The following is a 72,089-nucleotide window of genomic DNA, read 5'->3' as shown; positions in this document are numbered from 1 at the left end:
ATCTGATGGTTCACAGTATCGAAGGCAGCCGATAGGTCTAGAAGGATGAGAGCAGAGGAGAGAGAGTTAGCTTTAGCAGTGCGGAGCGCCTCCGTGATACAGAGAAGAGCAGTCTCAGTTGAATGACTAGTCTTGAAACCTGACTGATTTGGATCAAGAAGGTCATTCTGAGAGAGATAGCGGGAGAGCTGGCCAAGGACGGCACGTTCAAGAGTTTTGGAGAGAAAAGAAAGAAGGGATACTGGTCTGTAGTTGTTGACATCGGAGGGATCGAGTGTAGGTTTTTTCAGAAGGGTGCAACTCTCGCTCTCTTGAAGACGGGAGGGACGTAGCCAGCGGTCAGGGATGAGTTGATAAGGTGAGGTAAGGGAGAAGGTCACCGGAGATGGTCTGGAGAAGAGAGGGGATAGGGTCAGCGGGCAGGTTGTTGGGCGGCCGGCCGTCACAAGACGTGAGATGTCATCTGGAGAGAGGGAGAAAGAGGTCAGAGCACAGGGTAGGGCAGTGTGAGCAGAACCAGCGGTGTCGTTTGACTTAGCAAACGAGGATCGGATGTCGTCGACCTTCTTTTCAAAATGGTTGTGAAGTCATCTGCAGAGAGGGAGGAGGGGGGGAGGAGGATTCAAGAGGGAGGAGAAGGTGGCTAAGAGCTTCCTAGGGTTAGAGGCAGATGCTTGGAATTTAGAGTGGTAGAAAGTGGCTTTAGCAGCAGAGACAGAGGAGGAAAATGTAGAGAGGAGGGAGTGAAAGGATGCCAGGTCTGCAGGGAGGCGAGTTTTCCTCCATTTCCGCTCGGCTGCCCGGAGCCCTGTTCTGTGAGCTCGCAATGAGTCGTCCCGTCGAGCCACGGAGAGCGGGAGGGGAGGACCGAGCCGGCCTGGAGGATAGGGGACATAGAGAGTCAAAGGATGCAGAAAGGGAGGAGAGGAGGGTTGAGGAGGCAGAATCAGGAGATAGGTTGGAGAAGGTTTGAGCAGAGGGAAGAGATGATAGGATGGAAGAGGAGAGAGTGAGAGGATGGCAGAGGAAGAGATGAAGGTAGCGGGGGAGAGAGCGAAGGTTGGGACGGCGCGATACCATCCGAGTAGGGGCAGTGTGGGAAGTGTTGGATGAGAGCGAGAGGAAAAAGGATACAAGGTAGTGGTCGGAGACTTGGAGGGGAGTTGCAATGAGGTTAGTGGAGGAACAGCATCTAGTAAAGATGAGGTCGAGCGTATTGCCTGCCTTGTGAGTAGGGGGGGAAGGTGAGAGGGTGAGGTCAAAAGAGGAGAGGAGAACTTGTTCTCAACTGGCCTACCTAGTTAAATAAAGGTGGCATTAATTGAATAGTAGAATACACAAGGTTAAAGTTCAACATTTGGTTGCGCATCAGCAATTTCTCTTGTTATGTCAGTCACTCAATTAGCCATGTTAGCTAACAATTTTTAGATTGGTAAATTACTCTAGCCAGCTATCATGGCCTAATACTGACCGGTTACACAATGCACGGGAACGTGCCCAGGGGCCTTGGCCTCCAGGGGACCACCACTGATTTGTTAGTCACTCTCACTTTGATATCATTAACATGGCATAAGTCAAGGAAAAATGTGTATTGCAGGAAATTCACTTTAAAATGTACATTTTCTCTCCACTGTCAAGAGGGTCACTAAAATGTTTTGCCCGCTTAGGGCCCCCAAAAGGCTAGACACGGCCCTGGGTGGTGGTTAGGTGGGGAGGATGGAGAGAAACTCATCAGTAGCCCTCCTCTCTCCCAGGCAAATCAAAGACCATTTTTTCTTGATCAATACCGTCCCTTAACTTCCCTTTATTGCTCTACCTAGGGAAACGGGGGCTGGGGCTAGAGGAGGGGGAAGCAATGTACACTTCATAAATCATGCAGGAAAAAATGTCAGGGGGGTAATTGTGGTTTTCTAACACCCTTTAAAGAGAGGCAGATTTTATAAGTGGGTTAACATCGCCAGTCGACCCTAATTTCTTCTCATTACACACACAGAGGTATCATCAGCCTGAAATGTTGCATGGCTACCCTAGGAACCCTGGCCTAATTTCCCACAAACACACACTTACAGAACTGGCCCAAACTCATACACACAGCACATCACCAGGTCCAAACTCATACACACAGCGCAACACCAGGTCCAAACTCATACACACAGCGCAACACCAAAAGCACATACTGTTTAAATTTTTTTTTAAACTTTAGATTCTGAAACACGTATAACTGTTAAATGTACATGCATAAACACATATTAGTAGAGAGTTTCAGACTCAATTTAGTTCAGACTCAATTTAAAAAACAAATATTCTTCAATCATTGGCTCATTTGCTGTAATGAACTGTGCATGAAGTGGCTTGTTAATATGTGCAGTCTCATCACACACAACTAACCTCTAATGATCTCCACAGCTCCAGTTTTCTCCTCAGTACATCCAAACCCCAGTGTTTTCCCAAATAGATGGCACAGATAATTGGAACCATTTAGCGCCAGAAAGTCATTTTCTTTGCAGTTTTTCCCTAATTTTCTTCATTCTCCCTTCCCATATCTCCCCCACCCTCCCCCCTCTCAATTTTTTTGCTATTTTTACTCATGACCTACCAGTAATATTGTGTAAAGCCTGTGTGTCTACGTACGCTGATGACTCAACATTATACACGTCAGCTAGCATAGCAAATGAAATCACTGCAACAGCTAACAAAGATCTGCAGTCAGTTCTAGAATGTGTGGCAACTAATTAGCTAGTCCTGTTATATAACAACAACTAAAAGCATTGTATTTGGGACAAATTATTCTCTAAACCCCAAACCTCATCTAAATCTTGTAATGAATAATATGGCAATTTAGCAAGTTGAGGAGACTAAACTACATGGTGTAACCCTAGATTGCAAACTGACAGAGTCAAAACATATTGATTCAACGGTAGCGAAGATGGAAAGAGGTCTGTCTGTGATGAAGAGCTGCTCTTATTTCTTGGCATCACAATCAACAAAACAGGTCCTACAGGCCTTAGTTTTATCACACCTGGACTACTGCCCAGTTATAGAAGAACACAAGCAAATTCCAGTTGGCTCAAAGCAGAGTAGCACGACTGGCGTTAAATGTACATAGACAGCCAATATCAATACGGTGTTTGTCAATCTCCACTGACTCCAAGTTGAGGAGAGATTGACTGCATCAGTACTTGTCTTTGTGAGAGGTATTGACGTGTTGAAAGCACCAAACTGTCTGTTCAAGCAGCTAACACAAAGCTCAAACACCTATACATACCCCACAAGACATGCCACCAGGGGTCTCTTCACAGTCCCCAAGTCCAGAACAGACACTGGGAAATGTGCAGTACTACATAGAGCCATGACTAAGATATGAAAACAGATAAAACAATACCTCATGGCACAACACGGAGTGTGAAGAGATACACAAACACTCTAACCTGTTTTGGAGACTGGTTTTTGTTCGGAATTTCAGATGACTGACATGCCCAAAGTAGTCTGCCTGTTACTCTGGCCCAGAAGCTAGGATATGCATATACTTGGTAGCATTGGATAGGAAACCGTCTGAAGTTTCTGTTAAAATAATGTCTGTGAGTATAACAGAACTGATATGGCAGGCAAAAACCAGAGGAAGATCCATCCAGAATTTTTTTTTTTTTGAGGTCAAAGGCCATTTCAGTGCTTGCCTATGGGAAATACAAATAGAAAGGACCCAGAATGCAGTTCTTATGGCTCCAACTAAACAGACTTTTTTTTTTTTTTTTAAATATAAAGAAGTACTTTATCGAACAAAAAGGCCATTCATTGTGTAGCTGGGGTCCCTGGGATTGCAAACAGAGGAAGATCTTCAAAGGTAAGTGATTTATTTAATCGCCCTTTGTGATTTTGTGACGCCTGTGCTGGTTGAAAAAGCATTTTGGTGTGGGGCGCTATCCTCAGATAATTGCATGGTAGGCTTTCACCATAAAGCCTTTTTGAAATCTGACAACGTGGTTGAATTAACAAGAAGTGAAGCTTTTTTGTATTTTTGTATTTTGAATTTCGCACTCTGCAATTTCACCAGATGTTGTCGTAGGTGTCCCGCTAGGGGTTCACGCGCCAAAAGAGTAACATGAACACGTTGTAATGCTGTTGTGGTATTGTGGATTTTATATTGTACATTGAAATGTGTATTTATTTTTATTTAACCCTTATTTTACCAGGTAAGTTGACGATGAACCCACTCTCATTTACAACAACGACCTGGGGAATAGTTACAGGGGAGAGGAGGGGGGGGGATGAATAACAGTGTAATAATGTAGTAATATAAACCTGCTTAGACCCCAGGAAGAGTAGCTGCTGCCTTGGCAACAGCTAATGGGGATCCTAATAAATACTAAATATGAAGTACAAAAATTCATGAATTGTGTATTTATGTGGAAGACCGTGATATTCCATGAAAACAAGGTTTTAAAAACTCTTTTTAATTGGCATTCTCATTCTCTGCCTCTCCCTCTTGCTCTCTCCCTCTTTCCTCTCATGCATTTCAATTTGCCTATAAGAATTTCCCAGCGTTTCCCTCTCGTAAGGTGTTTTGTCACCTCTCTGTCTTTTCTCTCTGGATAAATTGATTGACTTTCTCTGGGATGATTAATCCCACAGTGGTGGAGGAGAGATTATACAAAGAGCCTGACAGATTCCCCCTGTAATGGATTCACAGTGAGACCCCTCCATTTACACAGCTAATGAGACGTGGTTATAGAGCAGAGGCGAGTGGGAAAGTACTACTATACTGTATGTGGGGGGGGGGGGGTACTCACGTCCGTCAGGATCAGAGAGGGTAGCTGCTAAATATCTGTTTAATGATAATGGGAGCGACAGAGAGATGATTAGAGTAAGCGAGGCAAGGCAATATAGCTCTACATGGGATTTACCTGATCTTAAGAGGGCCCTCGGGGAGCTTTGGTGGAGATGGCTGATTAAGGGTATTCTCTCTTGCCATAACATCCAACCATGTATAGTATCCCAGTGTGCACCTCACCTCGTCTCACACCCATGAGTCATTGCTCGTGCCATGCGGCCATGACAACCCCTCCCAAAATCCTTGGATCTCACATTGAACTAAGACCCCTTTAGGCTGTTGACAGTATTTCAGCTGGTGATGATGCCTGTCCATTTAGCATGTCTCCCTTTGCATTTCCAATTGACTTTGTCAGGAGGAATATCAGCAAAAATGTTGGTTGTGGGCTCAATACTAGGAGGGATAGATGGAGAGAGACAGCTGAAGAGATGTTTACTGGGTCTGAGACGTGGCATCAGCTGCAGACAGGTCAGTGTCCCACATACATTACAGTACTCTGGCTGTTTTTGGCAGGTCTGGAGGAACGGGGTTGGAGGAGGCCGGAGGAGAGGACTGCAGGGGAGCTTCTCTCTCGCTGCAGATGTAGACCAAGCCGAGGGCGTGGAAAGGGGGACTGGGGACTGTGGATGGTGTGGTCCAGTGGAGTGTACTCCCTGCACACTGCTCTGTCCATCTGTGTCACACCCCACAGCGTACAACCTCTATCATCTTCTGTCAGAAGTCAGCAGGACAGAACGGCTGCCCAGGAGTCCCCGCCCAGTCACAGGAGGAGGGGGAGGGGTGGGGGAGGAGAGGAGAGGCGAGAGAGAAAGGTGGAAGAGAGTGGGGGAGGGATTGGGGAGGAGAAGGGAGAACAGAGAGGAGCGAGGAGAAGGGAAGCGAGGAAGGAGGGGAGGAGAGGGGAGGAGGATGGGGGAGAAGAGAAGGGGGGAGAATAGAGGAGGATGGCGGGGGAGAGAGGGACGGAGAACGTAGTCCAGTCCTGTGTAAAAACACATGTAGGACTCACAGGGGGATCAGAGGCCCCAATCACAGCTGGCAGTCAGACATATGTGTTGGGGGGAATGGGAGCCCAGGCTTGCTGCAGCGGGTTACCCCAGGTCACTGCACAAGTGATAGCCCCTTTTCATCAAAGAGTGAACAGTTTAAAGACCAAGAGAGTAGCACAGATTATAGAGTGTATACACCATCCCTTCATAATGGTCCCTTGTCCGTGGCATCAAACTAGCTAGCTCACAGGAACTCAAATGTACGTGTGCAAGTGTGAGCCTTTCCTGTGTTTGTGTGTGTTTGTGTGTGTGTGCTAAATGTGTTTGTGTGCGCGTGTGTGAGAGACAGTCAGTGAGAGAAAGAGAGTGGTAATGAGAATATGCATGTTTTCTAGCATAGCGGACTCAGTAGAATAGTGACAAACTGATAGTGACAAGTCACGAGAGGGCCGGGAAGAAATAGAGGGGGGCCTGAGGTGTCATCTCTCATCCCTCAGCGCTGGGCCTCACTAGCACAAAACAGAGAACAGCAGAGACCAGAGAGAACAAGCCTTCTGGTGCCAGTAAGGGCATACAGTTTTTCTGTCCCTGGCCCACCCTCCTTTACAATAGGCCGAGGCTGCGGATCCGTAGGTAACCGCCCAGTTCCGCCCCTGTCCCGCCCCAGTCTCGCCTGGTCCCACCTCCTTGATCCCGCTGGAAAGATCTGTGTCTTGTTCCACACATGTTTCTTTGCCGCTACCTAACGTACACATTTTTATGGCCACCCTCCCTTCACATTTCTCCCTGTCAATCGTGAATTATGTCCCTGCAGCATCTGCATGCCAACCAAGGGGGCGTTCGACTAAGGGAGCCATACAAGCTAGAACCGCCACTGACTGTGAGCAGATGGTGTTAAGAAACTGTAGCATAACTGTGTTTTGTTTCAATCAAATACATATTTTGCTTAGTGGCGTGCGCTGTTGAATTGTGGCCACGTGAGAGAAACATTTGAGCATTTGCACAAGCGTCCTAAAATCTATTAAGAAATTAGCTGGTGTTTTTTTCTCACGGTAATGTTATAATATAATATGTGACCCGATTCAGGGGAGTCGCAAGTCACGACTTCACCGGGGAGCAATTAGAACTATTTATTTATTTTTTAAAATCAAAATGCGTAAGTTAAACTACGTGGTTCTGCACAATACAGCGCTCATTTTGGCAGCTATTTTCAATATAGTTTTAGTCACATTTTGGTCATTTCTTCCTGGTTAGTTTTAGTTATTATCAGTCGACAAAAACTCTGGACCGTTTTAGTTTAGTTTTAGTCACAGTCATTTTAGTCCCATTTTATTGAGTGCATTTGTTTTCTACTGTTCCCCACAAACTGCTGATTTTCAGTACTTTTACTAACCTAATATCGCTGCAGTCAATGCCTTTAGTTAGTAAATGGTATTCGTGCTGGTGGTGATAACAATAGTGGACCTGGATTTGGGGTGAGAAGGTTCAGGTTTTTTAATGATCGTGGTTTGTCAAGCTCACAGCTGCAGTATATTTTGGGAATAACACCATTGCTGTGCTTCTGCATGACGGTTCAAGGTTAAGTTGTGTGTCTCAGACATCAACGGTGAAAGCTGAGGTGGAGTTGAAGAAGCTAATTATGGACCATCACTTTGGGGGATGTTTGCCTCTGGAGGAAGTGCAAACCTGGCAGGGGAGTTGTGTTTCTGCTGACTCTTACAACTGCAGCCTGTCAGTGGATATTACGCTACGTGTGTTTTTGTGAGAGTGTGAATGTTTATGCAATAACACGTGTGTGTGTGTGTGTGTGTGTGTGTGTGTGTGTGTGCACAGGTAGTGTACATTTAGCTAATAGCACTACCCTATATTTCTTTGCAGTGTGAAGTGTCTCTAGGTACAGAGGCGAGAGAGAAAGAGAGAGAGTTTTCCCCTCAGTGCAGGAACCATTAGTCAGAATGCAGGTGATTTATTGGTTGTCTCCTTGCAGAATTTAAATTAACTGCTGTACAGGGGAGGCAGGGGAGGGAGGGACACAGGGGGGAGACAGGGTGAGGGAGGTACGGGGAGGGAGCGACACAATGCTTTTCAGTTGCTCCCATTTGTGCTCTATCGCTCACTCAATTTGACTCCCTCTCTTTTAGTCTCTCTCTCTCTCTCTCCCTCTCCCTTCCCACTCTCTTCCCTCTCTCTTCCACATCTCTCTCTCATGGGAGAAATTAGGATCGCTTTCTGGCTTCAGGTGTGCCAGTCAGTTGTTCATCTCTCATGAGTCTTTCAGATGACTAAGCAGGGTAAATGTACAGTAAGATGGGACTGATTCTCTTTTAGAGACAAAAAGAAGCCAACAACAAACAGAAAATCAGACAGTACAAAAAGAAGCCAAGTTTGCAGTAAAAGGCCTTTAGACGAAGCCACCATTACATTGCAGATTAGTGATCTATCACAGCACACCTCCCCTTTTAAGTTCAAAGTTGTTTAAGTTTGCTAAAGATTAAAGGAATGCGATAGCGGTTCAGGACAGACAATAACAAGGGTTAAGTAGTTAAAGGTTGTCTGAGAATCAGCACTTAAAGTTTACTCAGTATCCCAGTTAAAGGTTTTCTGAGTATCAGAGCCGTACACTTGCCACTACTACTGTATGATCAAGCATAAACATCAACATATTACATAGTCCTATAAGTATAAATAATAAACGTGCCTCTGCTTGCTGTACCAGTGTTATAGGACATAGTGACTGTAATAGTAATCAGAGCACCTCTCATTATATCAAGCTGTGTCCTTTCCCTCCTCTCAGATCCATATTAATGATGTTCTGTAGCATACACTCCTCCCTGGCAGCTAGATGATGTATAATTGAGAGAGGAGACGTCCGTGCCTGGAGTGGAACTCAGATCGCTGGTGATGAGTGTGACTCACAGCCATGCACTCCAAGTTCATCAGAATTCTTTCCACATTGCTCATGATTAATCCAGACCACTTCATTACCATAAATACTTAAGGGTACAAAGCTTGCGGGTTCTCCCTCCCCGGCTGGGTAGTCTTTGGTGATTGGCTGGGCAAGAGTCCCAAGGTGCAACACTGTGGTGACATGGTGGGTCTGCCTCACAGCCTAACGAGGAACTGTTCTTCAAAAACACTATAAGGACATGAATAAACTATGTATTCATCAAAGGAGGAGGGGGGGGGGGGGGTTTATAGGCAATCCAAGACCTATGTGATAGTGAGTGGGTATAATTCTTTGAGTGTGCTAGTTTATGTGTTGTTATTGTGTCTGTGTGTTACTGTAGTGTGTGCCTTTGTCATGCTTATTGGTGTGTGTGTGTGTTTTGCACTGATATTAGTTGAGAGGTTTCTAGCTGGGGTACTGCTTTTTCAGCATTTACAATTATCTCAAAGTCTTCCCCCTACGCCCCCCCCTCAGCTCCTCAGGCCAAACTGTATGTAGTGATCACGCATCTATTTCCCCTGTGAGACTCCTCGTCCTTTTGTGTACTTATGAGCTTACTGCCGAACAGTAATAAGGAGCCACGCCATTATGTAATACTTCAATGACATCAATATTTACATTGCCACGAAGTATTTCATGCTGTTTAATATTTCGGGCTAATTTTAGATTCATGCTGTTAAGGTACTTAAGGACCGTGGAGGGCACTTGAGTGCTCAGCTCGGATTGTCGGAGATTTGGAGTCGAGAAGTTAACAGAGCTTGGATTTGCCTCAGTGAAATGCACAGCAATACGCCTGTAAGCCTAATAAGTCATTCTCAACATTCAAGTAAAGAAATCTACAGGTCTAAAATCTATGGTAAGAAATCTATGGTTTGCTGGACTTTAACTATTTTAGTTGAGACAGCCCTGACAAAATGAACCTACTTCTAAAATACAGTGGTAACCCCCAGGCCATGAGCTAAAACATAAGCTTACTATATATTCATGTCTTTATGGTGTTTTCTCAATTCAATTCATATTCACAAGGGAACACCAAGCTATAGTACATGTTAAAAAGGTGATATATGACAAAGGTTCAGTGAGCTGAAAGGATGGAGGTAGCCTTTTCCACTCCTCTTCTACCATCCATCCTTCCTGTCTCTAGAGAAACACCCCACTTCACACCAGACTCCATTCCCATGGGACCTACAATTCCTCCATGGTTCTTCCAAAACACTCTAGCGAGGCTGTGAGCGAGGCCAGGTCACAGTGCACCCTAGCTGCGCTCCTGCTGAGGCTTTGACAGGCCCCTGTCTCCAACGCCTGGATGATGGGAACCACTCTGGGATTTCTCCCTTGGGTCACATAAAAGAGAGGAAAACAGACAACTCAAAAGTCTCCCATTTATTTATATATTCTGTCAGTACAAATAGGTTGTTGAGAGCACTCAAAAACTCAACAAAAGCTCAACGAAACTCAACGAAAATACTTTTTTTAACCAAAAACTTTGAAAGACATTTCAATCATTGGATACTAAACAACACAGACACAAAAGCCCCATTTATATCTGGTTCTAACATGTATCCTTCGTCCGACGCTTGTCCACATTCTGATTGTGCCCACATTTTCAGAAAGGTGTAAACGAATAAAAGATGCGCTGTGATCGGATCTTCCTGGCCACACCCAGAGGTAGTCAGGCACACAATGTATCTGGATATCTTACAAGTGTAGACAGATCTGGACAGTGAAACTGTTAAAATCGTCACTATCCCGTCCTCTAAAATGATTGACAGGTGGCACTACTGACTTAGTCCTCATACCAAATGAGGTCCAAAGGTGGTTCATTCAATTCTTCAAATTGTTCATTACTTTTTCAATCAATTTGTTTTTAATACATCTAAATCACTGCTTAGTGTTTCTGTATCATAATAAACATGAGCTGGCGCACACCCAGAAAATAATATTTTGTTTGGAGGTGCTGACTAACGGCGAAAAAACTATAAACTATGAAAATAAAGAGTCGCACACTCTATATATAAACAATTTACCCAATAAATTACTGGGAGATTAAATATGGAGTGTGCAACTCTCTTTATTTTTTATAGTTTATAGTGTTTCTGTATCAACAAAAAAATTGAAGTCCTTTGGGGTCATTTGACCCGAGCCAAAAATCGAATTAAATCAAATTTATTTATAAACTTCTTACATCAGCTGATGTCACAAAGTGCTGTACAGAAACCCAGCCTAAAACCCCAAACAGCAAGCAATGCAGGTGTAGAAGCACGGTGGCTAGGAAAATCTCCCTAGAAAGGCCAGAACATAGGAAGAAACCTAGAGAGGAACCAGGCCAAGAGGGGTGGCCAGTCCTCTTCTGGCTTTGCCGGGTGGAGATTATAACAGAACATGGCCAAGATGTTCAAAAGTTCATAGATGACCAGCAGGGTCAAATAATAATAATCACAGTAGTTGTCGAGGGTGCAACAGGTCAGCACCTCAGGAGTAAATGTCAGTTGGCTTTTCATAGCCAATCATTCAGAGTATTTCTACAGCTCCTGCTGTCTCTAGAGAGTTGAAAACAGCAGGTCTGGGACAGGTAGCACGTCCGGTGAACAGGTCAGGGTTCCATAGTCGCAGGCAGAACAGTTAGAGCAGCAGCACAGACAGGTGGACTGGGGACAGCAAGGAGTCATCAAGCCAGGTAGTCCTGAGGCATGGTCCTAGGGCTCAGGTCCTTGAGAGAGAGAAAGAAAGAAAGAAAGAGAAAGAGAGAGAGAGAGAAGAAGAAAGAAAGAAAATCAGAGCGAGCATACTTTCATTCACACAGGACACAGGATAAGACGGGAGAAATACTCCAGATATAACAGACTGACCCTAGCCCCCCGACACATAAACTACTGCAGTATAAACACTGGAGGCTGAGACAGGAGAAATACTCCAGATATAACAGACTGAACCTAGCCCCCCGACACAAACTACTGCAGTATAAACACTGGAGGCTGAGACAGGAGAAATACTCCAGATATAACAGACTGACCCTAGCCTCCCCGACACATAAACTACTGCAGTATAAACACTGGAGGCTGAGACAGGAGAAATACTCCAGATATAACAGACTGACCCTAGCCTCCCCGACACATAAACTACTGCAGTATAAACACTGGAGGCTGAGACAGGAGAAATACTCCAGATATAACAGACGGACCCTAGCCCCCCCGACACATAAACTACTGCAGTATAAACACTGGAGGCTGAGACAGGAGAAATACTCCAGATATAACAGACTGACCCTAGCCCCCCCGACACATAAACTACTGCAGTATAAACACTGGAGGCTGAGACAGGAGAAATACTCCAGATATAACAGACTGACCCTAGCCCCCACGACACATAAACTACTGCAGTATAAACACTGGAGGCTGAGACAGGAGAAATACTCCAGATATAACAGACTGACCCTAGCCCCCCGACACATAAACTACTGCAGTATAAACACTGGAGGCTGAGACAGGAGAAATACTCGGAGGAAGAGGTTCGAAGCTTGAGGTGGTGAATGTCTGCCAGACATGCAGAGATGCGGGCCACCTGGTCATCAGAAGGGGGAAAGGAGAAGATTAATGTGATACTCCAGATATAACAGACTGACCCTAGCCCCCCAACACATAAACTACTGCAGTATAAACACTGGAGGCTGAGACAGGAGAAATACTCCAGATATAACAGACTGACCCTAGCCCCCCCGACACATAAACTACTGCAGTATAAACACTGGAGGCTGAGACAGGAGAAATACTCCAGATATAACAGACTGACCCTAGCCCCCCGACACATAAACTACCTCAGTATAAACACTGGAGGCTGAGACAGGAGAAATACTCCAGATATAACAGACTGACCCTAGTCCCCCCGACACATAAACTACTGCAGTATAAACACTGGAGGCTGAGACAGGAGAAATACTCCAGATATAACAGACGGACCCTAGCCCCCCCGACACATAAACTACTGCAGTATAAACACTGGAGGATGAGACAGGAGAAATACTCCAGATATAACAGACTGACCCTAGTCCCCCCGACACATAAACTACTGCAGTATAAACACTGGAGGCTGAGACAGGAGAAATACTCCAGATATAACAGACTGACCCTAGCCCCCTGACACATAAACTACTGCAGTATAAACACTGGAGGCTGAGACAGGAGAAATACTCCAGATATAACAGACTGACCCTAGCCCCCCCGACACATAAACTACTGCAGTATAAACACTGGAGGCTGAGACAGGACAAATACCCCAGATATAACAGACTGACCCTAGCCCCCCCGACACATAAACTACTGCAGTATAAACACTGGAGGCTGAGACAGGAGAAATACTCCAGATATAACAGACGGACCCTAGCCCCCGACACATAAACTACTGCAGTATAAACACTGGAGGCTGAGACAGGAGAAATACTCCAGATATAACAGACTGACCCTAGCCCCCCGACACATAAACTACTGCAGTATAAACACTGGAGGCTGAGACAGGAGAAATACTCCAGATATAACAGACTGACCCTAGCCCCCCGACACATAAACTACTGCAGTATAAACACTGGAGGCTGAGACAGGAGAAATACTCCAGATATAACAGACTGACCCTAGCCTCCCGACACATAAACTACTGCAGTATAAACACTGGAGGCTGAGACAGGAGAAATACTCCAGATATAACAGACTGACCCTAGCCCCCCGACACATAAACTACTGCAGTATAAACACTGGAGGCTGAGACAGGAGAAATACTCCAGATATAACAGACGGACCCTAGCCCCCCCGACACATAAACTACTGCAGTATAAACACTGGAGGATGAGACAGGAGAAATACTCCAGATATAACAGACTGACCCTAGTCCCCCCGACACATAAACTACTGCAGTATAAACACTGGAGGCTGAGACAGGAGAAATACTCCAGATATAACAGACTGACCCTAGCCCCCCCGACACATAAACTACTGTAGTATAAACACTGGAGGCTGAGACAGGAGAAATACTCCAGATATAACAGACTGACCCTAGCCCCCGACACATAAACTACTGCAGTATAAACACTGGAGGCTGAGACAGGAGAAATACTCCAGATATAACAGACTGACCCTAGCCCCCCGACACATAAACTACTGCAGTATAAACACTGGAGGCTGAGACAGGAGAAATACTCCAGATATAACAGACTGACCCTAGCCCCCCGACACATAAACTACTGCAGTATAAACACTGGAGGCTGAGACAGGAGAAATACTCCAGATATAACAGACTGACCCTAGCCCCCCGACACATAAACTACTGCAGTATAAACACTGGAGGCTGAGACAGGAGAAATACTCCAGATATAACAGACTGACCTTAGCCCCCCGACACATAAACTACCTCAGTATAAACACTGGAGGCTGAGACAGGAGAAATACTCCAGATATAACAGACTGACCCTAGCCCCCCCGACACATAAACTACTGCAGTATAAACACTGGAGGCTGAGACAGGAGAAATACTCCAGATATAACAGACTGACCCTAGCCCCCCCGACACATAAACTACTGCAGTATAAACACTGGAGGCTGAGACAGGAGAAGTACTCCAGATATAACAGACTGACCCTAGCCCCCCCGACACATAAACTACTGCAGCATAAACACTGGAGGATGAATAACACCTACAGCTGTCTATAGTAATGTAAAACTGTAGATAGGACCTTTATTTTCTCAGGAGACAGAAGTTATCCAGACCATCAAAGGGTGGAGGAGGACCTGCATCAGTGATTTTGACTCCCCATGTACTCACCTAAGATTGTCCTTTTCTATACCACGTTTTGTCTATGTACAAAACCAAAGTTATCTTATTTTCGGGAATTTCAAAATATGTAATGGTATATGAATATTGGTGTGTATTGTCCGAAAAGTAGTTAATTTACAGCAAATGAATAAATACATTTATTTGACTCCAGGTTTCTCTGGAGATATAATATTAAGTTATACATATCCTCACAGGGTGGAGGGGAACTGTTGAAGGGATTTTGACCAGATAGACAGATCACATGCAGAAATGAGGCACCTTATATACTCGCCCATGGTTATAACTGGTTATAACAAGGCATGACCATGTACAAAATATAAATGACCTCACGTATATGCTTAGTTGCAGTCAAAACGGCTCATAAAAGTCTGTCAGTGGTATAATTAATTGGTATAACTGTAATACAGAAACCATCTACCCTCTAAATGTACATATAGTGCTGTATTGGTGTATATTCCGCGAAAAATCGATTGATGCACCGGTGCTTGTATCTAAGTAGTATAATAAAAAAAATCCCCATCAAAATCACTTCTAAACCTTCTAAACCTTGTATCTGAAAATGAATTTTTTTAAATATTTTTTGTAATTTATGAATGTGTTATTCAATGTGCTTCTCTGGGCTGTAGTAGTAAAGACCAAATTCCAAATGTAATAATATATATATACAGTGCATTCGTAAAGTATTCAGACCCCTTCCCTTTTTCCACATTTTGTTACGTTACAGCCTTATTTTAAAATGTACCTCATAATGACAAAGCGAAACAGGTTTTTAGACATTTAAAAAAATATTATTAGTATTAAACCTAAAAAACAAACTTATTTACATAGGTATTCAGACCCTTTGCTAAGAGACTCGAAATTGAGCTCAGGTTCATCCTGTTTCCATCGATCATCCTTGAGATGTTTCTACAACTTGATGATAAATTGAACATGATTTGGAAAGGCACACACCTGTCTTTATAAGGTCCCACAGTTGACAGTGCATGTCAGAGCATAAACCAAGCCACGAGGTCGAAGGAATTGTCCATAGAGGTGCGAGGCAGGATTGTGTCAAGGCACAGATCTGGGGAAGAGTGTCAAAACGTTTCTGCTACATTGAAGGTCCCCAAAAACACAGTGCCCTCTGTCATTCTTAAATGGAAGAAGTTTGGAACAACCAAGCCTCTTCCTAGAGCTGGCTGCTCTGACAAATGGAGCAATCGGGGATAAGGGCCTTGGTCAGGGAGATGACCAAGAACCCAAATGGTCACTTTGACAGAGCTCCAAAGTTCCTCTGTGGAGATGGGAGAACCTTCCAGAAGGACAACCAATTCTGCAGCACTCCACCAATCTGGCCTTTATGTTAGAGTGACCAGACGGAAGTCACTCCTCAGCAAAACAGCCCGCTTGGAGTTTGCCAAAAGGCACCCAAAGGACTCTCAGACCATGAGAAACAAGATTATCTGGTCTGATGAAACCAAGATTGAACTCTTTGGCCTGAATGCCAAATGTCACGTCTGGAGGAAACGTTGCACTATCCCTACGGTGAAGCATGGTGGTGGCAGCATCATGTTGTGGGGAAGTTTTTCAGCGTATCAAGAGAAAGATGAACGGAGCAAAGTACAGAGAGATCCTTGATGAAAACCTGCTCCAGAGCGCTCAGGACCTCAGACTGGTGAGAAAGTGTTACAGGAATTAAATTGCTCTATGTTTTAATACCCAATTAAAATGAAACACTCTGTCAATTCATAAGGATTTGTAAGACCCTTATTCTATAATAATGGACAGAGCCCAGTCTTAAAGTCAATCAGCAGAGTTTATTCACGAGAGTACTGAACACGATACAGGTTACCACTGGTTATAAACTGAAAATGACATCATTAGTTCCAGTACCAACCCGTCTCTTCTCCCACCCTGGTACAAAGGCAGTATCTCAAGCCTTCCCACATCGTCTCCCTACCAATTTAATATAATTTATGAGCCAAGGTCTTCTTGTGTAGATAAGCATTCTAGCCAGTCTGAAGATATCGTTAATTCATTTCTACCAAGGAACAGACAGTCATTGTTCTAACTCTTGACCACATTTACACACATTATATTCAGCACTGGGATCAAGAAAGAAAACTCATACATATACAGCAACATAATAGTATTCTGATTAGTACATATACAGTAAGGTAATAGTATTCAGATTAGTACATATACAGTAACATAATAGTATTCTGATTAGTCTGTCCTGATTGAAATGTATACATAATTAGTCATCATTGATAAAAATTCCCTTAACAGAAAGTTTACCTTCCAACAGGACAAGGACACTAAGCACACAGCCAAGACAACACAAGAGTGGCTTCGGGACAAGTCTCAGAATGTCCTTGAGTGGCCCAGCCAAAGCCCAGACTTGAACCTGCTCAAACATCTCTGAAGAGACCTGAAAATAGCTGTGCAGTGACCTCATCCAACCTGACAGAGCTTGAGAGGATCTGCAGAAAAGAATGGGAGAAACTCCACAAATACAGGTATGCCAAGCTTGTAGCATCATACCCAAGAAGACTTGAGGCTGTAATCGCTGCCAAAGGTGCTTCAACAACGTACTGAGTAAAGGGTCCGAATACTTATGGAAATGTGATATTTCGGTAGTTTTTTTATACATTTGAAAACATTTCTAAAAACCTGTTTTTGCTTTATTGTCAAGACATTTCAGCTTTCCATTTTTTATTCATTTGAAAAAAAAAAATCTAAAAACATAATTCCACTTTGATATTATGTATGTAGGCCAATGACACAGAATCTCAAATTAATACATTTTAAATTCAGGCTGTAACACTACAAAATGTGGAAAAAGTCAAGGGGTGTGAATACTTTCTGAAGTCACTGTATGTGGAATGTACTTTGGAAGAAAAGGGTTAAGGTACAAATGTATACATTTCCGTTCTACATAATATGGAAATTCACTGTAATTTAGCAATTTCGCAGCCTGTTTTGGTCGCTTTTTTATTTTATTTCAGAAAACATGAATATTATTTTGAAACGATATCTTACAAATAATTTGCATACAGGGTGTCACCAGGAAATGTGTTCACAATGCAGTCACAGTGGGCGGATAACAGACACACTTTAATACCATGTGTAGAAACATTTCTGAAGATGTGGTCACAATAAGAATGGGGACAAGATCAAGACACATGATGCATGATAGTGCCAGGTATAAACAAGGCTAAACTGGGGATATTGTCTGCTCAAAGAGTGGAGTATTGATCAACACCTTGTGTGTATTCCCTTTCGCTCTCCCATGTTCAGAATGGTTTCCTTCACTGCAATTTGTTGTGGGAAAGGAAGTGTTGTATAATGTCACAGGCAGACAAATCAAGCCATCACCTTCACAAGATGCTTCACTGTACCAGGTCCACAATGCCTTCCATGGCTCTTATCAAATCTCGTGGTCAGCTGCCATTCTCCTCAAAGCCTAATTCCCATACTTTACCCCAACTCACAATCCAATTCCATTTTCCCTGCCACTCTCCCACATTTTCCATTTGCCGGACATTTGCCATTATGGCCACTAGACTTTGGAACCGTCTGCCACATGGGGCCAGGCTTGCAGATACTCAGTGCCTCTTTTCAAAATCCCTCCCGAAGGCACTTTTATAAAGATGCTTTGATAGAACCTTAATAACAACTCCACGTAATAAGGCATTTATAATGGATTAGTAAATCATTTATGAATCATTATTCCAGTCATCAGATGTTGAATGTAGGCCCTTATAAACCATTTATTTAGCTGTCTTTTGCAAGGCTTCATCTAAAGTGTGGGCTGTTTATACTTTATAAATACTTCATCTGTGTTTTGAGTGACCAGTGTTATTTCTCACAAAAAGATGGACATGCTTCCAGTGCCTCAGTCTTTTAAACCCCAGACTATTTTGGCACGTGGCTTTGTTTGGTGGCACCTTTACTTACTTCTTTAAACGTAGTAACTTTTTAAACGTCATGGGATAGTTCAGCGAAATAATCTATTCGGGTATGTGTTTCGTTACCTCGTAAGAAGTTCTCTAGACTGCTCTTAATCGCCCGTGGGCAGATTTTGCGCGTAACCCGAAGAATTTGTTGCGACGACGACATAATGCATAGGATAAGGAGTCGTTTAGGAGTTTGTGTTTTCATCATAGATGAACATACCAGGTTTGGGCGAAGGCAGTGCATTTACCTTCGACTGCTTCGAATGTGAAGTAAAATGAGCGGGAGGTCAGTGCCAAGAAACATTTTCAGAATTCATGCTTTTATTTTACTCAGCATAGTGTGTCTAAAGTTACACAGCACACTATTACAACAGTGTGACTGTTTTGGAATACAATTCTCAACATATTTTCTTAAACATCCTCTGTATTGTGTCCTTATTGTTTCACCATTCACGGCTGGTCCTGGCAGGACCAAATCTGAACCAAACATAGACGTCTATGATTGGTTCAGATTTAGTCCGGAACAGGTTCAAAACCAACGTCGAAGTTGGTCTGTGCTTACTGTGGTGTAGCCTACCATGTCGGGCTGCAAATGAATTTCATGAATGCCCATCCATGTGGTAGTCCCACGGTTTGTAAGACAGGCCGTTGCATTGGCTTTATTAGTCCTGATTCCTGTGACTAATCAATTTGGCAATTTAAACTCTGAATATCAGCTACCCAACCCAAGTCAAGATGTTTTCATCTGATTGTCAAATAAGCACTTGTATTTCTTTACACACTTCAAAGAAATCACTTCTGTTCCACAAAACACAAAAAAAGTGTAATGACACATTTGGCTATTAATTAATGGCTAGTTGTTCTTTATTTTATTTTTTATTTAACCCTTATTTTACCAGGTAAGTTGACTGAGAACACATTCTCGTTTAGAGTAAACTACCTGGGGAATAGTTACAAGGGAGAGGAGTCATGCCTATGACATACGGTAATGATAAAAAAGTGGTGTAATAGCATTTTGTCTGAATTATTGTGAATGTGTTACCCTGGCTATATCTGCTACATGATTTATGTTAGATAATTTTTTGTGCCGGAATGCTGGTGGAGCACCACAGCTAAGCGTCTCTCCAATAAGGAAGGCGCGCTGGGAATGGACAAACAAAATATTTTGCGCCCCTGCCTTTGACAAAGTGGGCCGTGCTTATCACATGGTGGAATCAGCCCTCACCTGAAATGCCCATATGCCACTGGTTGAGAGAGAAATTGTTTTTGGGCAGATTTATGTGAAGTTTTATGTTGTTGGAGGTGTGTCTTGTTTAGTTTAGCTCTTAAAAATCCGCCCTCATCAATCTGTCTCCATAGGCGTCCACATAATCCCGCCTAATGAGCGGGCCGGCCCTGTAAACGTTGATAATCTAGGGGCCATTTTGAGACCATAAGGAGCATCAGGTACTGTTGGAATGTTTACTAATGGCATGAATCATTATTAAATACTTTAAAAGTTGTTGATAAATCCTTGAATAACTAGGTTGCTAACATCTACAAATGTGGGAATAATGATTAATAAACGATGAATAAACTATTTACAAATCCATTATGAATGCTTTATTCTAAAGTGCTACAAATGCTTTTAATGTATGATTTCAATGTGTTATTTTAATGAGCTATATTTTTTCATTCTCCTTCCTACTGTTTTTGTTTCTTTGTTAGTAATTCTATTTCATGACGTGAAGCACTTTGTTACTTGAAAAGTGCTATACAAATAAAGTTATTATTATGATATTAAAACTTTCCTGGTAGATTGAATATAATTTCCCACAATTATGCTCTTTAGGTTGCCAAGCCCCGTCTCACTGTAATCCTTTCCAATCACTAACTTATCCTACAGTGGGGCAAAAAAGTATTTAGTCAGCCACCAATTGTGCAAGTTCAAAATGACAAAATTAGAAAAAAATCCAGAAAATCACATTGTAAGATTTTTTATGAATTTATTTGCAAATTATGGTGGAAAACAAGTATTTGGTCACCTACAAACAAGCAAGATTTCTGGCTCTCACAGACCTGTAACTTCTTCTTTAAAAGGCTCCTCTGTCCTCCACTCGTTACCTGTATTAATGGCACCTGTTTGAACTTGTTATCAGTATAAAAGACACCTGTCCACAACCTCAAACAGTGACACTCCAAACCCCACTATGGCCAAGACCAAAGAGCTGTCAAAGGACACCAGAAACAAAATTGTAGACCTGCACCAGGCTGGGAAGACTGAATCTGCAATAGGTAAGCAGCTTGGTTTGAAGAAATCAACAGTGGGAGCAATTATTAGGAAATGGAAGACATACAAGACCACTGATAATCTCCCTCGATCTGGGGCTCCACGCAAGATCTCACCCCGTGGGGTCAAAATGATCACAAGAACGGTGAGCAAAAATCCCAGAACCACACCGGGCGACCTAATGAATGACCTGCAGAGAGCTGGGACCAAAGTAACAAAGCCTACCATCAGTAACACACTACGCTGCCAGGTCCTCAAATCCTGCAGTGCCAGACGTCTGAAGTTTGCTAGAGAGCATTTGGATGATCCAGAAGAAGATTGGGAGAATGTCAAATGGTCAGATGAAACCAAAATATAACTTTTTGGTAAAAACTCAGCTCGTCATGTTTGGAGGACAAAGAATGCTGAGTTGCATCCAAAGAACACCATACCTACTGTGAAGCATGGTGCTGGAAACATTATGCTTTGGGGCTGTTTTTCTGCAAAGGGACCAGGACGACTGATCCGTGTAAAGGAAAGAATGAATGGGGCCATGTATCGTGAGATTTTGAGTGAAAACCTCCTTCCATCAGCAAGGGCATTGAAGATGAAATGTGGCTGGGTCTTTCAGCATGACAATGATCCCAAACACACCGCCCGGGCAACGAAGGAGTGGCTTCATAAGAAGCATTTCAAGGTCCTGGAGTGGCCTAGCCAGTCTCCAGATCTCAACCCCATAGAAAATCTTTGGAGGGAGTTGAAAGTCCGTGTTGCCAAGCAACAGCCCCAAAACATCACTGCTCTAGAGGAGATCTGCATGGAGGAATGGGCCAAAATACCAGCAACAGTGTGTGAAAACCTTGTGAAGACTTACAGAAAACATTTGAACTCTGTCATTGCCAACAAAGGGTATATAACAAAGTATTGAGATAAACTTTTGTTATTGACCAAATACTTATTTTCCACCATTTGAGGTTGTGGACAGCAAATAAATTCATAAAAAATCCTATTATATGATTTTCTGGATTTTTTTTCCTCATTTTGTCTGTCATAGTTGAAGTGTACCTATGATGAAAATTACAGGCCTCTCTCATCTTTTTAAGTGGGAGAACTTGCACAATTGGTGGCTGACTAAATACTTTTTTGCCCCACTGTATTTATCTCAGTCTATGCAACCTTTCACTGCTTGGAGACTGTCAACAGTGGCATCCTCCATGGCAGCAACCTCTGGGCGTGGCCAATGACAACAATGTGAGTGACACACCAAGCATTCCAGCCAGGAATAGGACCTAGTGTGTGTGTGTGTGTGTGTGTGTGTGTGTGTATGCCTGTCTATGTGTGTGTATGTGTGTGTGTGCCTGTTTGTGTGTGTGTGTGTGTGTGTGCAGGGGAGGTAGGGTAAAGAGAGAGTTTGTAACACTGAATCCGTCTATCCGTTAAACTCAGGCCAAAGGGTCCGACTCACTAAGGATTTCTGACTGCCATGACCTTGGCTTGCCTGATGACTCAAACGGAAGTCTTCCTCTGCTCTATCGTTCACTACATATACTTCAGTCTGAGACTGCCATCATTGAAGTCGTTTGTGGAGACATCAACAAGAGGGGTGTTCTACAAAACAATCAGTGATTGGATCATCTCAAACCAAGAAGAGTATCAAAGCCAACGACAAATTCACCGCTCTACCCATGTGTGTTTTGGCTTTGGCCCAACCCATCAGTTTCTGACACCAATCAGACGGTCTAGAATGAATATCCATTCTCGAAATCGTTGTGGAGGTACTCAAATCCAGACTCATTGCAGAGAAGAAACCAGCGCCCATGGGCTTGGTGTAGCGTTTGGCCAGAGCAAGGGTTTTGGGTAGCCAGTCAAGCCCTAGGCACGACCGAGGAGCGAAAAGGAAATACTAAAAAGCCAAAAACGCATTAAATTGCAGCTGAATCACTTACAGTTGTGAGATGTTTCCACGTTTGAGTGTTATTACTCCCTAGCGTGGTTTTCTTTCGATACATATTGCCATTTACCTGGAGCAATAGCTCTAGCAGTCATTTAAAAGCAGCAAGGTTTTTAATCAAATATAACGTCACTGTAGAGGACTATGCTGCGCCAGAAAACGTCTATGTTCTTGGATGCTGCAGTAGTGCACAGTGTCTGTCGGTTGTTTTCCCTGTGGGTTAGAAGGTGCATGAGAGACAGTTCTGAAGTGGCTGTCCAGAACCCTTTCGAAGTTTATATTCTACAGACTGACCACCTCTTTTGTCTGCATCGAGCACTAGCAGCACCTCTTTGAATATGTATTTAAATGTAGTCAGTAAGACTGATATTCAGTAGTGTCTGGCGGAGTGGGAGGACTGCCAATGAATCTCCCTATTTTTAGACAGAGAGAAGCCCTCGTCGAGAAAGGATATATATGATGCTGGAATAATATTATTGATTAAGGGTACTACCAATGATAACTCTATCATGATCAAAACTGTGTAGCCCTACGTGCCATGTAATTCACAGAGCAGGACCCCTGGGACAGACAGCAAGGCCTCTTCATGATCTCACACTCTTAGTCACTCAACAGCATGTCACAGCCCAGTGAGTGTCAGCACACTGCATGAAAAATAGTTACTTCATAAGGCCCTACCTTGTCTACCCTGGGTCTCTGTATGTCGCTGTCAGGGAAAATGGACTAGACAATAAACAAACACACACTGAGCCATGGCCATGGGGAATGGGATTTAGGGAATGAAGAATGACAAATGATTGTTTTTCTTATTACTGCCTAACAGCGCAGGCTGCAATGAGGGTTTGTTGAGCCTGTGCATAGCAGGTAAATAATCTCTCATTTGACAGTTCGCTTTAGTGACTGCAGTGTGTATTTAAAGAAACTGTACACTTTATTGAACTAAAGCACCAGGCATGTGTCTAGACAGCGGTACAGTAATTTGACTGGTTTTGCACAACCTTTGAGTTATGATTGTGCACTGAAGTATCTATTTCGCTCTCCTGAAAAATAACCACCGACTAAAAAAAGAACCATCCACAGAAGTACTGATCTTCGGTTGTTTACCTCGACTAAACACCTGGATTAGTCATTGCTCGTCTGTTCCTAAGAGCATGTTTCTCTAAAGGCCTCATTGCGAATTAATGATTCTATTCACAGACATTCAACACGTCCAACTTAAAGGATCCCCCCCCCCCCCCCCCCAGAGGAAGTTGCCACCACTATTTTGACGTACTTTCCTGAGAGGAAATGCACTTTAGGTTCCACCTCGAAAGAATTACGAAGGCTACCTATACGTAGTCACAAAATGGGTGTGGGAATTTCCATGTTGAGTTGATAAACATCAACAAATAGGGCACTGACATCTGGCTAATCTTATCTCGCTAGCTAATGTTATGCTAATGCTAATGCTATTGCTTTTTTTTGCTACACCATATTAAAAAAGATTAGCCAGCTGGCTCTATAGCTGATTCTGGAGCTGGATTTGTCATCAAGCATTGATTTAGGGAAAACTTTGTCACAGATGGAAACCACTGGCCTATCTTTGACTTCACCATCTATTGTTCTCTCCAAAGTCTTGGCATCTTCCGCTGCAGAAATAGTTAGAAAGAATAAGATGAAGCACCGGTAATATGGATAACTATTGAAAGATTGATGATATGCATTTTTCGACATCATAATGGACGAGGTGCAACCTTTGGTGGGTAAGCTGCTGGCAGGCTTCGGCTGCGGTTCAGCAAAGCCAAGTCAGCCCGTGCTCATGGTTCTCACAGGGGAAGTGAAACGATAGACTCCAATGACCTTGCTCATGATCATGCACGTTGCAAATGAAACTTCTTTTGCGGGTGCCTTTTCAGGATCTGGATAGACACTTGTGGTTTCTAGTTAACGTTACACTAATCAAAGCAGTGGCGCATGTAGTGAAGCAACATTTTTGTGATCAAAAACATTCATCTAATGTGACGGGGAGAGGGGGTTGCAAAATGCTATCATATCAACCAATTATACCATTTAGAAAATGGTAATATATATATATATATATATATTTATTTACGACAGACTACAAAAATAAGTGCAAATTCACCAACTAGCCAATAGATTATGATAATGTTTTGGTAAAAAAGGTGGAAAAACACAAGTTTACATCCCATATTTGAATTTGTTATATGGTTCTGGCGGCCGTGTGGATACAAGACTGATTGGCTCATCTCACTCACAAAGAGGAATAACTTTGCAGCTGTTTTAATAAACAACGCCATGCTGGTGGGCAGTAACATAAAAATTCAACGATACCTAGGCTGAAAATAATTTATACATCATATCATAGTAAAATATACCGCATTCACACAGATTTGCACGAAGTGGGGAGTTCGGATTTGTCACATCAAGCCAAAATATATAATTGTTTGACTAAAATGATGACTTATGGACTTAAATCATCGTGCAACATCATGGGAAAGCTCTGGCCATCGTCAGTGCTGTCACATTAGTAAACAATGCAGTTGATGAAGTCATGGCTGCTCTAGTGGAACACACACCCTGAGGGTACAGTGTTAGTGTTTGTTGTTTTCACTGAAGTCATGTCCCTCGCTCTGTTTCTTCATTCACCTGGATGTGCAGTGTGTTAAAGTGCCACATCAGCAAGTAAAGCAGTGAGGCAGAGCAGTCTTACACACATTAACACACACACATGCACATTTACAACTTTCCATGTCATCTCTGTGCCAACTGTTTTCCGACATTCCTACCCTATCATACACCATCCACCCAGTTCCCTTAAATGCACCCCATCTCTTCCTCCTTCCTTCCTCCCTCCCTCCCACCGCTCCCCTCCTACCCAGCCAGCTCACTGCACTTTGACTTTGTCTCTCTCTCTCCTCTGTGTTGTGAGTCCTCTCAGTGGGAGCCAAGTGACCAATGCACAGACAGCGGTGACTTGTTTCAGCTGTGTATGAAAGGAGCCCATTGATAAAGTCCAGCCAGGACCCACACAGCACAGCACAGGGGAGTCAATCAGAGAGCCAAACCCAACTGGATAGACAGGAGGACAGTGACTGTGTCTATGTACTGTTCCAAAGATTGGGGAGCTGCCGCGGTCATCCCCCTCTTCAAAGGGGGAGACAGTCTAAACCCAAACTGCTACAGACCTATATCTATCCAACCCTCCAAGTTATTCGAAAGCCAAGTTAACAAACAGATCACCGGGCCTCCCGGGTCGGCACAGTGGTCTAGGGCACTGCATCGCAGCGCTAGCTGTGCCACCAGAGACTATGGGTTCGCGCCCAGGCTCTGTCGCAGCCGGCCGTGACCGGTAGGGATATCCTTGTCTCTTTGCACACCAGCGACTCCTGTGGCGGGCCGGGCGCAGTGCGCGCTAACCAAGGTGGCCAGGTGCACGGTGTTTCCTCCGACACATTGGTGCGGCTGGCTTCCGGGTTGGAGGCGCGCTGTGTTAAGAAGCAGTGTGGCTTGGTTGGGTTGTGTTTCGGAGGATGCATGGCTTTCGACCTTCGTCTCTCCCGAGCCTGTGTGGGAGTTGTAGTGATGAGACAAGATAGTAATTACTAACAATTGGATACCACGAAATTGGGGAGAAAAGGGGATAAAAATAAATAAATAAAAACACACAAAAAAACAGATCACCGACCATTTCGAATCACACTCTACCTTCTCCGCTATGCAATCTGGTTTCTGAGCAGGTCATGGGTGCACCTCAGCCACGCTCAAGGTCCTAAACGATATCACCACATTCTTATTGGCAGATTCAACAGCATTGGTTTCTCAAATGACTGCCTCGCCTGGTTCACCAACTACTTCTCTGATAGGGTTAAATTCTCGGGCCGACTCTCTTCTCTGTATACATCAATGATGTCACTCTTGCTGCTGGTGATTCTCTGATCCACCTCTACGCAGACGACACCATTCTGTATACTTCTGGCCTTTCTTTGGACACACAAACCTCCAGACGAGTTTCAATGCCATACAACTCTCCTTCCGTGGCCTCCAACTGCTCTTAAATGCAAGTAAAATGAAATGCATGCTTTTCAATCGCTGCTCGGACCTGCTGCCTGTCCAACATCACTACTCTGGACGGCTCTGACATAGAATACGTGGACAACTACAAATACCTAGGTGTCTGGTTAGCCTGTAAACGCTCATTCCAGACTCACATTAAACATCTCCAATACAAAATTAAAACTAGAATCGGCTTCCTTTATCGCAACAAAACATCCTTCACTCATGCTGCCAAACATACCCTCGTAAAACTGACTATCCTACCGATCCTCGACTTCGGCGATGCCATTTACAAAATAGCCTCCAACACTCTACTCAACAAATTGGATGCAGTCTATTACAGTGCCATCCGTTTTTTCACCAAAGACCCATATACTACCCACCACTGCAACCTGTATGCTCTTGTTGGCTGGCTCTCGCTTCATACTAGTCGCCAAACCCACTAGCCTTTGCTAGGTAAAGCCCCACCTTATCTCAGTTCACTGGTCACCATAGCAGCACCCACCCGCTGCACGCACTCCAGCAGGTGTATTTCACTGGTCACCCCCAAAGCCAATTCCTCCTTTGGCCACCTTTCCTTCCAGTTTTCTGCTGCCAATGACTGGAACGAACTGCAAAAATCTCTGATGCTGGAGACTCTTATCTCCCTCACTAACTTCAAGCACCAGCTGTCAGAGCAGCTCACAGATCATTGCACCTGTACACAGCCCATCTGTAAAAAGCCCACCCAACTACCTCATCCCCATACTGTATTTTTTTATTGATTTTGCTCCTTTGCACCCCAGTATCTCTACCTGCACATTCATCTTCTGCACATCTATCACTCCAGTGTTTAATTGCTATATTGTAATTACCTCGCCACTATGGCCTATTTTATTGCCTTACCTCCCTTATCTTACCTCATTTGCACACACTGTATATATATATTTTTTTTATCTACTGTATTATTGACTGTATGTTTGTTTGTTCCATGTGTAACTCTGTGTTGTTGTATGTGTCGAACTGCTTTGCTTTATCTTGGCCATTTCTATTTTACTGTTTGACCTGGTCCAGGTTTCTCTTAAAAGAATCTGACCCTTTTTTTCTTTCTTTCTTTTCTTACTCCGGTATGTTCAGTCTGTCCTCCTTGTGGACCTCTGAAGCACTCTCTCTCTCTCTCTCTCTCTCTCTCTCTCTCTCTCTCTCTCTCTCTCTCTCTCTCTCAAACACATTTTGAGATCTTTGTTTTTCTTGAGGAGAAAAAAACTACAAAGCTGTAGTGCATTGAGCTATGTTTGGTTGGTTGTGTCTGATGCCTCAGTGGAGACGATCTCCTCTCCTGACCTCAGCCAGCCACGTGTTAAAAAATATCTGATGAAATGCAGGCCACAGGGCTAAGGCCATGACCAGCATTTCACTCTTTCAATTTTAAAAGCTTTCTGCACCCTCTTCTCCCCCCTCCAAACCCCCCTTTCACAGAAACAAACCAGATGTCTAAACCCTGAAAACGTTCATTTCAACCTTGATATTTGTTTTTGTCCGCTATTTTGGCTATTGGCACCTGATCATAATAAGAAACCACTAATCAGCCTCTCACTCACTAAATAACCTTGATTATAACCACCATCAGTTAAATATCAGGTTTAACTTCTCTCTCACATGGTGCTAGTTGCAGAGCAGTGGGGGGATTTCAGCACCCCCTTCCACTGAACAGCTCCATAGGATCGGGGGAAGGCTCAACTGAGCTGTGAGCCTCCCGCAATGTTTTTTCCTAATGATCTTTTCTAAACCAAGCAGGTCTGATTTCCGAAACAATGTCCCTTTGAGGATGGTCAGTTTTTTTTTCAATTGTATTGTATTTATCCTTTTTAACCTGGGAAGTCACATTGAGATTGACATCTATGTTTTAGCTAAGTGAATTATCCTCATTGTATTACAAGGGGGAGGAGGTGTAACCTTTCAAGTGTTTGTTCCAAAGTCCTAGAGAGTTGTATTACTGCGTAACCCTTTAATGTTCTGTCAATTCAATACGAGACGTTTCCTTCCGTTCAATAAATAAATCCCCATAAAAACACATGATTTTCATTGGCCATAAAATGTTGTCAGACGGGTCATTGTCACGCAAAAGACTGCCGGTCTCACGGTAATTGAGCGGTAATTAACATAAACACCTCTAGCATCTCTTGGCCTCCACGGATACAAGCCACTGTTGCGCACCTTTGGAACATCTACATTTTTTAAAAAAAAGGAATGAATCAGTTTAATATACACCATCACAATAATCCATTATTCATTAGTAGTCAGGTCTAAAGAAACATGATATGAAGAAAATGTATTTCAGAAGAAGAGGATAGGAGTTGACCTACTGTATGTGATCTGCTTATGCTCCATGCCATAGGATGTAGGCTTGTTTATGTAGCTGACAAGATATTATAAGTCACGTGCCATTATTTTATATTATATGATTTTATAGTAAGAAGATTATAATTGAACTTAGCTGAATAAAATAGAAAGGATATTTTTCCCTTTCGGCACGATTGCACATACAGTATGAGAGTAAAAGTGATCATTTGAAACAGGTCCTGTATGCTAGATTTAGAATGATTTGGTAACTTTAGTTGTGAATGATACAAACCTTAAAATGAACATAAGTGAGCTGCATGATGCGACTATAGGCTATAGTAGCAAAAAGTAGCAAAAAAACTGTTCCTTGCCTCAGGCTGCATTGTCAATCTCTCATCAAGTGAGTATACAGTAGGCTACACCAATTATGTACCAAAGACATCTTAAATCATAAAAAAAATCAAAATAATTGCCATGCGTAATATGCGGTAGACTATGTATTGTATAACAGCTCAATCATCATTTTTAATTCCGTTTTCTTCTCTCACCACAACAGCCCTACTCCCTCCGCCCTACTTACTTCTCAACCAACCAATCAAAGCCAACCTACTCCACTGAGATGCCTCAACTCCCACAGCTTCCAATGACTTCTCTCCTGTTCTTTCATTTCCTTCTGTCTCCCTCTCTCCAGACCGTCTTCCTCTCTCTCTCATCTCTCTCGCATCCCTACCTCTGTGTTTGTCCTCTGTGCTGTGAACTGATCTCTCAGTGGTTAAAGGATGTAGAGATTTGGGTCACTGACGACAGACTCACTGGCAGGTACTGCCGGCAGGTGCCTAAAACAAACAAATCCGACTAAGCAAACCCAGAAAGCAATTTAGGTATTGTTTGCTTCTTCATACGGACAAACTCCATGACAATTATAAAGCTTAACACACAGTGGTCAAATATACGCCCGACCGAGTCAGACGCACACCTGGTCTTTTGTGAGTGATCTGGGTTGTGTGTTGAGTCTGTGGATGGACTCACCCTGGAAGATGAATTTGAGAGCCAACCGGTTACGCCATAACACTGCAATGGCTGTTTGATGATGATAAAGAGACAGAAGTGGAATGCTCTAATTGGTGACCAGTCAAGCCTAGTGGTGACAAATGTTCAGGCGTCCTGGTGTGCATTGATCCATCTCAATCTTCCATGAGAGCCCTGTCCAAACCTAGTGCAAACAACGCCAAAGCCCTCCATCTGGGGGAGGTTTACATCATGTTTCACCATGCTGGCCTGGCCCTCATCCCTACACGACAGCAACGGCACAACAACAACAACAACTTCAATTAAATGCTGAATAACAGCACTCGAGGATATAAGCCTCAATTGTTTGCTATGACAAATTCTAATGCACATCCCCGGTAAAGGCCGAGTGGATTTGTGTAAGACACAGACTCACTCAGCCTTACGTGTTATGCTAAATAAATCCAGACCTCATTTAATTGACCTCCTCTCCAAAGACATGGTCCAGAGGAGGAGAACGGTGCACGTTGACTATTTTCTAATGTTGTCATTTCCCTCCATATTTCTCATTCATCACTCTGAAAGATGAAAATGTCAAATATATGACATCACCACTGCGCAGAGATCTATCCCCCCATCAAACGGGGGACCCTTAATTGAATAAAACCATGAGATCAATAGCTCAAAAAAAAGATACCAATAAGAAACGGTGTCAGCGCATTGAGGTGCAGAAGTGCGGTTATTGACGCTGAGAGAGGGCAAAAAGTGGACTACAGCAACAGTAAAATGGAGTCAATGTCAGTGGCACATTAACCATGGATGGCACCTCCCCATTGTCCTTTAACCCTGTCTTTTTCCCTGAATAAAATCTCTCCCAGGAGGAGGCTGTCTGCCAGGAAAGACCAGGAAGTGATGGCGCCACCCAACAGTAGATTAATGATTCGTGTTACTAGTGTGCACAGTATGTGCTGTTGGCTCATGTGTTGGTATTTAGCATTAGCCTTCTTAATAAACACCATACACATTTGAATTCTTTAGAGTCTAAGACGCTGGGGGGGGGGGATGCTAAGCTAACATATGGAATTGTTTTAAGATGGTCATACTATGGATCATTTAGCTATTTGATTTGAAATTTTAGGACCCCTTTAGGTACAGTATAAAACAAAATATATATATCAAAAATAATTTGATAAAATATAGATTTTGGTCTTTTACTACTAAAGCCCATAGAAATGCATTGAATAACACATTCATAAATGGCAAAAAGTACAGTAAAAATATAAATCATAAGAAACAAGGTTTTGAAGTGTCTGTCCTAAATCTAGGAGATATTCGTGCTGGTCACCTTCAGATGAGTCCCGTGACACTTGTTCACAAGAGTCTCGTGTGTGTGTGTGTGTGTGTGTGTGTGTGTGTGTGTGTGTGTGTGTGTGTGTGTGTGTGTGTGTGTGTGTGTGTGTGTGTGTGTGTGTGTGTGTGTGTGTGTTGATACGCCAGATAGAAAGTGTTGAAAGCATATACATTCCTGGCACCTCCAGGAAAATGCAGCTCCCTCTCCCTGTGCTCCATCTTTATTTTTAGAGGCTGGAGGCTGATGAGAGAGAGAAGGAGAGAGAGGAGAGAGAAACAGTATCAAAAGTGGAAGAAGAAGTGAGGAGTGAGAGAGAGGGGAAAGTGAGAGCAAAGCAGAGAGAGAGAGAGAGAGAGAGAGAGAGAGAAAGCATCAAAAGTGGAAGGAAGGAGTGAGGAGTCAGGGTAAGAGAGCAGAAAGGGAGAAGGAGAGAGGGAGGGAGTGTGTGTTGGCTCCTCACTGGCTCAGAGGGAGTGTAGTGTGGTAGAAAGTAATGTGATGAGAGCCATTCTGAGTGAGACAGAGAGGGAGAGGGGACAGCGTGGGGCTCCCTCCTCCCCCTATTCGTAACCACGCCAACCAGAGGAGGGGAGGAGGAGAGAGGAGGAGGAGAGGGGAGGAGGAGGGGAGGATGAGGGGAGGATGAGTGGAGGGGGGGGCTCCACTCTTACTGCCATATAAAAAGCCAAGTCTGAGAATCCGTCACCACAAACACACCACACGTACGCACGCGGACTCTATGACTACCCTCTCCGTCTCTCTTTCTCACACTCACTCTCTGTTCGTCCTCTTACCATTCCTCTTGTTTCTCTCTAACACTCATCCTCCTGAGTGTTCCTTCCTTTACATCCTCTTTCTTTCTCCTTTTTCATGCCAAGAGTTTGGGACTAAATTCTGTATGTCGGCTCGTGTGTGCTCCCTATGTGCGTCAGTGTGCACGCTGGTGAGCGAGAGTGTACGGGAACTACCTCTGTGTGAGTGAAAGCAGCGAGGCGTATCAGTGAGTGTATGTGGGTCTCTCTCTTACCCTCACACACTCACCGCTCCTCCTCCTACTCTACTTGGGATCCCCGTGTCCCTTTCCTCGGTGGCAGGCTCCCCACACCCAGCAGTCACCATTTCCGCCCCAGGGAGAGCCACGCTGGCAGCACAGCCCCTTCCCCGACTCAGCATCGGGAGGAAGACCCTGGTGGCGGCTGCCGTCGGGGTCATGCTGGTCCTGGTGCTGGTGGTCCTCATCCCCGTCCTGGTCAGCTCCGTGGGCACCGACACCAGCCACTTTGAAATGCTGGGTACCTGCCGCATGGTGTGTGACCCCTACCTGAACAAGGGCACAACGGCCAGCAGCACCAGCTCCAGTGGCATCCAGGCAGAAGCCGAGGCCCTCAGCGACAACAGCAACATGCCCTCCACACTGGTGCAGGGACCCCAGGGCAAGCAAGGCAGGCCAGGTAAACCTGGACTCCCGGGACCACCTGGAGAGCCAGGGCCACCGGGGCCAGTGGGACCCCCTGGAGATCGAGGGTCTGGAGGGAGGACTGGGATTTTGGGGTTGGGGGGGAACGGAGCTATCAGCACGGCCACCTACAGCACAGTGCCCCGGGTGGCCTTTTACGCAGGGCTTAAGAACCCCCATGAAGGCTATGAGATCCTCAAGTTTGACGACGTGGTCACCAACTTGGGAAACAACTACGACGGCATCTCAGGCAAGTTCATCTGCAGCATCCCTGGCACCTACTTCTTCATCTACCATGTGCTGATGAGAGGTGGGGATGGGACCAGTATGTGGGCAGACCTCTGCAAAAATGAACAGGTGAGTCAATTCACTTCTCCAAGTTTAACTTGTCCAAGTCTTATACTGCTCAGTCACTCAGCATAGAGGGATCTTACACATTGTACCACTCACTGCTTACAGCTCTTTTTAATTAGCACTCCAATGGTTTCTCTGCTACAGACTCAGGTTCCTTCTAAACTACAGATATCTCACCTTATGCCTTGCTACTCTGTTGTGCTCTCTCTCCCTCCCCCTCTCTCTTTCTATCGCTCGGTGTCACCTGATGTCACTGTGGTAACTTGGTTGGTGGAAATTTAATCGGAGCTTCACAATCAAATTGCCCTGAAACCGCGTTATAATACAGAGGCTCTATTTCCGAAGAAACGGAAGGCTGGTGGGTAGCGGAAGCATCTGTCGTGCGTTCCCAAGACCCCCCCTGAGCGAGCAGATGACGGTCACACAGCTGTGGCACCAAACGCGCCCAGAGAGAATGATGTGTAATCTGGCGCGCGTCCCCCCATTGCATAAATACACACTGACATTGCCCGCATCCCTCAAATCAAAGGACAGACAGTTACCCCCGAAGTCCATGTCACTTTCTACTGGTTTCAAAATTGATAAGTTTGCCATATAATACTGGTGTAATTGTTTATTTAACTTGGAATGTTAAATAAGGTGAAAAAAGTGTATGTGCCTGATTTATGGAAGCATCTCTATTTGTCAGTTAGGACTAGCGCTATTTAATAATCTTTACGCAATTGTAATAAATAATTTATCTTTTCAGAAATAAGATATTAACCAGTCATTTCGGATCGTATTACTTTCGCATTTATGCTTGTGTAAACTAAATTGATTAGACAGGGAAAGTACATTAAATAAGTGGAGTCACAGGAGTGGTGTGAAAGCGCACTATAGAAGATGCAGCTTTTAGTCAACCGGCAGATTTTTTAAGAATAAAAAAAAAATCCCAGACAGTGGCTATCATTATTATTGCGAAAAGTTGAATTGTGAACCAATAACGGTCTGCTTCTCTGTGCTCGATACATCTGTGAACTGCAGCAAGTCGGCAAGTGATGCGTTCAGACACAAATTACATTGTGCTATATTTAACTGTCGAGTTCACATATTTAATTACATGTAATCTAACGTTGTACTCCTGGAGAGACTCAACAAGACCGCAATTATCCGAACGTCTCGTGCGTAAAACAAGAGGATGACAATTAGTCTACTTATCCGTCACAGTGTGCACAGACTGGGAAATGTAAGTCTTGCTTATTATTTCGGTTGTATATAGTTGATAAAACAAGGGAATATTTGCGTGACATCCGCTTGAAATAAATATAATTTGCATGATGTATTCTCTTTTTTTTTTCTTTTTTTTACGCATCACTTGACGGGTCTGGAGATTTATTGCGCCCTGGGGGTGCTCTCAGGTACCTCGAGTGTGTGCGACTCGAGAACTCTCGCGTCCAGCACAGGCGGCAACGTCTAAAGCGCAGGAGAGTATAAGATAAAGAGAAATATATATATATATATATATATATTTTTTTTACCGTCAAGTCATTTGCAATATGCATCGAGGCAATCATAAATTATACTACAGCTTCAGCGCGCATCAAACATTTTGTGATTGAATATCCTCTTATTATTGGTTCATGACCACTAGCTTATAGGGTAAATGTCACATCACTCTTTTAGATGACATATTACAGCTCCATTAGCCTATAGTGTATAATTCAAATCCTCACAATTATCTTTCATTAAGCCCCATGCAATGTTTTTCAATGCCTAACAGCATGGTCTCCAACATATTGCTTTGTTAATTAGACTTTTGAGTTACTTTGTTTAATGTTAATTAGGCTACGTTTATTTATTTTTCTAGGTCTAAACTGTTGCTCCCGGTGTTTCTGCAGAACATTCGATTATAAACCCAAGGTATATCTGTTTGACTTATTACCCTGATATTACAGCACTTAAGGTTTACATGATATTTTATAATGGAATTAAACGTTAATATGTAGTACACATAGTGTACTGTAAATGTATTTGTCATCATGACTGAATTACAACCTGTCTTAGTTGGCCAGTTTCAACATGTTTAAAGTAGACTTAATCTGTAAGGTTACCTTGTAGGCCTATTTGCTAACGCAGAGGTTAGGGTTTTGGGGGTTGAGCTCAACACAACATCATGCCATTTCTGTTGAGCACATGCTTCCCTGCTATATTTGTTTTGCCTAACACTTGTACACATAATATAATCGATTATTTCACAATTCACAGTCGGTTGCAATCCGATTCATGCGCAGGCAACTCCTGCCTTCGACTCAAGACTTATGTGGACTTGCAGCTATATGTTACATTTAGATGGGGATCTCCAAAGAATCAACTGTTGTCAGTATAGGTCAGAGAGAGAACATCCTCATTCTTTAAAAAGAAAGAAATAGGGAACACTTTCTTTCATAAAGGCATATAGATTTCTAGCAACTATAAAACACAATCTCAATTGAAATCTATGTAGGCCTTAGGGTATGTCTGGCAGCATTATTCATCTAATGTAAAACATATTGTTGTCAAATATAGGATAGGAGACAGATATGTTGATCAAGTCTTTATTTGTTGTGCAATGCTCTTCATATGTTGCCATATAGAAATATCCATCCCATGGTCATAGAAGGGTTGTTTTAATTGGTTAATTCTATTGTCCAACCACTTGAATTGGCCATTGCTCACTTTTACAATTACAGAGAAAATATGACTGAAATGGAAAGAAAGGACACAGACACACTGAGTGTACAAATCATTAAGAACAACTGCTCTTTCCACAACAAAGACTGACCAGGTGAATCCAGATGAAAGATATGAACCCTTGAAGTTACTTGTTAAATCCACTTCAACCAGTGTAGATGGGGTGGAGGAGACGGGTTAAAGAAGGATTTTAAGGCCTTGAGACAGTTGGAACATGGCTTGTGTATGTGGGCCACTCAGAGGGTGAATTGGCAAGATAAAGTATCAAATCAAATCAAATGTTATTGGTCACATACACATGTTTAACAGATGTTATTGCCAGTGTAGCGAAATGTTTGTGCCTCTAGTTCCCGACAGTGCAGCAATATCTAAAATGTAATCTAACAATTCCACCTCAACTACCTAATACACACACATCTAAGTAAAGGAATGGAGTAAGAATATATACATATAAATATATGGATGAGCAATGACCGAGCGTCATCGGCAAGATGCAATAGATGGTATAAAATACAGTACGTACATGAGATGAGTACTACAAGATATGTACACATTATTAAAGTGACGTTATTGAAGTGCCTTTGAACAGGGCATGGTAGTAGGTGCCAGGCACACCGGTTTGTGTCAAGAACTGCAACGCTGCTGGGTTTTTCACGCTCAACAGTTTCCCATGTGTATCAGGAACGGTCTTCCACCCAAAGGACATCCAGCCAAATTGACACAACTGTTGGAAGCTGTGGGAAGCGCTGGAGTCAACATGGGCCAGCATCCCTCTGAGGCTGTTCTGAGGGCAAATGATTCTATATTAGCAAGGTGTCCATAATGTTTTGTACACTCAGTGTGTAATTGTAAAGAGTGCTGGGTCTGGTCTTTGTGACCAGTGAGGTCAGAGCTCTCCATCATCCACTAACATTGTGATATGAAGGCACTGTTACCAGAGCAACGGGCCCTTGTGGAGATGGGCAATATTTCAGAAAGATAAATACAATTTCTGGGCATATCTGTTGGCGGTTCAGTGTGGTGTTTCTGATCTTGTGTCTGTTGGACAGATACTGAGAGTGTGTCCTCGTGGGGAAGGCCTATTTTCCGCGGCTGCTTTTGACATATCACCCCTGAGGCACCTGGAGGCTTCAGCCATGGAATACTAATGTAACATTGTAGGAAGATAATGCATGTGAGGGGTTCAACATAAAGGTCGGGGTAAATGTCAGTAACAATCTATCTAATGTACTGTACATTTTGTGCAATACTTTTTATAGACTAGGCTACTTTCTATTTTCATCCAAAATTGTGTTTTGGTGTGCTGGTGATATATGAATTGAAACGTGATAAGATCACTGAACTGGACTGGAATAAGAAGTGATGAATGAAGTGAAATCCATTTCTGCCGTGTTAGAGAGTGTCGACATGATAAAGCATGGCGGGCAAGAAATCAAAGAGACCAAAAAAAGTGACAGTTTGCTTGCTATTTTCCAAGTCTCACTATGGCTCCCTGAGTTCAACTCCTTTGACCGATCCAAGCTGACAAACTTCTCACCCAGCAAACCCAAGGAGAGGGGAGTTGGCGGCTACATGAAGGGCCTCTCCTCTATATATAATGTCTCACTCCACCATAATGTTTATGGGGGTGTAAAAGTGTTGATACATAATAGGCGAACATATGTTCCTATAAAGCACCTTCTGTTCCCGCTTCATTGTGTTCCTAAGGGGAGGGAGGGGAAGTACTTACGTTAGACACAGGCAACAGACATCTCCAGAGACTGGGGTAATGTTTATGAAGTGGTAACTGCCTGGCTAATGAAACATCTCTCTCTCTCTCTGAATAGCTTAGAAGGGGATGTAGCTTACACTCACTATAACCAGAGAATCTTGCTAGAAAGGTTTTTCCTTGTGTGAGCCTGTGGGTCTGTCTGTGGGTCTGGTGTGGAGGTGAGACCCCAGTGTGTCTGTCTGTGTAAGTTACTGTGAATGGTTATAAATGTGGGGTAACTCGTGCTGTGTCATTGATGAAGTGGCCACGGGCAGGCTGATGGTCGTAGAGCAGCGCTGTCTGGGCCGGAGCATTCCTCTGCTCATTTAAGGCCGAGAGAAGCTGTGTAGGGACTAGGAGGCTGGGGAGGACTGGGAATAGCAGACAATGACAGTATTTTATCATCCTTTGGCCTTGGTGCATCATGAAACTGCAGGTTCTCAGGCCCGAGCACTGCAGTTGTTCTGCACCCTATATCTCCACACCTTGCTGTTTTTTTATTTATCTCCCTCTCCTTCTTCCCTCTCCCTCTTTTGGTTCTGTGGGTTGCATTAGGAGAGTGTCAACATTGTCCCCAGCACCTTGACACATTTCAAGCTACACCAAAGAGTTAGCTCCTCTTGGTAAGCAGGCAAATGCGATTCTATTTTCAGCCCGGTGCACTTCATCTGCTCTCCAAGTTCCCTCTCCACTCCTCTCCTCTCTCCTTGGCTTCTTATTTCTGACGTTCTTTTACTCGCTTGACAACTATCTCCAACCAATCCCAATCTTCTCAGACGGATGTGTCAGAGTCTCGATTCCCTGAGTTGGAGGCACCCTGGGAGACGAGGCAAGTGACAGTAAAGACAAATCCATTGCCACGCTACTACAAATGGAGAAATAAAAAACACAAAATAGGGAGGTTCTATCATGCCAAAGAGCCTTTCTAATCGTAGTTTAGAACCTTGAACCAGATCCAGGATGTGTTTGTGCTCCTCCTCGGTTCCTTTCTTAATATTCTTATTAATCCGCAGAACCGTTTCAGAGTTAATTAAAAGCAATGACGTGAGCGTCACTCTCTCAGGAGGGCCCTGTGTGAATAATCACTCTGTCTCCTTCTTTAATAAGCTCCAGCGTCCTCCGAGCAGCGCATATGGCTCTTCCCCAACAATTACTGCTCCCTGCTTCCCACCATGCACGCGCGCACGCAACAACACACACCTGCCCCCCCCCCCCCCCCCCCCACTGTGTACTGACCTCTACATCTCCTTGCTCTGTTCTAGCCATCCAAGGTGACCTCCCAGAAGTGCACAGTTCACACCCATCCCTTTATTGACAATTCAATATCAATATGTGTCTTGATTATTATTGGAGACATAAAGTTTGGCTCTTGGAGGTTAACTTCAGGAATATTGTTTTGCTTAGAAAGCAAAAACGCACTTGAAAGATTCTGGACTGTAGTATAGAAACGAGGGGAAATCTTGGCACAGTCCGTCACTGGCTCCTTTGAATTGATGTATCCAAGTAGACACACGGTGCTGTGAAGTGAAGTACTGCGATCATCTTCACAGACTGGTTTATTTACTTGTTTATTTGGATCCCCATTTTAGCTTTTGCAGAGACAACAGCTACTCTTCCGGAGGATCCGCAAAAAGACACAGAACATGACAAGTAACACAACACTTATTCACTGATAGAATAGGACAGTCACACACATTTTTAACACAAAGATACACAAACAATGCAACACAGTGTGTTTGTGTGTGCGTGTTTGTTTGTTTTCATTTGTGTGTCCACTCACAGTCCCCACCATTCAATGAGATTAGATTTTTTTAAGGTAATTTTGTTATTTGCTTGAGTAATTGGAGTTGGAAGGGAGTTCTATGTGATCATGGCTCGGTATAGTAATGTGCTTTGCAGTGAATTCATTTTGGACTTGGGGACTGTGAAGAGACCCCTTGGTGACATGTCTTGTGGGGTACATATGGGTGTCTGAGCTGAATGTTATTTGATTATGCAGACAATCAGGAATTTTCATCACAGTAATATTTCTCATAAAAACTAGGAGAAGCAGTTCATCTCTCGTCAACCCTCAACCACTAAAGACTGGAATGCACCGTCTTCACCAGACGGCTAGCACGCACCTCAGGACGAGTATGGAGAGCTGACTCAGGTGACATCAAACCGAGGACACGCTCCGTAGGGCGAATATCGTGCCTCATGCACCAACACAGCAGCTCTCTCATAGCTCTCCCCTCCAATCTCCCCATCAACTCCTTCACTGTCTCTGCTTCGCTCCCTTCGCTCCCCTCCAAGTTCACCCCGACTGGCTCTGATTCCATCCTTGGCTCCGCCGACCGTCCCGTGTGCCCCACCCCATTTTTGGGGGGAGGGGGGGCTGCCTCTCCTGGCTACGCTGCTTGGTCCTTTGGTGGTGGGTAGTTCTGTCACGGCTGTCGAAAGAAGTGGACCAAAGTCCACAGCGTGGTGAGCGTACATTTTCCTTTTATTAAAAATGTTGCAAACAAAACAACAAACGAAGAAACAACTGTGAAGCTCACAGGGATTTAATGCCACTAACAAAAGTCAACTACCCACAAATACAACAGGGAAAGAAGGCTGCCTAAGTATGATTCCCAATCAGAGACAACGATGTCCCTGATTGAGAACCATACCCGGCCAAAACAAAGAAATACAAAAACATAGAAAATAGAACATAGAATGCCCACCCAAATCACACATTAACCAAACCAAAATAGATACATAAAAATGATCTCTCAGGTCAGGGCGTGACACTGTATCACTATACTGAGTGTTGCCGTTTGTAAAACGATGTATTTGTTTTTTTTTGGAACCTTTGTTCATGTTTTTTCGGTGCCCCCATACTACACAACAAGGACGAGGAAGTGATTGTGTTTGGGGTAAGTTTCTCAAAAACATGTGAAATCATACGAAAGGTGTCTGGACCCTTCTATAGCATTTTACATCAAAATGTTTGATTTGGTTGCAAAACATGAAAAGTATATTTTACAGGCAAGTTGCGCTGCTCTGTTTTGTGCCAGCTGCAGCTTTTCTAGGTCTTTCTTTGCTGCATTTGATCATATTACCGGACAGTAATCAAGATAAGATATGACCAGAGCCTGAACAACTAGTACAGTTGATTCATCCACAGACATAGTCATTTTAGCTTTGTATAAGACCAGCAGCAAATATTTGGAAAAAATAGAGAAGAGTAATGGCCCAAGGCAACTGTCCTGAGGGACACCACACTGTATATATCTGATGTTAGAGAAGCTTCCATTGAAGAACACTCTCTGGGTTCAATTGGATAAATAACTCTCCAACCATGTGATGGCAAGTGATATAAAGCCGTAGCAAGTGAGTTTCTTCAATAGCAATTTATGATCAATTACATCAAATACTGCACTGAAATCTAACAATAAAGCTCCAACTAGAATTTATTATCCATTTATTTTAACCAATCATCTGTCATCTGAGTCAGTACAGTACAAGTTGAATTTCATTGTGTTTGGTCAAACACAATATTCCCCATCAGTTTACCAAGAACAGGCAGTAAACTGGTTGGGTGGCTGTTAGAGCCAGAAAAGGGTGCTTTACTGTTTTTAGGCAGTGGAATTACTTCATCACAGTAATATTTCTCATAAAAACTAGGAGAAGCAGTTCATCTCTCGTCAACCCTCAACCACTAAAGACTGGAATGCACCGTCTTCACCAGACGGCTAGCACGCACCTCAGGACGAGTATGGAGAGCTGACTCAGGTGACATCAAACCGAGGACACGCTCCGTAGGGCGAATATCGTGCCTCATGCACCAACACAGCAGCTCTCTCATAGCTCTCCCCTCCAATCTCCCCATCAACTCCTTCACTGTCTCTGCTTCGCTCCCTTCGCTCCCCTCCAAGTTCACCCCGACTGGCTCTGATTCCATCCTTGGCTCCGCCTGACCGTCCCGTGTGCCCCTCCCCCATTTTTGGGGGGAGGGGGGGCTGCCTCTCCTGGCTACGCTGCTTGGTCCTTTGGTGGTGGGTAGTTCTGTCACGGCTGTCGAAAGAAGTGGACCAAAGTGGAATTACTTTAGCTTCCTTCCATGCCTGTGGAGACACACTCCTTTAGGCCTTGGTTCAAGATAAAGAAAATGGGGGTTGCAATACAGTCTGCTACCATTCTCAATAGTGTCCCATCAAGGTTGTCTATACCTGGCGGTTATTGATGCACAACAATAGTTCTTGCCATGATATCATTTAAGATACTCAAGAGTATTTTTCCATTGTGTTTTATGTAATTTATCTTGGTTTGGTAATATCATTTCTTATTTTTGTAGTCACCAAATGTCTCAATGTACAGTATGTCAACCAATCAGCTGAGCAGCCTGACTTGTTTGCCACCGCTTTTGCATAATTTATTTGAACCGTACACTTTTTTAATTCCTTGTTAAGCCAGAGGGCTCTAACAGTTGTCACAGTTAATTTCCGAACAGGTGCATGCTTGTCAGCAATTAGCATGAATACTTTTACAAATACTCCCATTGCTGGATCTGGATTCATTTCCTCATACACATCTTCAAAAACCTGAGTCCTGAGAAACCTGAGAAAACATTTGGTATGATCTCTTATAAATGACACGGATTCCAAAGTTCTTGTATTTATTTTCGGTAATACCAATTACCCCACTGAAGACATTCTTTTAAAAAGTATACTTAGTCATAATAAACTTTATATGGGCAAAAAAAAAAATCATGGAATAAAAAGGAGAGTTTTACATCTTAGTCTGAGGAGTGTTTGTATTAACTCGCTACCCAAGGCTTTTACTTGCTACATACAGTACAGTTAAATGGACTAAAGAGGAACAATGGGTGCATATTGAAGATACGCATGCTCATCCATCAATATTTTATGTAAGAACACTTTAACAATATGGAAGAAAATTAATCAATATCACTCCCTAAAAACACAACCCTATTGAACAATCCTTGGATAGCTTTTCAGAATTCACAGATAAATTCTTCCACATTAAAAACTAAAGGCATAGAAACCGTAAATTACTTGGTAACAGGAAATACATTTATTTCCATGATAGAATTCAAAAGCAATATTGGACTGAACAATGTAGATTTTCAAATGAAATCTTTTGGCCATCAGAGCAACCTTGAGGGAATCTTATTTGAGTCAGAAAAGGATGTTCATATGATAGGTAAGATATACAAAACCTTGCAGAGAGCATATCCAACTGACAATCTCTTAGAAGAAAATATAAACTATTGGAACCAAGACTTAAAAAGAACTGATGTTGGCACAAGATGGAGGGAATGTTGGAGCATAACTAACCAAATTAAAGTTAACGACAATGTATGTTTAATCCGGTATAAACAAACGTATAGAATGTATTATGGAAGAGACATTCTTTTTTTTTTTTTTTTTTTACAGCACAACGGCAGAGTCATGTCTTAAGTGTAAAACTAACAATGACTCAATAATCTCTGGGAATGCTATAAAGTCCAAAAGTTATGGGCGAGATAAAAAGTTGTCTGTCAAAAGTATTGAGACACCCAATGGGCTGGACGATTCTCATCACTCATCTTGAAAAAACGGATACAAAAAACGTGGAAATTCATGTGTCAATTAACATAATGGAAAAATTGAATGATTTATTATTGAAATAGAATGGTCGAGGAGAATAAATTGGTACAATTTAAGGCAAACAATCATTCAGGCACTAGGCAAGGGGGTGTGAGCATGTGGGTCTGGGCAGATGAGATGTAGTCGTTGTCTGTAAGTTGTTGTTCGTATTTGTATGTTTGTATTTGGTGTGAAAAATACTAAATAAAATGAACAAAAATGTATTATAAAAAATGTCATATCTAAATGACTTTAGGCCCAACCTTGGGCACTTTGGCTTTGTTATTGCCACAATGTTATGGTCACTGCAGCCACTGGGAACTGATACAGCGTTGCATCAAAGCTCTGCAGCATTAGTGAAGATATAATCAATACAAGTGGATGTCACAGATCCAACACTATTATGTGTGTAAAAAGTATTATCCAAAGCAACATTTAGAAAATGTCTTTGTATTTCCCCCTAGAGGGCTGTTGGAAATACAATACTGTGTGAATAAAGCTGTTACCTGCGTGTAATTTCCCAACTTATCAACATGCATCTCAGTGGTTCCTTCTTCATGTCTCTGGGGGTTTCTGATGCTCTGGTGCACATCAACACAAGACTGTTTAGCCTATTGCTGTGTATCCAGGTGTGACCCATGCAGTGTGTTTAGCATGGCAATCTATACACAGCAAATTGAACAAACATGAACCATCTGGATCCGAATCTGGCATGTTATATTAGTGTCTGTCTTGATTAATGAAACCTGTTTGAAAATTTGGTGGAAAAAATCTGCTTTTTCCCGTAATTATCAAATGATTCAATTCACAAAATGTTTGGTTTAGATTTAGATGCACTATTGTAAAGTGGCTGTTCCACTGGATGTCTTAAGGTGAACGCACCAATTTGTAAGTCGCTCTGGATAAGAGCGTCTGCTAAATGACTTAAATGTTAAATGTTAAATGTAAAATACACAATCATGCATTGCATTCATTTACTTTGTAGCATCTATTATTTCAGAACAGTCTCGACCTTGAATCAATATATATCTGTGGTAACAATTTATTTAAAGGTACACATATTAGCCACTTATTTGTGGTTTATAAGTATGTATATAATGATCTTATTTATTATGTCATATTAACCACTTATTATTCAAAGTCATGTATTACTGGCCAATCATTAACAACATCATTATTAGCAATAATAAAGGCACATTAACATTTAATAAAGAGCAAGTAACACAAGAAACAGACTCTTAATAAGCTGTCTTAATGTTGAACTGATAAGGGGATTGTACCTCAATCTGTGTCCCCTATTTTAACTATCCATAAATGACCTCATTGGACAGAAAGGGGCACAACTCTGTTCATATATGCCATACAGCCAACATTCTAGTCATTTGATGTAAAAAGAAAAAATTAAATGAGCAACTAAACTTCAATATATACTTCCATATATGGATGTTGCATGATATAATGTGAATGGCAAAAGGGGGCGCACCTCCCCACACACATGAGCACAACCATAATAATGTTTACCTGAAACTAATTGTTTACATCAATTGTTAAAATCAGACTTGAATGTTGGTTATTTGACATATATCAATCAATTGATGATGTCATCAAACTACACAACTCCTCAGTTTCAGGCTAACATTATATGATTTTGCTCAAAGGTGTGGGGAGGTGTGACCCTTTGTAATTCATAATACAGCCTTATCCAACCAATTGATACATATCATTTTACATTTTACATTTAAGTCATTTAGCAGACGCTCTTATCCAGAGCGACTTACAAATTGGTGCGTTCACCTTATGACATCATATATGGAAATACTGTATGTACTGTATAAAAATTTAGTAATTTTGACTAGAATGTTGGCTGTATGGCATATATGAACATAGTTGTGCCCCTTTCTGTCCAATGAGGTAATTTATGGATAGTTAAAATAGGGGACACAGATTGAGGTACAATCCCCTTATCAGTTCAACATTAAGACAGCTTATTAAGAGTCTGTTTCTTGTCTTACTTGCTCTTTATTAAATGTTAATATGCCTTTATTATTGCTAATAATGATGTTATTAAGGATTGTCCAGTAATACATGACTTATAATGTTTGAATTAGAAAATACTTCATTAAGGCCTAATATATGGCTAATAAGACCTCATTAAGGCCTTATAAGCTACTTATATACACACATAAACTAAATTAGTTGCTAATATGTGTTGCTAGTATCTTTGGGATAGGTTTGGGTTTTATAGCACTGAGACTGAGGGGCCGCTGTTCATCTCTGTATGTCTTCAGGAACAGAGAGCCTCTGTCTAGAGTAGACGGAGGTGTCTGGGGCAGGGAAAGGCGAGCTGCCCTAGGCCCTTGGTATCGATCCCACCATGTGCGTGCGTGTGTGTCTGTCTGTGTGCGTGCATTCATGCATGTGCCTGCGTGTGTGTAATCCGTTCCCACTCTGACAGACCCGGCATGTAGTCTATGACCCTCACTCTATAATCAGCTGGAGGGGTAGCAGAGGCGGCCCTCTGGCCTTGATTTGCTGTGTAATTGGACATCGGATTTGACACTCTGCCGAGTGGAACATTAGAAGCAGCCTAATTAGGTGCGGTAGGACTATTAAATGAAGATTTGCCCATGTTGTTAAGAAATACCACACACATTGGAAATGTCAAGATGACACCCGGCTGTCATCGCCAACCGACGGAAGAAAATCTATCACTTATCGTAAAAGTTTCCCAACGGAAAGCAAACACAATCGCCATACTACTACTTCTCTCCAACGCCATCTCTTCTTCAGCCTCTCTGTGGTCTTGTCCCTCTAAATAGCAGAGCAGCGGCCAGACCTCGCTAGGACTTCATCTCCACTGTCATCTCCGATTGAATAGTTGATGAATAAGTGCTGTAACATCCCCATACCTTGAAACACAGGAGCGTATGGTCTAAAAATAGCCTCTGGGTTTCCGTCTGGAGATGACTGACCCCTGCATGACATTTGGTGTTGACTCACAAGGCTCCTTCGTTATAATGAGAGCACATACGGGGGACGGGAAAGCACCCATCGGCCTGTCCTTATGTAAACATCTCTCTGTAAGCCCTGACATCTCGCCATCACCCAATTCAATCCATTCTGATAACCCCCAACCCCCTCTCTCACAGCACAGGGAACCCTCATGTCAATGGCTCCAAAGTGACTCACGATCAGATGGCTAAGTTACTGCATGTGCCTAACAAGGTGGCTCTCCCCTCTAAATATGAATATGGGAGATATCACCAGTGAGATATAAACAATCCATCCAGCCAGAAATGATGAATAGGGCACTTCATGAAAAATGCATGTGGCAGCAAAACGTCTGAACCTGCCTCTCCTTCAAGACTATTAGCACTTTCTGCCTAAGCTGTGCCTCGTTAGGGAGGTTTCTCACACTGCAAAACGCTCCTCTCAATATCCCACAATACTTTGTGGTGCATTTCAAACAATAACTGTTTTTAAAAATTCATAGCGACTAAAATAAACTTGCCTTATGTTGTGCAAGGGTTCAACGTGTCGCCAGATTCTACCCTAAAAACACTGTGGTACCAAGATGCAGGGAGTGAGTGGGGATTGAGACTGAGCAGTGCTGAAAGTTGAGCATTTCTCACAGTATCTGACTGACAAGAGTGAGTCACAAACAGACAAGGGTGGCTAGGACACACGTAGGTCAGAGTTGACGCTTCCCCTCTGCCTCTCTCTGTTTCTCCTCTCCTCCTCCTCCCCTTTCCCAGTGATAAGTCTGTGCCAATACATCGGCATCACAACAAGCCCGAGGATTTTACAGCCCCATCGTTATCACTGTTGCCCCATCCATCGCCTCTGTGTATTGTCATGTCATTATCCTCCCGAGTGGTCGTTGTTACTAACCGATAGGACACAGAACTGTAATACATAATGCATTTCCGTGATGACAGGCTTTGATTTGACTTGACACCCAGTGGGAGAGACACTTGGCATTATATAAACAATTGTATAAACTGTGGAGAGGTGCATGCGACGAAAGGAATTCACGTTACCAGGAAAAAAGGCCCCGAAGGTACAAACAGAACAGATGCGGTGATTAATGCACAAAGCCTTACTCTCCTTCTCCTTGACAGATGGTGGCTCTCCCGTGCCATCTCCTTCTCTCAACAACTGATCATGTATTTAATCAGGTTCCTACCACAAATACACCAATAACACAAAAGAGGAATGGAAGTTTTTGACACCATGACAACCTTGCTCAGAACAACATCTGACACCAAAAAATCTGTTGGGCAACGGTCTTTTGACTAGGGAGATATGTGTGCGTGAGTGTGTGTTGGTGGTGTGGGTTAGGAGATGTGACAGGGTTGTGACAAGGTGGCTAAGCTGCCATCAGGCATGCGGCTCACGGTTGGGTGTTCAAACCCAATTAGGTGGCGGTACACTTGGATTTAGAAAGAGGCGAGCGAAGTTTAAAGAATGGAAGCTTAACGGTGAGTCAACAAGTCCCTGCCAGAGAAACGTTAGAAGCTGTCCTCCATCCAGACATGTCCTTGTCACTCCAACTGGAGAGAACAGATCAGTGTCCAAGAGTGTCCAAGAAAGGGACTGTTACTGACACCAGCAAACAGCTCGGCCAACAAGGTCCTATTCCAGTACAATATTTCAATGGGTTGTTTGGATCTTTTGTATTGGCAATAGAGACAACAACACAACACCAGACATTTCAGCTGTTCGCTATAGGACAATGCAAAATGCCATCGCAACTCAACATGATTCCCAACTCTGTAAGACTAATCAGCTTTAGCAGAGGACAGTGAATATGCAAAAAGCTGTCGTCTCTTCATCTCAGAGGCCTATTATAGGTACGAGTGCTGTCATTATTGATAAACTCCACATTCATATTCAAATGTTTTCAGAATGCGAGCGGAGCCAAGTGGAGTGGTATTCACTGTGGAGTCTGTGGGGGGGGGGCATTATCTATTAGGCTGAAGCAGCCCAGCCTCAGCCCTCAGCTCCCATCTCTCTCTAGTGGTCCAGTACCACGCAGAGCATTATTCAATCAGAGGCATCACAGGGACAATGTGACGGATGCTAACACGCTTCAGCAGCTACGGCTGGGGGGAGACGAGACAACGTCAGACGACTCTGGGGCCATTTGCATTCGCTGCGGTAGGCTAGGCTGGCCTGGGCGCTTATGCTTTGATTTGTTGTGTCAAAAGTTCCACGTCGTATTCTATTTTGAGGCCATGCTCTGCCAGTTGCCGTTTTGTTCTCTCTTTCCATCTCGCTGCTTCTCTTGCTCACTCCCGCTTTCCCTCTCTTTCTCTCTCGCGTTCCAAAGTCTAACCTATGGCTTGCGCTTCCAGCTTGTGAGTTGTTCAGAGTATAGTGTGAGGGTAAATTATGTGGCTTCTCTGTCATTGTGTACAACAGCAACTGAGTGAAAGAAATAGAGAATGAACAATGAATTGAGCAATGAATGACAGCTTCAATCTCAACAATGTAATACGACTACAGCGTGGTCAGATTCTTTGTGATCAACCGTTGCTGAGAACAAATGCATCGGATTTCTAATAGCTTCAGGATAGTCCTTGGCCAGTTGACTTCCTTCACTTTCTAACGCAAGGAGTTGAAGCGAGTCATATCACACACCTCTGACATCAGAGGTCCCAGAGTTCAATCTGAAGGCAATAAGATAAATATTTGAAGAAGTTTCATCAATATCCCCATAGACAGATCCAGCCAAGCCCCTGTCCGGCACCAAGCAGCAACCTTCTAATAAGAGCGTGTTGACTTTGTGTGCTCAGGGCGAATCATCTCATATTAATATAAACTGGACGACTGCTGCTACAGATCAGGATAGAGGCTTTGTTTGCACATCGATATGAGCCTTGCGAGATTTAATCAGGAAGGTAAACAAATGAAAAAAAAAAAAATCTCAAAGATGCGTATAGTACAATGTGCCATGAATAAACCTGCACCTTTAAGGCTGGCTTCAGCATAACTGTTTGGCATAGTCCTTCATAGCATTACCCAGAGTACTTCACCTTGAAAGTACTCTCAGATATGGCAAAGATCTCCATGCAAGCTGGAATTTCTTAGCTACAGACAACTGTTACTGAACATTCCTCTTATTCTGGCTGAGGATAATCTAAGGCGTCTGGCATGATGTGTCTCAAACAGCCACAATTACTTTCTTCCTCTGTTGTGAGAAGAGTGGAACAGACAAGAGGGAGATACACTAAGGAGAAGGCTTCATGAAATCACTGAGATTTCTCAGATTCTCATTATCGTGACTGTCTGAGGGTCAGCAGGGTGCTTCATACCCAGCTGTCAAAGAAGTAGGCTGATTCCAAAGGACTGGCAAGACTTCCAAGATGCCTGAATGTGATGAAAGCGATGAGGCACTGATGTCAGTGGATAAAATGCTGCTCTATGTGAAATATTGTATTATCGTATTGTCTCCACGGTGAAGAAGTTAAGCTTTTCCGTCTGTCACAAGACCTGCTAAAGAGAAGGGATGACAGGCACATGAGGTGTTAGCAGTGGATGTGTGCCCTATCAATGTTGAAAATGATCTTGCAGTTGGCATTCTTCTAAAAATCCAATCACATTTTATTGGTCACATGCGCCAAATGTAACAGGTGTAGACTTTACCGTGAAATGCTTACTTACAAGCCCATTCAGAGTTATGTAGAGTTAGAAAGGATATAGTAACACAATAAAATAACAATAAGGAGGCTATATACAAGGAGTACCAGTACCGAGTCAATGGACAGGGTAACGAGGTTGTCACGTCCTGACCTTAGTTCCTTTTTTATGTCTCTGTTTTAGTTTGGTCAGGGCGTGAGTTGGGGGTGGGCATTCTATGTTTTTGTTCTAGGTTTTGTATTTCTGTTTTTGGCCTGGTATGGTTCCCAATCAGAGGCAGCTGTCGATCGTTGTTCTCTGATTGAGAACCATACTTAGGTAGCCTGTTTTCCCACTATGATTTGTGGGTAGTTTTTTGTTGCACCTTGCAGAACTGTTCGTTTGTCGTTTTTGTTCCAGTATTCATCTTTATTAAACGGATGACGAATACGTACCACGCTGCACTTTGATCCTCTTCTCCTTCTCCCGACAACAATCGTTACAGAGGTAGTTGATGAAGTTGAGGTATTCTCAACTCTTCTTCGCATGCCCTTTGAGAAGCTTTCCATTTCTCTCTCACGCAGTACTAGTCTTTCACAGCTTCTAAAGACTTTCATAGACCTCCTTTGGAATACTGGACAAAAGTTTTCCCAGCTTTAATGGGGACAAAAATATGACCATGTTTTTTTCATATTGGTTGATTTCTTAAAGCCTTTAGAGGACTCATTAATACTTTCTCTGACAGATGTCGTTATGCTCATGATGACGGGACGTTTTCAGTCAATTTTGTGATCTATTGATCATGCCTTGTCACTCACACCATAGCGTAGCTTAGACAGGTTTTTAAACACAGTGTGTCAAACCAATACATGTATCTCTCAAAACACTTTGTTCCGCACTGACTAGGGACTGACTCAAACGCTGTTATTTGATTTAATTTCAATAGACTGCTTCAATGTCCCTGCCTCTTGCTTGTAGTGACTCACAGCCTATCACAGGTATTCGGCATGAGTTCCCTTAGCCTATCACAGGTATTCAGCATGAGTTCCCTTAGCCCACATATGTCAGAGTCAAGGCCCGCGGGCCACATCCGGCCCGCAAGAAGGTTTTTTACGGCCCCTGGGATGATCTTGATTTATTATTAGAACCGGCCCGCAGCAAGCCGGCAGCCCGCAGATCTTTTACACGCACCAATACTACATTTCCCACAATGCAAAGGTGACGCACCGAGCAGTAGGCTGCTTCATTTCAATATTTATTGGCACAGCAGTCGTCAGCATCACAGTAAAATTAACTTTCAGATACCCATCAAAAATGGCAAAACGGAAGGTGGATACTGAGAACCGGGGTTTCAAACAAGGTGGGAGTCGGAGTATATGTTCACGAAGGTAGCTGGAAAACCTGTGTGTCTTCTGTGTGGAGAAAGTGTGGCGGTACTGAAAGAGTATAATCTGAGACGACATTATGAAACGAAACACGCGGACAAAAACAAGAATATGGACATGGAACAAAGGCTACAAAAGGCAGAGGAATTAAAAACGAGGCCTCAAATCTCGACAGGCTCTGTTCAAAAAAGCCAAATCACAAGGCCAGGCTGCTGTCAAGGCCAGTTTTATTTTGGCAGAAGAGATCGCTAAATCAGCCCGGCCATTTACGGAGGATTTCATCAAAAACTGCATGATTAAAGTTTGTGACGAAGTTTGCCCAGAAAAAGGCAACTCTTTTTAAATGTGAGTCTGAGCAGAAACACCATTGCCGAGAGAGTAGACCAGTTGTCCATCAATCTAAAAGAGCAGCTTGTGAAAAAGGGAAAAGATTTTATTGCATATTCCTTGGCTGTGGATGAGAGCACCGACATTTCTGATATTGCCCAGTTGTCAATTTTCATCCGCGGAGTGGACTCCAACCTAAGCGTGACAGAGGAGTTTTGGCTTTACGTCCTATGCATGGCACAACTACGGGGCATGATTTGTATGAAGAGGTGTCAAGATGTGTAAATGAGATGGAGCTGCCTTGGGAAAAACTCGTGGGTTTGACAACCGACGGAGCACCTGCGATGTGTGGACACAGGAGCGGACTGGTGGCGAAGATACGGGAAAAGATGCAAGAGGAAAACGCGACAGGTGAGCTGACAGCTTATCATTGTATCATACACCAGGAAGCGTTGTGCGGTAAAGCCTTGAAAATGGAGCATGTAATGAGCATCATCACGCGCACAGTTAACTTTATCAGAGCCAAAGGTTTGAATCACCGCCAGTTCAAGGCATTTCTGACGGAGTTAGAAACGGAGCATGGTGATTTGCCTTATCACACAGAGGTGCGATGGCTAAGCCAGGGAAAGGTGCTTCAAAGATGTTTCGAGCTTCGTGAGGAGATTTGTCTGTTCTTGGACAGCAAAGGGAAAGACACAACACAACTCCGAGACGAAATGTTTCTGTGTGAAATGGCTTTTCTGTGTGACATTACGAGTCATCTGAATGCAATAAACTTGCAGCTGCAGGGTCGGGATCGTGTCATCTCTGATATGTACAGTACAGTGAAGGCATTTAAAACCAAACTGACTCTGTGGGAGACGCAGATGCGGAAAGAAAATTTGAGCCACTTTCCCAGCTGCCAGACCATGAAAGAGAAGCTCTCTACCAGTGCGTTCCCGAGCACACAGTTGGCTGATAAAATAGGTATGCTTGCCGCTGACTTTCGACGCCGATTTGCTGACTTTGAAGCACAAAAAAGCAGGTTGGAACTGCTCGGTAACCCATTTGCTGTTGACGTGGAAAGCTCACCACCAAACCTCCAAATGGAGTTGATTGACCTCCAATGCAATGATGCACTGAGGGCAAAATATGCGGCAGTGGGTGCTGCGGAGTTCGCCCGTTTCCTCCCGGCACAATGCCCCAGCTGCGCATCCAGGCTGCTCAAACGTTGTCTATGTTTGGCAGCACATACCTGTGTGAACAACTGTTTTCTTTGATGAACCTGAACAAAACATCACACAGAAGTCGACTTACTGCTGAACACCTCCACTCAATTCTGAGGATTTCTTCAGCTCAGAGCCTTACCCCGAACATTGATGAACTTGTGGAAAAGATGGGACACCACCAAGTATCACCCTCAACCTCAAACAAGTGAACATTACTGTGCAATCACATATTTAGAGTTTTTACTCAGTTCAAGTTTAAAAGTTAAAATTTAATATTTGTTTTCACTGCATGTTACTTCTCCTTAAACAAAGTGTTGTTTTTGATTAATAGATTTTTGCACTTTATTTTTTGTATTTCAATCCAATTATATTTTAAAAATATTTCAGTTGAGTGGATGATAGAAAATTGCTATTATTGTTTTTTCTTTGAAGTAAATTTAGCCCCTTTTTGCTAAAATAGAAAATATAGTCTACTGATGGTGCCTTGAATACCGGTTTCTTTCATTTAATGTTCATGTTATGGGGATATTTATATAAAGGAAATTTGTCTTTTGTGTCTGTTGAAAATTAAAGATTACTGACAGAGCCATAAGAAAATATTGCTTTATTTATCTGATCATATTGTAATATATTTGTTAGGTTTTCAGTAGGTTCAATTAGGTTCACTAGACTATATGCGTCATTTAAAAATTTTTCAATGAACATTCGAACAGTCCGGCCCTCGTCTTGTAGCTGATTTTTTTATTTGGCCCTCCGTCCATTTGACTTTGACACCCTGCAGCCTATCCTATCACATGAGTTATTAGCCTATCACAGGTATTGAGTTCCCTTAGCCTATCACAGGTATTCGGCATGAGTTCCCTTAGCCTATCACAGGTATTCGGCATGAGTTCCTTAGCCTATCACAGGTATTCGGCATGAGTTCCCTTAGCCTATCACAGGTATTCGGCATGAGTTCCCTTAGCCTATCACAGGTATTCGGCATGAGTTCCCTTAGCCTATCACAGGTATTCGGCATGAGTTCCCTTAGCCTATCACAGGTATTCAGCATGAGTTCCCTTAGCCTATCACAGGTATTCGGCATGAGTTCCCTTAGCCTATCACAGGTATTCGGCATGAGTTCCCTTAGCCTATCACAGGTATTCGGCATGAGTTCCCTTAGCCTATCACAGGTATTCGGCATGAGTTCCCTTAGCCTATCACAGGTATTCGGCATGAGTTCCCTTAGCCTATCACAGGTATTCGGCATGAGTTCCCTTAGCCTATCACAGGTATTCGGCATGAGTTCCCTTAGCCTATCACAGGTATTCGGCATGAGTTCCCTTAGCCTATCACAGGTATTCGGCATGAGTTCCCTTAGCCTATCACAGGTATTCGGCATGAGTTCCCTTAGCCTATCACAGGTATTCGGCATGAGTTCCCTTAGCCTATCACAGGTATTCGGCATGAGTTCCTTAGCCTATCACAGGTATTCGGCATGAGTTCCCTTAGCCTATCACAGGTATTCGGCATGAGTTCCCTTAGCCTATCACAGGTATTCGGCATGAGTTCCCTTAGCCTATCACAGGTATTCGGCATGAGTTCCCTTAGCCTATCACAGGTATTCGGCATGAGTTCCCTTAGCCTATCACAGGTATTCAGCATGAGTTCCCTTAGCCTATCACAGGTATTCAGCATGAGTTCCCTTAGCCTATCACAGGTATTCAGCATGAGTTCCCTTAGCCTATCACAGGTATTCAGCATGAGTTCCCTTAGCCTATCACAGGTATTCAGCATGAGTTCCCTTAGCCTATCACAGGTATTCGGCATGAGTTCCCTTAGCCTATCACAGGTATTCAGCATGAGTTCCCTTAGCCTATCACAGGTATTCAGCATGAGTTCCCTTAGCCTATCACAGGTATTCGGCATGAGTTCCCTTAGCCTATCACAGGTATTCGGCATGAGTTCCCTTAGCCTATCACAGGTATTCAGCATGAGTTCCCTTAGCCTATCACAGGTATTCGGCATGAGTTCCCTTAGCCTATCACAGGTATTCGGCATGAGTTCCCTTAGCCTATCACAGGTATTCGGCATGAGTTCCCTTAGCCTATCACAGGTATTCGGCATGAGTTCCCTTAGCCTATCACAGGTATTCAGCATGAGTTCCCTTAGCCTATCACAGGTATTCAGCATGAGTTCCCTTAGCCTATCACAGGTATTCAGCATGAGTTCCCTTAGCCTATCACAGGTATTCAGCATGAGTTCCCTTAGCCTATCACAGGTATTCAGCATGAGTTCCCTTAGCCTATCACAGGTATTCAGCATGAGTTCCCTTAGCCTATCACAGGTATTCAGCATGAGTTCCCTTTGCTTCCATTGAATTAGCTTTCATTGCATTTTCACAACGTGCATATTATGTTTCTCCAATTAAAATGGCAGAGTCATGTCAGATATTTTTTGATGAATTTATCTTTGTATAGGCTACCTTGTAGTAAAACATTTAAAGACTGACATTACAGGACATAATGCATACAGTTAACGATCTGTTCTCACGACTTGGAAAAGATAAAACAAACAAAGACATTTTATCTGACACTCTTATCCAGAACAACATTCAGTAGATACCATATTGGTCCCCATGGGAATCAAACCCACAGCCCTGGCGTTGCAAGCACCACGCTCTACCAACTGAGCCACACGGGACCCTCATAATTACAGCAGTAGTAGAGGGAGGGAAGTGAAATACATAGATTCATTAGACAGCAAGTCTCCCACCGTCTCTCTCTACTCCTCCACCCATCCCTCTGATCTCCCACTCTCCCCTAACCCTGGCACACAGACAATCACTGACAGGTCTACAGGGTTAAACCCATCAGTGTGTTGTTGCAGGAGGTCTGTGCCAGCCCCTTGGCCCTCAGATGTGTCAATAAATCCATTGTGTGTGGCCCCTGGTTAAACGGGCCAATTAATTGTCCCATCTTATCCCCGCCACCTGCTCAGCCAGGCTGCCGGGCGGCACACCAGCTCTGGGACCCTGCCCATACTTTAGATTCAGATCCAGAAGCTTTTTAGAGAAGAAATGCACGGGGAAAATAGTAGTTTGATTGAGTTTATGACAGCTGTGTTCTTCATTGGGCAGATTATAAAAGATCCTTAGCTACAGACAATATCCGGGTTTATGGCAACTAAATGTATATCTCAGATGCTTTGGTCCTCCAAAATGTATGGTGCTGATGCTATTTATTTAGGCCCTTATCTTTCTGTGCTTGTGTACTGGTGATGTGTCAGTGCAGTGCAATACTGCCGCACTTCAGTTTCTTTTTTGTAAAACTCTACATGAATGGTCAATGGTTAGCTTTGAAAACTATTTATTTATGTCTCACACACACACACACACACACACACACACACACACACACACACACACACACACACACACACACACACACACACACACACACACACACACACACACACAGTTATTACTGTCAGGGCACCCGTATCTCACTACAGCCCACGCTGTTCTCCCAGGAGAGTGGTTAACATTTCAGATGGAAGCTTAATTAGCCAGGACCAGAGGTCAGGGAGATCCAGCTCCAAAACGCTCAGACTGCCAAGCAGCCTGGCAATACCATACTCACCACATAGGCTACGGCCAACATAAATGTAATTGCTGTGGTAGTGTTACAGTAATGTATTCATTAAATCACACGTACACCATATCTTACTTTCACAGTATTCTCTCATTCACTAAAGAATAAGGATTTATTTTTCACTTTCTTCTAAGTTGATGTGAGGTGGGTGTCCTTGATGTATTTCACTGTAACTCCTCAGTAGTTCCCTCTAGACTCAGAAAAAAAGGGTTCCAGGTAGAAGCATGTTGGGTTCCATGTAGAACCCTTTCTACAGAGGGGGAACCAAATGGGTTCTACCTGGAACCAACAAAGGGTTCTCCTATGGGGACAGCCGAATTACCCTGTAGCCCTTTCCTGCAGTCAAATGACCTAGTGGCCTCATGGGTGGAATGTTATTCATATTGAGAAACATTACATAGAAAACAAACTGCAGAAAATCCGTTATTTCTACATCAAAAGGTTTTTGTTGTATTTCAGTCTTCTGTGACGTATATCATGTGTAATATTGGGATGCAAACTTTAAATGTAAGACTACCAAGACTACCAAGACTACCCTGATTTCGCCCACTGCAGTAAAAGCTTTTAATTAAGGTTCTAGATGGTACTTTTATATTTCTAAGTGTATAATAGAACCAGGTCACCAGGAGAGTGAGACCCGTTGTTGGGTTTCTTAGAATGTCTACTCAGGTGGAGAACACTGAGCACCTGCTTTGAGCAGAGACAACAACCATCTGACCCAACACCCCAGCCCACCGCCTTCAATTCATGGCGGAACGTTCAATGACGAACCAATGACAGCCTAATTCAAATCATGTTGTGGTGTGTGATGCGCCAGAAGGCTCCTGACCCGTCACTTGTTCTTTTTGTGAACAAGGCTAAATCAAAGCATGACAACAGAAATGACTACCATTTCAGATCAAATGAGTGCAGTATGTTTCTCTAACCAGCACATCCTCTCTTTCCTCTCCTCTCTGTTCCAGGTGCGAGCCAGCGCCATCGCCCAGGACGCTGACCAGAACTATGACTACGCCTCCAATAGCGTCATCCTCCACCTAGACGCAGGCGACGAGGTCTACATCAAGCTGGACGGGGGCAAGGCTCACGGCGGCAACAACAACAAATACAGCACCTTCTCTGGGTTCATCCTCTACGCCGACTGAACCCACCCAGGTGCCACGTCCAGAGAGAGGAAGACAAGAAAGTAAGAGATTGAGAGAAAGAGTTCTAATGAGGGAAGGAGGGGGTTAAAAGCCAGAATGCTTTCTAGTTTCCTGGTTCTCTCCATCGTCACACCAACCTCTGCTTATAAAACACATCAGCCCCAAATCAAGGTTCTCCAGCTCAGCTCGGCCTGCCTGTCTGCCGTGCTGTGAGGGAGGGAGGGAGGGAGAACACGATGATAGGGGAGGGAGTAGTGGGGGGTGAAGCTTGGTAGAGAGAGGTGCCCTCCTCATCAGAATTCTAACCTGTCAGTTGCTCCTCGCTTTCTGAATATTTCTCCTCCTCAAACTGGAAAATAAACCAACTAACGCCAAGTGGATCCGGCCTCATCATCTTCTCTCCATAACAGTTGGCTATATGGACTCTGTTGACTGAAATTGTTGACTGAAATTGTCCTATCTTGTCGTTGTGTGCTTTTCCTTAGAATATCAGCATTTTACTTTTGTGAAAGATACTACTGCATCGTATATTTACACAAAAGAGGATATTAAAAAGATGTTTATCCCTAAAAAAAAAAAATGATTTTGAGGGAACGGTTTTGTGAGATGTTGATTGTGATTTCCGAAGCCTTTAGTTGAGAAACGGTAATGAAAAGGTGCCATTATGGTTTCTAAAGATGATTCTAATAATGATTTCGTGCATTTGACACCTGGCTATCACATGATGTTTGTTTATGTGTGATGTCAGCTGTGGGAACACAGACCTGGTTTGTGGCTGAATGTTATTCATGCAAGGCATGTTATACAGATACAACATGACATTTTCCCTCGTCCCATCCAACATATCTAGAGTCTCTATCCTTGCCCCTTGTCCCGTCTCTATACCCTTATCCAATTTGTCTATACAGGGCCAAAGTGGGTTGAGAATAGACTCAAATTAATATTAGATGTTCTAGTTATGTAGATATCCTTCACCACCAGAATCGTTCAATGAAGCCACATATTCCGATTCGGAGGTAACCTATTTTATAAAACAACAGTGTCCATTACTTCAGCTTCGTCCTCGAGCACTCTGCTGTGGTGAAGTAAAAAAATATCATGCAGACCAAGCAGAGCAAGGAGGGGGAGGGAGAGAGAGAGAGAGAGAGAGAGAGAGAGAGAGAGAGAGAGAGAGAGAGAGAAGTTTAATGGCGAGGCAGTTTTTCGGTTTCAGTGTCTGAGGCTTCACTGGATGTCATTAGCTGCATATTCACTGATACATACAAGCATTATGGTGATATTTACTCAACATGGCGGACTGACAGCTTGCTTTAGAATGAAATTGATTGGGTGAGTGAGTGACTTGGCTTCTTAGCATTGTGTGTGTGTGTGTGTGTGTGTGTGTGGGAGCGTGTGTGTGCGTGTGCGTGCGTGCGTGCGTGTGTGTGCGTGTTGGTGTATTTGAGTGTTTGCATCAGAGCATGCGCCGTGCCATTGCTACATTGTTGTTTTTCTGTTATTCTGTGCTACAGCCAATGACAGATATTTTACTCAGCAGACAATGAGATTTCATTACATAGGGAGGGGAGCCTCTGTAGAGATGATGAGAAGAACAAACAGTTTGTAAATGAAATCTATGCTATGTTTGTCTATCTAATTTTATCTTTTTGAATTGTTGAATACATTTAAATAATAAATGGGATTTTTGGAGTCACTTGTCTCAAGATAATTATTTTACACCAAATAATATTATTGTGTTGAACTATTTAGAGTGCAGACAGCATGGTTGTGAGGCCAGTTGGATGTACTGCCAAATTCTCTAAAACAACAATGGAGGCGGCTTATGGTAGAGAAATTAACATTAAATTATCTGGCAACAGCTCTGGTGGATATTCCTGCAGTCAATTGCACACTCCCTCAAAACTTGAGACATCTGTAGCATTGTGTTCTGTGACAAAACTGCACATTTTAGAGTTTTATTGTCTCCTGCACAAGGTGCACCTGTGTAATGATCATGCTGTTTAATTAGCTTCTTGATATGCCACAGACAGACAGATGGATTATCTTGGCAACGGAGAAATGCTCACTAACAGGGATGTAAACAAATGTGTGCACAACATTTGAGAGAAATAAGCTTTTTGTGTGAATGGAACATTTCTGGGATCTTTTATTTCAGCTCATGAATCATGGGACCAACACTTTACATGTTGCATTCATATTTTTGTTCAGTATCGTTTAAACTTTTACAAATATTTATATAATAATCCATGCATACATTTTACATATAGGTGACCCCTGGGAATCGAACCCACAATCTTGGCATTGCAAGCGCCATGCTCTTCCAACCGAGCACCAGAGAACCAATTTTCTGTTTAAGCAAACATAAAACAGATCCTGTTATAAATGCCTTCTCCTTTCTCTCTCCTTCATATCAGTCTAACCAGAGATGATTTGGGATGATAGGTATCAGGGAGGCAAGAAGGAGGGTAGGAAGGGTGCACCAATCCCAATATCCTCCACTCCTCTCCTCTCCTGTGGAGAAGCTATGGATCTGAAAAGGTGGGCTGCAAGATAAAGTCCATCTGACTCCAGCAAAGTCTGCCAGCGCAGCAGTGGAATAAATCTACTAAATATGATGACTCCTGAAGGGAACACCACAGTAAAGGTAAAATAAAGGTAAGAAAATAAAAACAGTCTGAGATCTCAGCCTATACTCACAGATACTCATCAACAGCGGAACCATTTATCCACCGGAGAAGGCTAGAGGGGGAGACAGAGAGAGAGAGAGAGAGAGGAGAGGGAGAGGGAGAGGGAGAGGGAGAGGGAGAGGGAGAGAGAGAGAGAGAGAGAGAGAGAGAGAGGGAGAGAGAGAAGAGGATGGAGAGAAAGCTGTAAATGATCTGAGAGACAAGGCAAGAAGGGCATTCTACACCATCAAAAGGAACATCAAATTCAACATACCAATCAGGATCTGGCTAAAAATATTTGAATCAGTTCTAGAACCCATTGCCCTTTATGGTTGTGAGGTCTGGGGTCCGCTCACCAACCAAGAATTCACAAAATGGGACAAACACCAAATTGAGGCTCTGCATGCAGAATTCTGCAAAAATATCCCCTTGTGTACAATGTAGAACAACAAATAATGCATGCAGAGCAGAATTAGGCTGATACCCGCTAATGATCAAAATCCAGAAAAGAGCCGTTCAATTCTACAACCACCTAAAAGGAAGTGATTCCCAAACTTTCCATAACAAAGCCGTCACCTACAGAGAGATGAACCTGGAGAAGAGTCCCCTAAGCAAATCAAATCAAAGATTATTTGTCACGTGCGCCAAATACAACAGATGTATTACAGATGTATTACAGTGAAATGCTTACTTACAGGCTCTAATCAACAGTGCAGAGAAAAAAAAGTGTGTGTGTGTGTGTGTGTGTGTGTGTGTGTGTGTGTGTGTGTGTGTGTGTGTGTGTGTAGGTAAGTAAAGAAATAAATTTACAACAGTAAAAAGACATTTGAAAATAAGAGTAGAAAGGCTATATACAGACACCGGCTATATACAGACACCGGCTATATACAGACACCGGCTATATACAGACACCGGCTATATACAGACACCGGCTATATACAGACACCGGCTATATACAGACACCGGCTATATACAGACACCGGCTATATACAGACACCGGCTATATACAGACACCGGCTATATACAGACACCGGCTATATACAGACACCGGCTATATACAGACACCGGCTATATGTACATGAATGTATAGTTAAAGTGACTATGCATATAAGATAAACAGAGAGTAGCAGCAGTGTAAAAGAGGGGTTGGGGGGAGGCACACAATGCAAATAGTCCGGGTAACCATTTAGTTACCTGTTCAGGAGTCTTATGGCTTGGGGGTAAAAACTGTTGAGAAGCCTTTTTGTCCTAGACTTGGCACTCCGTTACCTTGCCATGTGCTAGTAGGGAGAACAGTCTATGACTGGGGTGGCTGGGGTCTTTGAAGGCCCTGAAAATTGTCCTCTGACACCGCCTGGTGTAGAGGTCCTGGATGGCTGGCAGCTTAGCACCAGTGATGTACTGGGCCGTACGTACTACCCTCTGTAGTGCCTTACGGTCGGAGGCCGAGCAATTGCCGTACCAGGCAGTGATGCAACCATGCTCTCGATGTTGCAGCTGTAGAACCTTTTGAGGATCTCAGGACCCATGCCAAATCTTTTTAGTTTCCTGAGGGGGAATCGACTTTGTCGTGCCCTCTTCAAGCTGGTCCCGAGGCTCTGTTCACAAACACAAACACACCCCACAGAGCCCCAAGACAGCAACACAATTAGACCCAACCAAATCATGAAAAAACAAAAAGAGAATTACTTGACACATTGGAAAGAATTAAGAAAAAAACAGAGCAAACTAGAATGCTATTTGGCCCTAAACAGAGAGTACACAGTGACAGAATACCTGACCACTGTGACTGACCCAAACTTAAGGAAAGTTTGACTATGTACAGACTCAGTGAGCATAGCCTTGCTATTGAGAAAGGCCGCCGTAGGCAGACATGGCTCTCAAGAGAAGACAGGCTATGTGCACACTGCCCACAAAATGAGGTGGAAACTGAGCCGCACTTCCTAACCTCCTGCCCAATATATAACCGTATTAGAGACACATATTTCCCTCAGATTACACAGATCCACAAAGAATTGGAAAACAAACCCAAAGTTGATCAACTCCCTTAGCTACTGGGTAAAATACCACAGTGTGCCATCACGGCAGCAAGATGTGTGACCTGTTGCCACAAGAAAAGGTCAACCAGTGAAGAACAAACACCATTGTAAATACAACCCATATTGATGCTTATTTATTTTCCCCTTTGTACATGAACCATTTGTACATCGTTACAACACTGTATATATACATAATATGACATTTGTAATGTCTTTATTCTTTTGAAACTTCTGTATGTTAAATGCTTACTGTTGATTTTGATTGTTTATTTCACTTTTGTATATTATCTACCTCACCTGCTTTGGCAATGTTAACATATGTTTCCCACGCCAATAAAGCCCCTTGAATTGAATTGAATTGACTGAGAAGGAGATAGAATAGGAGCAGAAGGTGCTGTGACGGAGATAAATGTAGAGAGAGGAAGAATGAATGACGGAGAGATAGAGAGAAAAGGTAGAGGGGGGTGAGGAAGACATGAAAAGGGCGGAGAGGATGGGAGGGAGAGAGATAAAGAGAGGACTAGACAGAAGGATGGCGGGACTAATATAGATTGGGTGAACAGAGAGAGGGAAGTGGATTGCTTTTAGGAGTAGAGTGGGAGGGGTGGACCATCCTTAGACCAGGAAGGAATGGGACATGACACTGGCAGGCAGAAATGTTGGTCTGCTCTGGTTCTTGGGAAGGCCATCACCGCCTCTACAAATACATGCTTCTAATTAATAATAACAGTGGTGCTAAAACATAACCACAGCTATGGGAGAAAAGAACATTCCTATCAAAATCCTATTCTAATCTGCAGCTCCCTCCCTCTCTGTATATAACCTGCTTACAGTACACTCACCCTCTGTGGGTCTTTCTTTTCTCTTCTCTCCCTTTTTCTCAGCTGTACCAGTCTTTCATTTGTTCTGACAAACACAAGGGTCAGAGAAACACCCAGCTGTTATGGAAGCATCCACAAGCCCCCAACCCACCCTCCAGACTCCCAAAGTACCCCAACCCACCCTCCAGACTCCCAAAGTCCCCCAACCCACCCTCCAGACTCCCAAAGTCCCCCAACCCACCCTCCAAACTCCCAAAGTCCCCCAACCCACCCTCCAGACTCCCAAAGTCCCCCAACTCACCCTCCAGACTCCCAAAGTCCCCCAACCCACAGCCACCCAGCCCAGCCCAGTCAGCACGGCTCTGTCTCCCACAGCCCCTCCTTCAGTCTCCCCCCGTCCCCAGCCGCCTAGTCACCCCGACTCTGTCTGCTCCTGCCTCCGTACATGATTCCCTTTGTCACTTTAGGGCACAGCCGAGGAAGAAGCCGTTTCCAGTTTTCCTTGGATGGGCTGAGGCCGCCAACACAGGTGTACTATCCAGTCAGTCCCCTTTACAAGCGAGAGAGCAAGCGAGAGAGAGAGAGAGAGAGAGAGAGAGAGTAGGAGGGGAAAAGAAAGGAAGAGAGAGAGAAAAAATGCGTGAGGGTGAGAAAGAGAGAGAGAAAGAGTAGGAGAGAGAAAGAAAGAGAGAATACACGAGTGTGTGTAAGAGAGAGAGAGAGAGAGAGAGAGAGAGAGAGAGAGAGAGAGAACAGAGCGCTAGAAGGTTGCGGACTCCAGGGTCAAGGTTTCTACCCTGCCTTGTTGTTCCATTTCTCCGTCTCTGCATTCACGATCACTTCACAACTTTACTTGAACAAACTCCATACCACTCTAACCTTCATATTGCAGACCTATTCTTCACAAACTATCCCTTTTGTTTCCTACAGACACCTTCCTCTTGGTAAATGCATCGTCACATTTCATAACGCTCCTTCATGGCTGCAGCCTGAGATACACAGTGCAGATCACAGAAGGTCATGGTGTACAGCATCGCAGAGTTTCTTTCTCCTTCCGACTGAACAAACGACAGTATTCTCACATGATGTAGCTACCACCATGTCTCCAGAGAACTTACTGAGCATCGACATGAAAAGGCACAAACAAACATGCCTTTTTTTCCCCTTTCAGCAAGCGGATTGTGTCTGTGACCTTTCAAAGCTTAGTTCCCCCTAGTGTTATGCACAAGCCCATCAGAAAAACAAGGACACACTTTAAACAGAGATCAAGCTATCTGTCCTAATATTGTGATCACACTAATGTTTGGGTAGACATGTCAACACACACAGAGCATTCTCTCAGATCTGTTTAGCTTTGAAGCTGAAAATAATAGAATAGACTTTGGTACAGTGGCTACAGAAAGTATTCACACCCCTTGACTTTTTAAAAAACATTTTGTTGTGTTACATACGGAATTAAAAATGTATTCAATTTAGATTTGTTTTGTCACTGGCCTACACACATTACCCCATAATGTTTTTCGAAACTTTTACAAATTAATTTTAAAAAAGAAAAGCTGAAATGTCTTGAGTCAATAAGTATTCAACCCTTTTGTCATGGCAACATGAAATAAGTTCAGGAGTAAAATGAACAATTCATATAATAAGTTGCATGGACTGTGTACAATAATAGTTAACATGATTTTTTTGTACCCCACACATCTGTGAGGTCCCTCAGTCGAGCACTGATATTCAAACACACAGACTGAACAACAAAGACCAGAGAGGTTTTCCAATGCCTCTTAAAAAAGGGCACCTATTAGTAGATGGGTAAAAAAATAAAAAAGCTGACATTGACTATTCCTTTGAGCATGGTGAAAATGTTAATTACACTTTGGATTGTGTATCAATACACCCAGTCACTAGTAAAATACAGGCGTCCTTCCTAACTCAGGCATCATTCCTAACTCAGTTGCAGGAGAGGAAGGAAACCACTCAGGTATTTCACAATGAGGCCAAAGGTGACTAAAACAGTTACAGAGGTTTAATGCCTGTGATAGGAGAAAATGGAGGATGGATCAGCAACATTGAGCTGAGCTGACAAGGTAAAAAATATGTATTTCTGCCCCTGAACAAGGCAGTTAACCCACTGTTTCTAGGTCGTCATTGAAAATAAGAATTTGTTCATAACTGAATTGCCTAGTTAAATAAAGGTAAAATAAAATAAAATTGTAGTTAATCAACAATCCCAACCTAATCGACAGAGTGAAAAGAAGGACGCCTTTAGAGATTACAAATATTCCAAAACATCAGTGGCGATTTTAGCATGTAAATCTTGGTAGAGCAAACTCCCCCCCAATTTTGTTTTAGATGCATGCCAGGAAAGCCAATACACAACACAGGACTAAACAATACAATAATTAATTGCACTATAATGGCGACAAGTCGTGCTCACAAACTGTTAGGGCCTACACGAAGCTGGCCTACACGAAGCTGGCCTACACGAAGCTGTCCCAACAGCAGAGCTTTCTTTCCAGCAAATTGGAGTGATTCCTTATCACCGCTACACCTGGCTATCAGCGGAGCCTTGTCTGGCAGCGAAACAATTAATTCAGCCTCGTTTACTGCCTTTTTAAAAAACATAGCTGATAAGGCTGACCATGTCTCCCTAGCTTATTACATAATTTATGCAGTAGAATATAAGCCATTTTTGGACTCACCTTGTTGTGCGAGGAGGTCCTTGGTTGGCAAATTTTGTCATCAAATAAATAGTTTTACAATTCCAAGATGAAAACGTATTTTCCCAGTCTGACTTCCCAGTTGCAATGCTTGTGGCCAGCATCCCGGAGTCGCCTCTTCGCTGTTGATGTTGAGACTGGTGTTTTGCAGGTACTATTTAATGAAGCTGCCAGTTGAGACATCTGTTTCTCAAACTAGACACTCTAATGTACTTGTCCTCTTGCTCAGTTGTGCACCAGGGCCTCCCACTCCTCTTTCTATTCTGGTTAGAGACAATTTGTGTTGTTCTGTGAAGGGAGTAGTACACACTTATTGTACGTGATCTTCAATTTGGTGACAATTTCTCGCATGGAATAGCCTTCATTACTCAAAACAAGAATAGACTGATGAGTTCAAGAAGAAAGTTATTTGTTTCTAGCCATTTTGAGCCTGTAATCGAACCCACAAATGCTGATGCTCCAGAGACTCAACTAGCCTGAAAGACAGTTTTATTGCTCATTTAATCAGATCAGTTTTCAGCTGTGCTAACATAATTGCAAAAGGGGTTTCTAATGATCAATTAGCCTTTTAAAATGATCAACTTGGATTAGCTAACACAACGTGCCATTGGAACAAAGGAGTGGTGGTTGTGTACGCCTATGTAGATATTCCATTAAAAAATCTGCCGTTTTCAGCTACAATAGTAATTTACAACATTAATGTCTTCACTGTATTTCTGATTTATTTGATGTTATTTTAAATGGACAAAAAAGTTGCTTTTCTTACAAAAACAAGGACATTTCTAAATGACCCTAAACTTTTGAACAGTAGTGCATATATATACCTTTTTTTTAAGGATTTTTTTTTTGCAAAAAATTTGGGGCCCTGCCCCACCTGCCCTTACTGACAGGTCGCCCATGCAAAACATGCATCCTGTTTGCAACTATTCACAACAGTAATACTGCAAAAAATGTGTCAAAGAATATTAACTTTTTGACCTGAATACTTTTATGTTTAATCATAGTGGTGGCTGCATCGTGTTATGGGTATACTTGTCATCGTTAAGGACGGGGGAGTTTTTCAGGATAAAAAAAATTAACAGAATGGAGCTAAGCACAGGCAAAATCCTAGAGGAAGTCCTGTTTTAGTCTGCTTTCCATCAACACTGGTGTCAGAGTCTAGGTGATGTAGGTAAGGCGGAGTCAGGCGCAGGACACAGAGATGAGTAATAATAGTAACTTTACTCAAAAATAATCTTCCAACAAGGAGAACAAAAATCCAGAATCACATAAACAGGACAACTGACAACAATAAACACGCACAAAGCCATGATGGCTCCAGAGAGTTAAATAGGGAAATAATAGAAATGTAATGGGAACCAGGTGTGTACAATCAAGACAAAACAAATGGAAAAAGAAATGTAGATCGGTGGAGGCTAGAAAGCCGGTGACGCCGCACCAAACAAGGAGAGGCACCAACTTCAGCGGAAGTCTTGACAACTGGGAAATGAATTAAACTTTCAGCAGGACAATAATCTAAAACATAATGCCAAATCTACACTGGAGTTGCTGTTTTGAACCTTTATTTAACTAGGCAGGTCAGATAAGAACAAATTCTTATTTTCAATGACGGCTTAGAAACAGTGGGTTAACTGCCTTGTTCAGGTGCAGAACGACAGAGTTTTACCTGGTCAGCTACAGGACTTTATCTTGCAACCTTCCGGTTACTAGTCCAACGCTCTAACCACTACGATACCTGCCGCCCCTGCTTACCAAGACAGTTTCGACTTAAATCTACTTAAAAGTCTGTGGCAAAACCTGAAAATGGTGGTCAAGCAATGGTCAACAACCAATTTGACAGAGCTTAAATAATTTTGAAAAGAATAATGGGAAAATGCTGCACAATCCAGGTGTGGAAAGCTCTTAGAAACTTACCCAGAAAGACTTACAGCTGTAATAACTGCCAAAGGTGTCTCTAACATGTATTGACTCAGGGGGTTGAATACTTATCTAATCAAGATATTTTTTATTTTCCATACATTTTATCGCAAATGTTCTCATTTTTATTCCACTTTCACAGAGTATTTTGTATAGATCGTTGACAAGAAATGACAATTAAATCCATTTTAATCCCACTTTGTCACACAACAAAAAGTCACAGGGTGTGAAAACTTTCTGAAAACGGTGTAGCGTCTGTCACACCATTACAAATTGGTATTTGTAAAGAGTCCATTTCAAACAGTGGAACATTGAGGGCCAGTGTCCCTTAACTCCCATGATGATCTCTCGTTTTCCTCTGAACACGACATGATTGAGCACAGACGTGGGTGGGCGGCAGCACATGCACTTAATTGCAACGCATGAATTTGTGTTAGTTAGACTGCAAGTGAAATGGATCCGACAGGGAAAGATGAGCAGAGTCAGGGGGGGAAGAAGCCACAGGAGACATGCTCCCCACACCTCCTACACTCACAATATACTCAATATACTGTATACACATGAAGACATACAGTACCCTCATACATGTAGGCATGGAGTTCACCTACCTTTTTGACAAACGCAAACAGATAGTTTACCTAATATGCCCTAGTAGCAAAATAATAAACAATTTAAATAACTACCTCAAACATACCTATTTCTCCTCCTGCCTGATCTGATGGTAGGGTGTGTGGTGAATAGTAGTCATGCCCACCTGCGCTGAGAGGCGGACAACCAGGGATGGAGCCATGGGTGGTCATGAACAGACCAGGGTGGACCGGGGGAGGAAAAGACATCTGTGATGAATACATACAGACATGTCACTGTCTATTCATAGAACACAGACACATTCACACAAAATCACACTAGGCTAGAAGCGTTTGAACAAAAAAATTATGTTTATGAAGGATAACACTTTATTTTAAGGTACACATATTAGCCTCTAAATTAGTATGTCTTATTAGCCATATGTTAGGCCTTAATTAAGTGTTCTCATTCAAACATCATGTAATACTGGCCGATCCTTAATAACTGAATTGTTAGCTATAATAGAAACGTATATACAGTACTGTATATGAATGTCGTCTGTATAAGGTTATATTATGAATCACAGAGGATCGTACCTCTCCAGATCCTTTAGCAAAAACATAGAATGTTTGCCTGACACTGAGGATTTGTGTAGTTTGATGACATAAGACATTGATTTATATATACAGTGCCAGTCAAAGGTTTGGACACAACTACTAATTCAAGGGGTTTTCTTTATTTGTACTATTTTCTACATTGTAAAATAATAGTGAAGCCATCCAAACTATGAAATAACACATATGGAATCATGTAGTAACCAAAAAAGTGTTAAACAAATCAACATATATTTTACATTTGAGATTCTTCAAAGTAGCTAACCTTTGCCTTGATGACAGCTTTGCACACTCTTGGCATTCTCTCAATCAGCTTCATGAGGTAGTCACCTAAAATGCATTTCAATTAACAGGTGCGCCTTGTTAAAAGTTAATTTGGGAGATTTCTTTCCTTCTTAATTAAGGCTAGGTGGGACGCTAGCACCCCATCACGACAACATCCGGTGAAATTGCAGAGCGCGCACAAGACTACAGTCCAAATGAGAGCCACCTTGAAAAACTACCAATTCAAACTCATTTATCAAAAAACAAGCCTATATCCATTTCTAAAGACTGTTGACATCTAGTGGAAGCCATACGAACTGCAATCTGGGAGGATTTCCTTTGAATTTCCCATAGACAAGCATTTTCAAAGGGTGATGACCTCAACAACAAAACAATTCCGGATGGATTCTCCTCGGGTTTTCGCCTGCCATATCATTTCTGTTATACTCACAGACATTATTTTAACAGTTTTAGAAACGTCAGAGTGTTTTCTATTCAATACTACCAATTATATGCATATCCTAGTTTCTGGACCTGAGTAACAGGCAGTTTACTTTGGGCACGTCAGTCAACTGCACTTCCGAATACTGCACCCTAGACTTAAGAAGTTTTAATGCATTTGAGCCAATCAGTTGTGTTGTGACAAGGTAGGGGTGGTATAAAGAAGATAGCACTATTTGGTAAAAGACCGAGTTCAGTCTTATGTAGCAAAATGTGAAATGGTGTTATTTACATTGGATAAAAGTAGAACTCAGAGCTACAAAATGGTATATCATACACTGCATTTGAGGAACAATGGGAAAGTAATTCTGATTTGAAAGTTGATCAACTTGTAAACTCACTTTTGAGAAAATCACCTTTGAATGTTTTGGTATCTAGTGAAGAGCTGTTCTTTGTCTACACTCATTCAGCATCGTTCACACCCTCTTAAGCTTTAGCCCCATCCATCTCATTTCGCTTTTGGAGTGCACACTTGACACTCTGGCTGATGATTTGTTTACCTCTGGATAACATGAAAACAGCCTAACTAGCTCTGCATTATGCTTTTTTGCAGACCATATTCATTGGGTGTTGTACACACGTCACATAACGTAGCTAACGAGCCAGCCAGCTAACGTTAGCAAGTTAAACAACAATGAACAAAGTGCCAACAATGCCTAACATTAGGCTATAACTAGGAAAGCTAACAGCTCTGGGAAACTAATAAGCTACCTAGCGAACAGTACACTTTAGTTTAAGACATATAGCTAGCTAGGTAAATAATGAACTTAGCTAGGTAAACAACATTTAAAAACACACAAGTCACGTAATGTTAGCTAACGAGCAAGCCATTAGCTCGTTAAACAACAATGAACAAAGTGCTAACAATGCCACAGTGCTGGGAGCTAACCAACCAGGTCCAATGTTAGCTAAAATTAGGCTCTATCTAGAAAAGCAAACGGCTCTGGGAAACAAATAATAACTTCAGCTTGGGAGCCAGACAGCTAACGTTAGATAGCTAGCTAACCGTACACTTTAGCTTCAAATGAAACTACTTTCTGTCAAAATTAGAAATGTGTATTATCTGAAAATGTAGCTAGCTAACGCTAGACTACCTTACCTGTATACGTCATCATGCATGATGGACGCATCTCCCTGTTAGGATGCCATACATCGGTTGCCCTTAGTTTGAAGATGTAATCCAGAGACAGGTGTTTTCTCCATCTCTTTAGCTACCATACTCTAATTCCACTGATTTCAAAACTTGATCCTCCAGAAAGTGGAGAGCAACACTTATGCAGCTCCACTACACAATACGTTCAATAGGATTACCAACACAGATTGACGAGCTCAAATAAACAGAAGCCTTCAATTTGGCAGACCAATCCAAACTCCTCTCTTGGCATGTCCAGCCCACTCCTTATCTCAGCCAATCATGGCTAGTGAGAAGGTTGCTATTTGTTTCTGTGGTTTAACCAACAAGTTCACATGTTTGAGAAGGCATTTCGACAAAAAACATATTTTTTTACGTTCAAACCTCTCTCCTGTGAAGTCGCGACATGCATCATTCGCCTAGTTTCCTGAAACGGGACACATATTATGTCAAGAACAGCTCAAATAAGCAAAGAGAAACAACAGTCCATCATTACTTTAAGACATTAAGGTCCATCAATATGGAACATTTTAGGAACATTGAAAGTTTCTTCAAGTGCAGTTGCAAAACCCATAAAGCGCTATGATGAAACTGGCTCCCATGAGGACCACCACAGGAAAGGAAGACCCAGAGTTAATGTTGCTGCAGAGGATAAGTTCATTAGAGTTAACTGCAGTTCAGATTGCATCCCAAATAAATGCTTCACAGAGTTCAAGTAACAGACGCATCTCAACATCAGCTGTTCAGAGGAGACTGTGTGAATCAGGACTTCATGGTCGCATTGCTGCAAAAGAAACCCTACTAATCGACATCAATAAGAAGAAGATACTTGCTTGGGCCAAGAAACACGAGCAATGGACATTAGACCGGTGGAAATCTGTCCTTTGGCCTGATGAGTCCAAATTTGAGATTTTTGGTTCCAACCACTATGTCTTTGTGAGACACAGAGTAGATGAATGGATGATCTCCACGTGTGTGGTTCCCATCGTGAAGCATGGGGGGGATCAGGTGTGATGGTGTGGGGGTGCTTTGCTGGTGACACTGTCTGTGATTTATTTAGAATTCAAGGCACACTTAACCAGCATGGCTGGTTTGCGCTGAGTGGGACTATCATTTGTTTTTCAACAGGACAATGACCCAACACACCTCCAGGCTGTGTAAGGGATATTTGACTCATTATACTGTTCAATAAAAAAT

The 72,089-nt window shown here is 42.9% G+C and overlaps 1 protein-coding gene and 1 non-coding gene across 2 annotated transcripts; one reads left to right on the top strand and one right to left on the bottom strand.

Moving 5' to 3' along the window:
* Nucleotides 1–32,572: 32,572 nt before the first annotated feature.
* On the top strand, nucleotides 32,573–59,343 carry LOC115104138 (C1q-related factor-like). The gene is made up of 2 exons (XM_029625377.2): nucleotides 32,573–33,268; nucleotides 57,475–59,343. Exons 1-2 carry the CDS (start codon nucleotides 32,666–32,668, stop codon nucleotides 57,652–57,654), a joined length of 783 nt encoding a protein of 260 aa, XP_029481237.1. The 5' UTR covers nucleotides 32,573–32,665; the 3' UTR covers nucleotides 57,655–59,343.
* trnaa-ugc (transfer RNA alanine (anticodon UGC)) lies at nucleotides 55,490–55,564 on the bottom strand. The gene has a single exon. It is a non-coding gene; the product is annotated as a tRNA-Ala (tRNA).
* Nucleotides 59,344–72,089: the final 12,746 nt, after the last annotated feature.

This window comes from Oncorhynchus nerka, linkage group LG21, assembly GCF_034236695.1.
Source record: "Oncorhynchus nerka isolate Pitt River linkage group LG21, Oner_Uvic_2.0, whole genome shotgun sequence".
Taxonomy (NCBI): Eukaryota; Metazoa; Chordata; class Actinopteri; order Salmoniformes; family Salmonidae; genus Oncorhynchus; species Oncorhynchus nerka.
This window is presented reverse-complemented; position numbering and strand designations above follow the sequence as displayed.

What these genes read in the sequence shown, in the direction of transcription:
- LOC115104138 (XM_029625377.2), top strand. Translation starts at nt 32,666, where the DNA reads ATGCTGGTCCTGGTGCTGGTGGTCCTCATCCCCGTCCTGGTCAGCTCC. An exon ending in ACCTCTGCAAAAATGAACAG is followed by an intron (nt 33,269 to 57,474) that starts GTGAGTCAATTC and finishes TCTCTGTTCCAG; the next exon opens with GTGCGAGCCAGCGCCATCGC.